The 71,806-nt window shown below is 43.4% G+C and overlaps 1 protein-coding gene across 14 annotated transcripts; it reads left to right on the top strand.

Annotated features, from left to right (window-relative positions):
- Window positions 1-14,195: 14,195 nt before the first annotated feature.
- LOC101795454 (vasculin) lies at window positions 14,196-70,256 on the top strand. Of its 14 annotated transcripts, none has more exons than XM_038169534.2 (13): window positions 14,708-15,054; window positions 16,008-17,039; window positions 17,761-17,828; window positions 29,380-29,499; window positions 36,324-36,447; window positions 36,924-37,147; window positions 38,327-38,393; window positions 42,787-42,971; window positions 44,553-44,693; window positions 45,187-45,345; window positions 53,905-54,086; window positions 67,384-67,486; window positions 69,323-70,256. In XM_038169534.2, the coding sequence occupies exons 4-13, from the start codon at window positions 29,437-29,439 to the stop codon at window positions 69,479-69,481; spliced, it is 1,407 nt and encodes a 468-aa protein (XP_038025462.1). In that variant the 5' UTR covers window positions 14,708-15,054; window positions 16,008-17,039; window positions 17,761-17,828; window positions 29,380-29,436; the 3' UTR covers window positions 69,482-70,256. The 14 variants fall into 14 exon arrangements, with proteins under 14 accessions (XP_038025468.1, XP_038025462.1, XP_038025465.1 ...); XM_038169533.2 differs by lacking the exon at window positions 14,708-15,054 and adding an exon at window positions 15,085-15,155; XM_038169535.2 differs by lacking the exon at window positions 14,708-15,054 and adding an exon at window positions 15,105-15,298 and having other exon boundaries at window positions 16,973-17,039.
- The last annotated feature ends 1,550 nt before the right edge of the window (window positions 70,257-71,806 follow it).

Here is a 71,806-nt window from a genome sequence, read left to right as displayed (position 1 = left end):
GCTGTTTGGCCTTCTTGGCCACCTGAGCACACTGCTGGCTCATATTCAGCCGACTATCAACCAATACTCCCAGGTCCTTCTCTGCCAGGCAGCTTTCTAACCACTCATCTCCCAGCCTGTAGCGCTGCTTGGGGTTGTTGTGCCCCCAGTGCAGGATCCGGCGCTTGGCCTTGTTGAACCTCATACAGTTGGCGTCAGCCCATCGGTTCAGCCTATCCAGATCCTCCTGCAGAGCCTTCCTACACTCGAGAAGATCGACACACGCACCTAACTTGGTGTCATCTGCAAACTTACTGAGGGTGCACTCGATCCCCTCATCCAGATCATTGATGAAGATATTAAAGAGGACCGGCCCCAGTACCAAGCCCTGGGGAATGCCACTAGTGACCGGTCTCCAGCTGGATTTGACTCCATTCACCATAACTCTTTGGGCCTGGCTATCCAGCCAGTTTTTATCCCAACGAAGCGTACGCCAGTCCAAGCCACGAGCAGCCAGTTTCTTGAGGAGAATGTTGTGGGGAATGGTGTCAAAAGCCTTGCTGAAGTCAAGGTAGACCACATCCACAGCCTTTCCCTCATCCACCCAGTGTCACTTTGTCATAGAAGGAGATCAGGTTCATCAAGCAGGACCTGCCTTTCATAAACCCATGCTGACTGGGCATGATCGCCTGCTTGCCCTGTAAGTGCTGCGTGATGACTCTCAAGATAATCTGCTCCATGAGCTTCTCTGGCACTGACATCAAACTAACAGGCCTATAGTTCCCTGGGTCTATCCTCCGGCCCTTCTTGTAGATGTGCATCTCGTTTGGTAGCCGCCAGTCAGCTGGGACCTCCCCCGATAGCCAGGACTGCTGATAAATGATGGATAGGGGCTTGGCCAGCTCCTCTGCCAGTTCTCTCAGTACCCTCAGGTGGATCCCATCCAGCCCCATCGATTTGTGCACATCCAAGTGCCATAGCAGGTCACCAACCAGTTCTTTGTGGATGGTGAGGGCCACATTCTGCTCCCCATCCCCTTCCACCAGCTCAGGGTTCTGGGTATCCAGAGAACAACCAGCATTGCTGCTAAAGACTGAGGCAAAGAAGGCATTGAGCACCTCCCCCTTTTCCTCATCTCTTGTAACTAAGTTTCCCCCCGCATCCAGTAAAGGATGGAGATTCTCCTTAGTCCTCCTTTTTGTGTTGATGTATTTATAAAAACGGTTTTTGTTATCTTTAACGGCAGTAGCCAGATTGAGCTCCAGATGAGCTTTGGCCTTCCTAATCTTGTCCCTGCACAGCCTCGCAACACCCTTATAGTCCTCCTGAGTGGCCCGCCCTCTTTTCCAAAGATTATAAACCCTCTTTTTTTTTCCTAAGCTCAAGCCACAACTCTTTGTTCAGCCAGGCCGGTCTTCCGCGCCGGCTCGTCTTTGGGCACATGGGGACAGACCGCTCCTGAGCCATTAAGATTTCCTTGAAGAGTGCCCAGCCTTCCTGGACTCCTCTGCCCTTTAGAACCACCTCCCAAGGGACTCTGCCAACCAGTGTTCTGAACAGCTCAAAGTCAGCCCTGTTCATAAATGTTTTGAAGGAATTGTTTCAGGGAAAGTATCTGTGCTGCACTCTCAATAAAAATGTGTTAAAAAAAAAAAAAAAAGAAAAAAAAAAGAGAGAAAAAAAAAGAAAAAGAAGGAAAAAAGAAAAAAGAAAAAAGAGAAAAGAAAAAAAAATATAAATAAATAAACAGAAAAAAGAGAAAAAATAAGAAAAAAAAAAACACAAACCTAGTACCTTTGAATACTGTATTGGACTCACAATATGCTGTAGGTGTTGCTCAGCACATTGAGAAGGCACATTTGAGACAAAGGAAAACTCGTTTTTATAATTTAAGGAGCTGTTATTTTTGGTAGAGCAGCGAGTGCACCCATATTGTATTATTCACGTGCAGAGCCACACCATGTTACCTGGTATTTTCGCAGAGGGTAACACACGCACTGACCAGCTAACTAATATGACCCTGACTGCCCTGGTGCCTAAGGTGCTGAAGCAAGCACGGTTATCCCATGCCTTTTTCCATCAATCCGCTAAAGTCTTGGCGAAACAATTCACTATATCGATCACTGATGCCAAATTGATTGTCCAAACATGTCCTGACTGTCAACAACATGTTTCGACCCCATCTTTAACGGTAAACCATAGAGGTCTACGGTCCTTACAGGCAGACTGACGTAACGCTTATTCCAGAATTTGGTCGCTTGATATATGTTCACGTATCAGTAGATACTTTCTCTCATGCTATTTGGGCAACAGCTCTTGCAGGTGAAACTAGTCACCATGTCCAGTCTCACTTCTGTGTCGCTTTCGCAGCGCTAGGCATCCCAAAGGAAATAAAACCTGACAATGGCCCCACCTATGGTAGTCACGCCCTTCAAACCTTTTTTCAGACTTGGGGTATCCGACAAATCACAGGCATTCCTCATTCCCCCATGGGTCAAGCCATTGTAGAGTGCATACATCGCACCTTGAAAACACTGCTAAATAAACAAAAAGGGGGAGACACCCAGGAAACACCACAAACCCCAAGTTTCTTCTGGGGTTTTCTGCCAGAGGCTCCAGGTGAGCCCATGCTCCACAGCTGCAGTGTACAGTATATTTTGCACAGCTGGTCCGGTATAGACAGGCGCAAGGGCTACTGCACAGGCTATTTCATTTGAGTTGTTCAAAGGCCTGTTGTTGCTCGGGGCCTCATTCAAAATACTTTCTCTTTTGAGTCAATAAATACAGAGGATTCACAAGCTGACTATAGCCTGGAACATGCATTCTCCAGAATCCCACAAGGCCTAGGAAAGCTTGTGTTTCTTTTTTGCTAGTTAGCAGAGACATTGCCGTTATTTTATTGATCACATCCATCAGAATATGGTGACGTCCATCCTGCCATTTTACCCCCAAGAACTGGATTTCCTGTGCATGTCCCTTGATGGCAAAAACAGCTTTCAGGAGAATTTGGATTACTTTCTTCCCTTTCTCAAAAACTTCTTCTGATGTGTTGCCCCACACGAGGATGTCATCAGTGTACTGCAGACGTTCAGGAGCTCCCCCTTGTTCCAGTGCAGACTGGATCAGTCCGTGGCAAATGGTAGGGCTGTGTTTCCACCCCAGGGGCAATCTTGTGGTAGCAATTTCCTTGGTTGCTACACCCTTGTGGTAGCGATTGGTACCTGCTGTTCTTCAACCTTCAGCAATCCTACAACAGAAGGGTCTTCTGAAAGGCCAGGCAGGGTAGACAGCTGCCTAATCTTCTCTGTGCTCAAAGCAGCTATGCCAAAAGCCCACTGGTACCCTTTTGGATCCTTGAAGTACCCTCTCTTGAGGTAGTCTATGCCAAGGATGCATGGAGCCTCTGGGCCAGTCACAGTGAGATGCTTCTGCCACTCATTCCCAGTTAGACTCACTTCAGCTTCCAATACAGTTAGTTGTTGGGATCCCCCTGTCACTCCAGAGATACAGATGAGTTCTGTCCCTTGGTAACCTGATGGCATTACAGTACGCTGTGCGCCAGTGTCCACTAGAGCTTTGTATTCTTGTGATTCCGACGTGCCAGGCCATCGGATCCACACAGTCCAATAAATCCGGTTATCCCTCTCTTCTGGCTGGCCAGAGGCAGGGCCCCTCTAGTCCTGGTTGGAGCGTCTGCCACTTAATTCTTGCCAATGAGAAGCAGAGGTCCCTTCATCAGGGTCAAGAATAACATCAGCCCTTCTACTGCCTCTGGGGAACTGCCCAACAGAAAATGAAGCAGCGGTTTTCTTAGGAGCCCCTCTTCTTGCTGCTGTATTTCCTTTTTTATCTGTGGTCACGCAGATAAAACCACAAGGTGCCACATGGTCTGCGTCTTGGGTACTCTCTTGAGCAGGAAAATACTGATTCTTAGTGGCTGAAATATCACTCCGTCTAGATGTGGAGGGAGGTGATTGTTCTATGAGGTGGTGGAGCCTCTGGGACAGTTTCTCCACAGCTGAGACACAGGCCCGTAGCGGAGCAGAGAGATTGTCTTCATATTTTTGAAGCTGGCAGGGTAGATTACACACTGTTGGTCCCATCCCCTCATCCAAGTGAATTGCTACCAGTGTACTGGCATGTGCTGATGGTGCACTCCGCACAAATTTACGCCACATGGATGTTGTGCAGTGGACTTCATCTTGAGGTGTCTGGGCGCTGTCCAAATCACTATAAATCATCTCCAGCACAGCTTATTCCCACAGATGCTGGAGACCTTTATCCATAGTGGCCAACTTACCTACTTGATATACAATATCTTCCTTATGGAGATACCTTTCTTTCACAGCTGCCAGGAGTTGCCTCCAGAGGCTGAGAACGTGTCCCTCTCCCAATTCTTTTGTCAATTACCGTTTCTCTAGAGAGGGATCCCAGCTGCTTGGCTTCATTGCTTTCTAATTGTTGGCTAATGGTCCCAGTGTCCCAGCATCAAAGCAGCCAGGTGAAGATGTGTTCACCTGGGCGTTGACCATAATCCTTTCATATTTCTCGCAACTCACTCAGGGATAGGGATTGAGTGGTTTCTGATTCCTTTATGATTTCCATCTCTTCTTCCTGCTGTTTTTGTGATGGCTCTGCTTTAGAGTTGCATGCCTTTTCCCCTTCTCCCTCCTTCTTAGGAGAGACTTCTTCCCTTACTAAACGAGCTGACTTCTGTTTCCATTGTTTTGACTTGACTACGGGGGAGACTGATGCCATAGTCGGTTGGTCCTCTGGGTCAGCCACAGCGTGTGTTACTTGGTCATCAGATTCAGAGACTTCCTCCCTCTCGTCAAGGTGCTGGATGATGTTAAACAGTGTTTGATAGGAGTAAGCCAGGACCCAGCACAATGCTGCAAGCTGTCGTTCTCCGGCATTATCAGGGTCAGGGCATACGACTCTCAAACAGTCTATCAGGTTTTTAGGATTTTGCACTTGTTCAGGAGTGAAGTTCAAAACTGTTGGAGGAGACACCCGTGACAGGTACCTGCCTATATACTCCTACACACCTTGCTACCCGCCACCATACTGTTTTGGGACATTTTCCTGGGTAGCCTTTCTAAACAATCGACTAATCTTAGAGAGAAGAGGAAACCCGTTATTCAGAATTAGAAATAGCAATATATGGGTTACACAAGGATATTCAAAATACTCAAAAACTGTTGTAATTAGCCCAGTGTGAAAGAAGGAGGAGGTACCATTGCTGATATTATTAATAAACTGACATCCAGATGAGGAAAGGAAGGCAGTATAGTTCTGAATATTCTCTAACAGATAGTTTCCATGAGATCCAAATGATAACAGTGCAGAGCCTGAATGACAGATTAAATTCAAGGCCAGTGCTTGGCAGCACAGCGAATTAAAAAAAACGAACACGGATTGTAGCACATTCTCAGATCGGATATAGAGGAGAAAGGAGAACATGACACGGATTGCATGACATATGATCAAAGAAGCCACTATTAACAGGACACTGAACATGGTGACTAGGAAGTAAGTTGTAAGAGTTTTAATCAATTCTATTGTTATCTCAACCCTTGGGGCCCCGCGTTGGGTGCCAAAAAGGCCTGTGGTGGTTTTACCGTGCTAGGCAGCTAAACACCACAATTGCTCTCTCACTCCCCCTCCTTATATGATTGTGTCTGCTCAGCAGCAGACACAACACTGGTGTGATACCACTGCTGTTCTAGCTACAAGTGCAGAGCACAGCACTGTATGGGCAGCTGCCTCATGAAGATAGGTTCGGCCAGACTCAACAAACTGCTCAGAGAAGCTCGTCGCTGGAAATAGGCGCACTGGAGCTGGAGAGAAGCTCGAGCTGAGAGAAGCGGACCTGTGCACACAACTGCCTCTCGCTGGTAAGCAGTTGTGCATTATGGGGAATCATATGTCCTTAGGAACAAAGACTGTCCTGGTAACCTTACAGCTTATTCTCCTTATTAACAATCAGACAGTTTATGAGCCTGAAATATGGGACCAAACTGAGGTCAAGGTGTGGGACTCTGCAACTAAAAATGACAAGGTTGCAGTGGGATTGCTCGGCACCTGGCGAGCTATCTCTGAGGCCTTAAAGAGCCATGTGGGGCCACAATCACAAACGTGTGGCTTGCCAGATAGTGAGGGAGCTGCGGGCTCCTTTACTGATCCGACTGCTATGCCATGGCCATTGGCCCCTCTGTTGCCACAGCCATCGAAGGCCTTTGCTGTTATGCCCCCTGTTGACCTGAACGTGCCTTTTGACCCAGGTCTCATTGGCCTTGAAAAGGAGATGAATATGCTTTTCTTCGATCTGGGAAGAACGGGATACGTAAGGCCTGAAGACAGAGTTGCTTGACAACTTAAAGCGAGATATATTGTTCAGAAGGAATGGAAAAATGGAGCCTGTTAAGTCATGGAACTTAAAGGATTGTTTTTTACCTTTTATGTATAGGCGTACTTGATTTTAGTAAGTTATGGAACTTAAAGGATTGTTTGTTACCTATCCTGATTGTATGTATGTATAGGCATACTCGGGTTATTATGTAAAGCAATGTTCTGTATACATGTATTTAGAATGTTTGATGTGTGTGTGTGCGTTTTGGTGGAGCATAGACTCCCCCTGCACACCCAGTGCTGTTTACTTACCTTTTTATACCTTTTAGAAATATTTGTTTTATAAATATTACAAAATTCAGATTGACTTGAGACCTCATTTATAACACTACCAACTGGTAACTGGGACTTGTCCATATGCCCATGAACTTGCATTCTGACCTTCCAGGAAAGAAAAAGCATTACAGTAATCTGTAGGGAGAGAAAAAAAAAATAGCCTGCATTTTTATACTTTTCCTTTACCCTGTTCACTTTCATAATCAGATAGCTATATATTTAAAAAAAAAAAAAAAAAAAACACAAACAAACATCAAAAAAGCACAATGGCTTCTGAAAAGTTCAGGTTTGCAAGTAGTACATGTTCAATATGATGGTGCTTTAACATAAAATGAGCAGTGCTTGGATCAAGGGTATAAACGTAGGTCTTTCCTCTTTCAGGCAGTGTCCTAGATGCATGGCCACAAACTCCTCACTGCCCTTTTTTCCAGGTAACCTGTTGAAACTGAAATGCATTTTTGGATAGCAGAATAGCTTTAGGTGAATGAGTTTAATTCTGTTCAAAATAGCACTTGACCTTGTGGATACAGTTCAAATCATCAAGTGGAAAGGAACTGAGTCTGGATGTCTCCTTCCTCATGTCCTGAGCAGGGAAAACCCCTTCCATTTTTTTTTTTCCCTAAACCAAAGACAGACCTCTGCATAGTTATGGGAGAGGTCTGCTCTTCTAATCTGAAGCATTGTTTGGAGCTTCCCTCCCTCCAATTTTGAGTCAAGCCTCTAAGCCTCTATTTTGGTTTAACCCAGCAGACAGCAAAGCACCACCCAGCCTTTCACTCACCCTCCCCCCGCAGTGGGATGGGATGGGGGAGAGAATCGGGGGGGGGGGGAGAAAGTAAAAGCTTATGGGTTCAGATAAAGACAGTTTAATAGGACGGAAAAATAAATAATAATAATGATAATAGTAATAATAACAATATGTACCAAACACGTGATGCACAATGCAATTGCTCACCACCCGCTGATGCCCATCCCTGAGCGGCTGGTTCCCCCCACCCCAGCCAGCCACCCCATATTAATTGTTCAGCATGATGTCATATGGTATGGAACACCCCTTTGGCCAATTTGGGTCAGATGTCCTGGGTCTGTCCCCTCCCAGCTTTTTGTGCAACCCCAGCCTGCCCGCTGGCAGGACAGTGTGAGAAGCTGAAAAGTCCTTGGCTTGGTGTAAGCACTGCTCAGCAACAATTAAAACATCAGTGTGTTATCAACATTATTTTCATCCTAAATCCCAAACACAGCGCCCTACCAGCTACTAGGAGGAAAATTAACTCTATCCTAGCCAAAACTAGGACCATATCCACTCCTTATTCCATAACATTTATGTCAAGCTCAGGTCCCACACTTTCCAATACATTCCAATGAATCACCACCTTTCATATATGTATATAAAATGTCCATGGATTTTGTTTTATTTGTGACTGACTGGGCTCCACCTGTCACAACAGTCTTTTAGGGCAGAAGAGATGGCGTATGGTGCTGGATTGTCACATGCTGAAGCCCGTTCTGATTACATCAGACCGCTGTGTTTGTCCAATTCTATCAAAATTCATTCATCGTTATTTGAGCTTCTGTTTCTGTTATGCCATTAATAGGACATGCAGCAATTATAGTATTAATGACATACAGCATTATATAGTAATTACCATCATACAATTCAAATCATGGGCTATTCTCACCCAACATTAAAACCCCTTGAGGTACACATCGGACTTCCTCATTTGTCTGCGTTACCCAAAAAGTGCACCCAGATCCCTGAGCAAAGGGATCCCACAGATGGGTGTCCTGGTTTCAGTTAGGATAGAGTTAATTTTCCTCCTAGTAGCTGGTAGGGTGCTATGTTTGGGATTAGGATGAGAAGAGTGCTGATAACATGCTGATGTTTTAATTGTTGCAGAGCAGTGCTTACACCAAGTCAAGGATGTTTCAGCTTCTCACACTGTCCTGCCAGTGGGCAGGCTGGGGGTGCAGCAAGAGCTATTATTATTTATTATTATTATTATTATTATTCCTGTCTTAATAAACTGTCTTAATCTCAACTCACAGGCTTCACTTCCCCAAAGAAGCTTTTTTTTTTTTTTTAAGTGAAAAAAGTTGATGGTATAAATCAAAACATAACTTTGTTACAAAACATAAAACAAAACATAACTTTCAGATAATAGTTAATAGTTGTCAGCAGTGATGCTCAACAACAATAATTAGCATTCTTGACTTCATACATGTCCTTTTCCTTCCCCTTCAAAAATGAAGCAGCTTTGAAATTACTAGAATACAATGAGTAAACAGCTACTTGCTAAAGCAGCAACATACACTTTGTAGACAGGGTCAGAACAGACCATGGACAGCACACTGCAGCAGGATTTAACCACAACATCTTCTGAGGTAGTGTTCTGAGATGACCCACTAGCTGCTCCCAGAGCTCCAACACTTGTGTTGTTTCCATTGCTACTTCCAGAATTTCCAGTGCTTTCTCCATTAGCCAGTAATAGAGCACCACTAACATCATGGGAAAGACGTCTAAGTGCCATCTCTCGTATATTCCAGTTTTGAGAAAACAAGCAGCCAACTAACTCCATTCCAAATACCTGCCAAGGAAAAAGCAACCTTACATGAGTCAAATTGAATAATATCACAACTTAAGAAGAGCAATCAAAAAAGAGCAAAGAAATGTTTCTCGTGAAAAATCATTTTAAGTAGTCTGACAGCAAAAATATGTCAGAGGGTATACAGTCTTAAAAAATTCTATGATAGAAATCAACCATCATAAATATGGTTAACTAAATGAGCTGACTTCCGTTTCCATTGTTTTGACTTGATTATGGGGGCATATTCAAAATGCTCAAAAACTGTTGTAATTAGCCCAGTGTGAAAGAAGGAGGAGGTACCATTGCTGATATTAATAAACTGACATCCAGATGAGGAAAGGAAGGCAGTGTAGTTATGAATATTCTCTAAAAGATAGTTTCCATGAGATCCAAATGATAACAGTGCAGAGCCTGAATGACAGATTAAATTCAAGGCCAGTGCTTGGCAGCACAGTGAATTTAAAAAAAACGAACACGGATTGTAGCACATTCTCGGATTGGATATAGAGGAGAAAGGAGAACATGACACGGATTGCATGACATATGATCAAAGAAGCCACTATTAACAGGACACTGAACATGGTGACTAGGAAGTAAGTTGTAAGAGCTTTAATCAATTCTATTGTTATCTCAACCCTTGGGGCCCCGCATTGGGTGTCAAAAAGGACTGCGGTGGTTTTACTGTGCTAGGCAGCTGAACACCACAACCGCTCTCTCACTCCCCCTCCTTAGATGAGGAGGGGAAGAAGTAAAGCAAAGAACAACTCACAGGTTGAGATAAGGATAATTTAATTAAAGAGGAAAAAAATAATAATTATTAAGGAAGGAAAGATTATTATTAATCAAATTTAACTAAAGGGAACAAAGGGAAAGGGGAAAGGGGGGGAAGGGAAAAAGAAAACATAAAACAATACAACTAAAGGCTATGTAGAAGTGCAGAGGAAAGAAATTACTCTCTACTTCCCACAAATGAGCGATGATTGACCACGTCCTTGAAGCAGGGCCTCAATGCACATAGCCAGTGTGTCAGGAGGACAGATGTTTTCCCAACAAGAGCCCACCCCTCCCCTCTTCTTCCTGTTTCCACCTTTTATTGCTGAGTGTGACATCATATGGTATGGAATATCCCTTTGGTTGGTTTAGGTCAGCTGCCCTGGTGATGATTCTTGCTCACCTTTTTGCCCACCCCCTAGGAGGGTTAGAGAGAGTCCTGATGCTGTGCCAGCACTGCTCAGCAGCAGACACAACACTGGTGTGATACCACTGCTGTTCTAGCTACAAGTGCAGAGCACAGCACTGTATGGGCTGCTGCAGGGAAAGTTAACATTCCAGTCAGACCCAGTACAATCCCCAACTCCAAAACCCTAGGGGTCAACTTCGAGTTTCCCCAGTTTCTTTCTGCCAGAGATTCCAGGTGGGGCCATTCTCCCCGGCTGCAGTGTAGAGCACATTTTTTTACACCTGGTCCTGTTCAGACTGGCCCAAGGGCTACTGCATGAACTGTTTCCTGCTTAATTTGTTCAAAGGCTTTACGTTGCTCAGGGCCCCATTCAAAATCATTCTTCTCACGGGTTACTTGGTAGAGCGGGTTTACAATCAGACTGCAATTCGGCATGTGCATTCTCCAAAACCCCATGACACCTAGGAAAGTCTGTGTTTCTTTTTTGCTAGTTGGTGGAGACATAGCTACAGTGAAACGTGGAGAGACACGATGAGACACGGGATGCGGTGAGATGCAGAGAGACGCGGTGAGACATGGTACGCGGTGAGACGCAGAGAGACGCGGAGAGACGCAGGACAAGGAGAGACGTGGAACAGAGACCCAGTGAGATGTGGGACGCGGAGAGACGTGGAACAGAGACGCGGTGAGACGCGGAACAGGGACACGGTGAGATGCAGAACAGGGACGCGGTGAGACGCGAGACGCGGAGAGACGTGGGACGCAATATTGTATCAGACTCGCAGAATGCTGAGCAGGACCAGTGTGGGTACCAGCCGATTTATGAAGGCTGCCCAAGATGTCTCAAGGGACGGGGAAGTTGCTGATGGTGATTCTAATGTTGAGGGATTTCTTGAAAGAGCAAAAATCCCATGGCCTCCTGTAGCTGAGCAAACCAAGCTACCAGAGTAACTGTGAGAAGCTCCCACGGCAATGATTCCCACATCGCCCAATTAAGGAACTCAGAAAAATATTGTTACCAGCAGCTGGCCTCAAGGACAAGGTCTACGTGACCGCTAATCACAAAGGGGGTTGTTTTCCTGACTGATAATCAAAAGGGGGGTTATTTTCTTGCAGGTGGGGTTGTTTTCTTATAGTTGTTTGTCTGAGTGCTTTTGACCAATAATCGTGTGTGAAACACTGTCCGCCCCTGTTAAGTTCTCTATAAAAGTTAGGCTATTCGGGCAATAAAATGGAGCATGATCTGACTCTGCTGGTGTCTGTCGTGTTTTTGGCCATGCTTCCTGCAACAATTCTAATACTGCCAGCAGGGCTTGCGCTTGTGACCAAGATCGAGGTGGAACGAAATCTGTGGATAACATGGGCTAATCAGACTGGTATATCAGAATTTTGTCTGTCCATGGCATCGTCCACAGATCCGTTCAGGACTTGCCTCATAGGTATACCTGTGTATGACCCTTCTGAGTTTGGCCAGTATGCTACATGATATTAGTCCTTTCGATCAGTGACTCACTGATTTGTTTGGGACGATGCCTAGATGGTTACAGACATTAATCAAAGAGGGATTAAGGATTCTGTTTATTATGGTGTTAATCATCATTGTGTGTTGTATTGTAATAAATGTGGTTAAAAAGTTACTTGCAAAACTGTTACATCAGGCTTGGATTGCTCAAAAAGAAAAAGGGGGAATTGTTGAGGGATTTTTGAAACAGCAAGGAGGCCCTGACTTGCTGCAGCTGAGCAAACCAAGCTACCAGGACGACTACAAGGAGTTGCTATAACGATGTTCTATCGCCTGACTGAGGAATTAAAAATATTGTTGCCAGCAGCCGGAATTTCTTCAAGGACAAGGTCTACATGACTGCTACCACAAGGGGGGGGGTTTCTTGCAGGTGGGGTTGTTTTCTTGCAGTTATTTGTCTGAGTGCTTTCGACCAATAATCTTGTGTGAAACACTATCCACCCCTGCTGAATTTGCTATAAGAGTCAAGCTATTTGGGTAATAAAGGTAGAGCATGATCTGACCATATTGGTGTGTGTCACTGACTTCGGCCGCTCTTCCTGCAACACATAGCTGTTATTTTGTTGATCACATCCATTGGGATTTGACGACGTCCATCTTGCCATTTTATTCCTAAAAAACGGATCTCTCGTGCAGGTCCTTTGACTTTATTTTGTTTTATGGCAAAACTGGCCTTCAGAAGGATTTGGACTATTTTCTTCCCTTTCTCGAAAACTTCCTCTGCTGTGTCACCCCACACAATAATGTCATCGATGTACTGCAGGTGTTCAGGAGCTTCCCCCTGCTCCAGCGCAGACTGGATCAGTCCATGGCAAATGGTAGGGCTGTGTTTCCACCCCTGGGGCAGCCGATTCCAGGTGTATTGGACACCCCTCCAAGTGAAAGCAAATTGTGGCCTGCACTCTGCTGCAAAGGGATGGAGAAAAATGCATTAGCGATATCAATGGTGGCATCCCACTTGGCTGCCTTCGATTCAAGTTCATACTGAAGTTCTAGCATGTCCGGCACTGCAGCACTCAGTGGTGGCATGACTTAATTCAGGCCACGATAGTCCACTGTTAGTCTCCACTCGCCATTAGACTTTCACACTGGCCATATGGGACTATTAAAAGGTGAATGAGTCTTGCTGGTCACTCCTTGACTCTCCAGCCGGTGAACCAACTCATGGATGGGAATCAGGGAGTCTCGGTTGGTATGATATTGCCGCCGGTGCACAGTTGTGGTAGCGATTGGCACTTGCTGTTCTATGACCCTCAGCAACCCCACAACAGAAGGGTCCTCTGAGAGACCGGGCAAGGTAGACAACTGTTTAATGTCCTCTGTCTCTAAGGCAGCTATGTTAAAAGCCCATCAGAACCCTTTTGGGCTCTTGAAATCTCCTCTTCAGTATGCATGCTCCTTAACCCTACTGGGAAAGCATCATTTTTGCAGCTCAGGTCAAGGTAAATAAAAGACCAAACTAGTTAAAGGATGAGGTAGAAAAATGAGACTGCAGTGCAATTAAGGTTGTGATGGGCACCTAAGAAAACCACCACTGCTGTTAGGAATTGGAATTGGGGCTGACTAGTCAGAATTGACCTGAAGGAAAATAAGACCATAGTGCTCTCTGAGGTTTTCTCATTTTTAATGGTGGAATTCTCATGTATCTTTCTACTTTCTTGTTAATTTTTGCTTTCTATTAATTTTATTTTCAGAGAATATATATGTCTGCAAAACCCATTTAAAAAATCCTAAGATTTGTCAGGATGACGAGATTTTTGTCTAAAAATCAATCCATCATTTCAGTTCCTACAATAATTTAAATTAAATAGAGGAAACTGCCAATAAAAGAAAATACGGAATCAAATGCAGGTTCTGAAAACATTTGCCTGTACAATTTCTAATGACATTTAAGCATATTATTGTATATTTTTTATGTAGCCAATTGCAAAATAGTTTGACTTGCAATGGAAACGAGTTTTCCAAATTGCACAGTGAAATTTCAGACATTTAGTTTCCAGGCCAAATGAAGGTGCATTGTATTTCTGACGCAGTGAAAACTCAATAACCAAAGTTTTTAAGCAGGTATTCTTTATTACAGCAGTGGGTGTGAGGGGGATTGCTCTGCCTAACAGACACACCAAGGGTTACTGGCTGTGTGCTTATATTAGTGGGACAAGTACATGTTCATTTCATTTCCTGTAAGGCTCTTGCATATTCATCAGGTCTCTGAAGAATCATTAACTTAGCTTCCTGCCCCTATTCGCATGCATACTGGGTGGTCATCAGACGTACTCTGGTGGTCTTTTGATGAAGGCCAGATGTCTTCCTTGCTGCTCAACTCTTCCTTTCTGACCCTTCCTTTCTTTGACAGACTTCAGCAGTCAAGCCAGTTCTTGCTGGTTCCATTATCTATGCATACAGTCTTTTACTGCCTTATCTTTGGGGCCGTTAACATACCATTGCGCTAGCTAAGACCTACGGAATCAACATCCTTTATCTTGTTCCCTGACTCACTTCTTTAAAAAAGGTACGCATCAAATGATTGCAATATGTTAAACGTAAGTACTCGTAAGTTCAAGCTATTTTTATAAATTTAATGAAAATGCTATTTTTTTAGTTAGTTTGTTTAAACGGTGATACTGGGCTCTCACTAGTTTCAAATCCGGCGAGCAGGGTGACTTAACTCTGTTGCCTTTGCTAGCAGCTCTCAGCCAGCCGCTGCGGGCAGCGGCCGGGCCGCGCAGTTCCCTACGCAGCCCCGCCCACGCAGCGGTGGGTGATGTTCTACTGGTCTCTTCCGCCCGCATCCGTGGGAAGATCGTAACGCATGCATCTTTCAGTGGTGTCTGGGATGGTTTGTATGATCACGGCCTGAGCGTTCGTTTCAGTAACTGGTTCTGGCCACTCGGCGGCTTGTACCAGAGTACGGCCGCTGGGGCCAGTAAGGCTGCGCCGCCGCACAATTCATTACGTCGGTGCTGGGAACTCCCGCGGGCGAGGCAGGACGCACGTTAAGGATTTCCCCGCCGTCCCGCGTTGAACGTTCGGGATTGTTCTCATAACGTCACGGCAGAGAACTCCTGCAGGCGAGGTGGGGTCGCATACCTCGTCGGCGGCCGGTAAGCCCCACCTCAGGCTCCTGTGGAATCGCGCGGCAGCTCTCGCGAGGTTTGGGAGCGCTGAACATTGTAGCTCGGAGTGGCGCCATTTTGGGAGTGAGGTGATTGGTGTCTGTACATGTGTGTTTGCGTGTGTGGTGCTCTTGCGTCTGGGGGTTCTTCGTGATTCTTGGGGGTGGAGAGTCGCTGTTGCTGCGTACGGTGTGGTGGCGGCAGCAGCAACAACCGCCACCAGGGAGCAGAGGTGGAGTATCTAGGGTGGGTGCTACTGTGAGGGGTGTGGGGCTGCCTCTCTTCTTCCCTTGCCGTAGGGTCCCGTGTGGCGGGAGGCCCGCCCAAGGGAAGGCGGGGGGAGCCCTGCCTGGGGAAACCTGTCTGGCGGAACCCTTCACGGCTCCCGACGCTTTATCAGCAGCAAAAGCTCTCGCGGAGAAGCTAGGGATTTCCCTGGGCTGTTCCCCCACGCTGTGGCCGGCTGCCTGCCTGCCTGCCTGCCTGCCTCGGTGCTGCTCCCTGCGGCTCGGGATTCCTCGGGCAGCCCCCGCCACTTTTTCGGGTTTGCTTCGTGCTTTGTTTGCTGTCTCTAGTCTGGGTCAGCGCCTTCCTCCTCGAGTGTCCTGCAGGCTGATTTTTTTCCCAATAAAATGAGAAGCGTCCCTTTGTTTTCGTTTTTTTTTTTTTTTTTTCTTCCCTCTTTCCATCGGAGACCGGAGAAGATGCCTGATTCTTTTATAAGGACAGGAGAACGTTAGCACTGAAGTGCTGTGTTCTCCAGTGCATGCCTGCTGTGCTCTCCAGGGTGTGAGTGCAGGTTTCACTAGCCTTCTGTATTGGGATTTTGTTGCCTGACTGCATGCACGTTTACTTTTTAAGATTCAGATATATCTATTTGTCTGTAATGCTGGTTAAGATTTCAAAAGTGAAAACTGATGGCTCTGATTCTTTTCCCTTAGGTAATTTGGATTACAGAGAGAGCCCTGGATGTTTGGCTTGTTTTGCCTTAGCTGGTAGGGAGGAAGAATGGTGGAGATCGACCTGCTGTAGTTGCTTTTTTTTGAAAGTGGGGAGATATCGGACACTGATTGTGGATTATTTGTCCAAGTGTATCCTCCTGAAAAGGCTTCTGGAACAATCAGTAGGCATCTGGAAAGTGAATTGGAAGTTGTGAGCTTTCTCTTTCTAGAAGCACAGAGCGCTTCACCCTTGGACACTTCACATGTCATGGATACATGGCTGAATGTATCAAGTTTGGAATGCTTTGGTTGTCAAAATAATGTGCTTCTTGGTTTTTAGTTACTTTTTTTCTTCCAAGCGATGTTCTGTCTGAGTCATAGGCATAACCAGTTTTGTGAACTGACTCCAGATTAAGTGCAGCCTGAGTTACTGTGTAGATGTTGCTGAAAAGTTTCATGGCAGATATTTTTACACACCCTCCTTTTTTTTTTTTTGATTTTCTAATATAGCCTTTTGTCATTTTGCACTAAGACCTATTTTCTAAATGAAAAACGTAACAGTAATTTGTTTGTAATTACTTCTGTTGAAAAATGTTGTTGCCGGTATGCAATAGAGTGATATCCAGATAGCTGTTGTTTACAGATGTCTCTGCTCTCTGAAATTAGGAAATGCTATTTAGTTCAGATATAATTTATTTTTTTTTTTGGCTTTACAGTTTACAGTATAAAAAGTGTATTTATTTCATCTGGAGTTGATGCTTCTTATAGTGATATGTATATGGAATAGATGAGAGGAGAAGCCTTAAGAAAGAAACACAAACTTCTTAAGTTAGAGACTTAGCAAGCTTTGTAAATAGCCTTGTGGAATCTGTAAGCAAGAAGGATGGGTAGCTGATTGCTGTGATGTCAAATTCATGTCAAACAGCTACGAATGTAGTATCAATAGCTTGTGATATTATCTCAAGGAAAACAAACTGGAAAAACATAAATCACGTGGTGCTAACGACACCTTGTGTGGTCCTCTTGGATTAGGTAAGTATTGTAGTGTTCATAAACAAATTTACACTTGAATAAATATTTTGTTGGTAGAATGGTTAAATCAGTAACAGTCTCTGCCTAGAGGATGCTGTTTTTCTTTTGAGAACATTGAAATGAGCTTGCAGAATCTAGGTTTTATTTGTCAATTAATGGAATATCTGTAAGGATTTGAAGAATACATGCACTACTACAGAGAGCAATTTGTATGTAGGAGTGTGATTCTTCTGGGAGACTTAAAAAATATATCTAGACTGAATCCGTAGGTAACTTATCCCTTTGTGTTAATATTGTAATCTGAATAGTGAGCTGTTATGCTTCTTGAATAGGTCTGTTGGATGGCTTGTCCTTCCATTTTCATTAGGCATTTTTGTAGCATGAAGGTATTGATGTAGCTTTTTAAAATTTATTTCCTTTCGCTGTTCTTTGTCGTGTATGGAAGCAAATTTCTATTCTTTCCATTGGAACTTTAAGGTTATATTCAGAGTAATTTCCTGTTCTGTAATGGGAATGAGTCTGGTTTGAAACTATATCATAATAAAAAAAGCGACCCTCCACAACTTTGTTGTGAAGGATTTAAAACCAAAATATATTGGCTAACTAACCAATTTTACGTGTTAGTTGTATTGGTGCCATCTTCCCCTGTAATTGATTTCTCAATGTAGATACAGTTAACTGTGGAAATTAATATATATATTTGTAATATTTTTCTTTGCAGGCTTGATTTCAGCTGAATTGCTACTGCCTCAAGGAAAATTAAGATGGATGGAACAACTTAATTCAGAAGTCAGTGGTAATTTTATGTAGTCGTGTCGTTTCCCCCCCCCCCCCCCCCCCCTGTTTATTCATAAAGCTTTAATAATTAAAGCATTATTGGGTAGACTATAAATTGAGTCTCTGTTAAAGGTGACACATTTATCGTAGTCACCATCTTTTCAAAAATATTTCAGAGACTCTGTGATACTAAACTATTAGTAATACTGAGATAATAAAATAAAATAAAAAATCTAAGGACATTACAAAGATTTTTGAGAATATGGCTTGCATTAAAGCCTGGCAGAAAAGTAACTTTAAGCATGGGAAATTATGCTGAAGGACTGCTACAGTGTTGTTTTTTTTTTTTTCCTGTAACGTTTTATTTTTACTATAAATAACACTTCTAAATAAATATTTTAAATTTCTTAGGATCACTGAAGTAGTTCTATTTTGTGTTACCTTGTCAGTATCTAAAAGTTGGATTTAGCTTCGGTATTTTGTTTTCTTTGAATGACTTTGCTGTTTTGTTACTTTAACTTCTGTCTTTTCAAAACAGCAAAACTGAAATAGGAACTGTTTAAGATAGATAGGAGTCTTTCTGTAATTTCTTTCTTTTCTGCATTGAGTTTCTTAGTGTGGCTGGGATTTGAGTGAGTGAACTGAGCCACTTGTAAAGGAACCAAACTAATAGAATTGCCTTCATTATTTTAGCTGCAGTAGTCTGTTTTGTTTTAAACCATTTGGTGAATGGAAAGAATTCAGGCATAATTGGCTATTAGATTTTGTTTATTATATGCCCACAAACATAGTAAAATGCATACTTGTTCTTAATAGAAAAAAATCGTCTGTTTTTCAAGCTATTAACTTTCAATACTACAAGAAACTTTTACTTCTTGATGGGGGGGGGGGGGTGTCACGCTGAAACTGAGGAACTATATCCCCTTACTGCTTGGAATCACATCTTTCTCTTGTGGATGTTTTGAAGTTTGCCTTTTAGCTTTATTAAATTATTTATTTAATAATACCAGCAACCAGAAAGATGTATTCTTTTTTGCCTATTTTTATACTGTTTGCACTTGGAAAGTGCAACTGTTCTGATTTGTATGCGTGTGCATTTGACGTGGTGTGCTTTACAGCTGTGCCCTTGTACAGTGAGCAAAATTCAGAGTTGGATGAGGCCTATTAAGGAGAAAATGCTTAGCATGAGGGTCTACTGTAATACCACCTTTAGGTTTTTATTTGTGTAGTGCTGACAGTATGTTAAGTGGTTTGTAGATAAACATGAAAATAAGGTACTTGCCCCAGGGAGCTTATACTTCAAGCCTTTATTTAAACATATCTTTTGTATTGGAATAAATGAAGTGGAATTGAATCTGTAAAATGATGTAGGGAAACTGTAGATAATTAGCTTTCTTAGTGCTCCATGAGCTAATGTACTTGAAGTTACGTTTTTTCCTCTCCCTTCTGAGTTGCTTCTATTTTAAAATGTGTGGATAAAATAGTTTGACGATTATAATTTATCAGGGATGTCTGGGGAAGTTGCTCATTCCTTTTAGTATTAGGAATACTTTTTACAGAATCACAGAATTTCTAGGTTGGAAGAGACCTCAAGATCATCGAGTCCAACCTCTGACCTAACGCTAACAGTCCCCACTAAAACATATCCCTAAGCTCTACATCTAAACGTCTTTTGAAGACTTCCAGGGATGGTGACTCCACCACTTCCCTGGGCAGCCTGTTCCAATGCCTCACAACCCTTTCAGTAAAGAAGTTCTTCCTAACATCTAACCTAAAACTCCCCTGGCGCAACTTAAGCCCATTTCCCTTCGTCCTGTCACCAGGCACGTGGGAGAACAGGCCATCCCCCACCTCACTACAGCCTCCTTTAAGGTATCTGTAGAGAGCAATAAGGTCGCCCCTGAGCCTCCTCTTCTCCAGGCTGAACAAGCCCAGCTCCTTCAGCCGTTTCTTGTAGGACTTGTTCTCCAGGCCCCTCACCAGCTTCGTCGCCCTTCTCTGGACCCGCTCAAGCACCTCGATGTCCTTCTTGTAGCGAGGGGCCCAAAACTGAACACAGTACTCGAGGTGCGGCTTCACCAGAGCCGAGTACGGGGGGACGATCACCTCCCTAGCCCTGCTGGTCACACTGTTTCTGATACAAGCCAGGATGCCATTGGCCTTCTTGGCCACCTGAGCACACTGCTGGCTCATATTCAGCCGACTGTCCACCATCACTCCCAGGTCCTTCTCTGCCTGGCAGCTCTCCAACCACTCATCTCCCAGCCTGTAGCTCTGCTTGGTGTTGTTGCGCCCCAGGTGCAGGACCCGGCACTTGGCCTTGTTGAACTTCATACAGTTAACCTTAGCCCATCGGTGCAGCCTATCCAGATCTTCCTGCAGAGCCTTCCTACCCTCGAGCAGATCGACACATGCACCTAACTTGGTGTCATCTGCAAACTTACTGAGGGTGCACTTAATGCCCTCGTCCAGATCATTGATGAAGATATTAAAGAGCACCGAGCCCTGGGGGACGCCACTAGTGACTAGCCTCCAACTGGACTTGACTCCATTTACCACGACTCTTTGGGCCCAGCTATCCAGCCAGTTTTTAACCCAACGAAGCGTGCGCCAGTCCAAGTTAAGAGCAGCCAGTTTCTTGAGGAGAATGCTGTGGGAGATGGTGTCAAAAGCCTTGCTGAAGTCAAGGTAGACCACATCCACAGCCTTTCCCTCGTCCACCCAGCGCGTCACTTTGTCATAGAAGGAGATCAGGTTCGTCAAGCAGGACCTGCCTTCCATAAACCCATGCTGACTGGGCGTGATCGCCTGCTTGCCCTGCAAGTGCCGCGTGATGACTCCCAAGAGGATCTGCTCCATGAGCTTCCCTGGCACTGAGGTCAAACTGACAGGCCTGTAGTTCCCCGGGTCTGCCCTCTGGCCCTTCTTGTAGATGGGCATCATATTTGCTAGCCGCCAGTCAGCTGGGACCTCCCCTGATAGCCAGGACTGCTGATAAATGATGGATAGGGGCTTGGCCAGCTCCTCTGCCAATTCTCTCAGTACCCTCAGGTGGATCCCATCCAGCCCCATCGATTTGTGCACATCCAAGTGCCATAGCAGGTCACCAACCAGTTCTTCGTGGATGGTGAGGGCCACATTCTGCTCCCCATCCCCTTCCACCAGCTCAGGGTACTGGGTATCCAGAGAAGAACCGGTATTGCCGCTAAAGACTGAGGCAAAGAAGGCATTGAGCACCTCCGCCTTTTCCTCATCTCTTGTAACTAAGTTTCCCCCCGCATCCAGTAAAGGATGGAGATTCTCCTTAGTCCTCCTTTTTGTGTTGATGTATTTATAAAAACGTTTTTTGTTATCTTTAACGGCAGTAGCCAGATTGAGCTCCAGATGAGCTTTGGCCTTTCTAATTTTGTCCCTGCACAGCCTCGCAACACCCTTATAGTCCTCCTGAGTGGCCCGCCCTCTTTTCCAAAGATTATAAACTCTCTCTTTTCTCCTAAGCTCAAGCCACAATTCTTTGTTGAGCCAGGCTGGTCTTCTTCCCCGCTAGCTCGTCTTAGGGCATGTGGGGACAGACCGTTCCTGCGCCATTAAGATTTGCCTCTTGAAGAGCGCCCAGCCTTCCTGGACCCCTCTGCCCTTCAGAACCGCCTCCCAAGGGACTCCACCAACTAGTGTCCTGAGCAGCCCAAAGTCAGCCATCCGAAAGTCCAATACAGCAGTTTTACTGGTCCCCTTCCTGGCTTTGCCAAGAATAGTGAACTCCACCATTTTGTGGTCGCTCTGCCCAAGACTGCTCCCAACAATCACATCCTCCACCAGTCCTTCTCTGTTTGTGAAGAGAAGGTCTAGCGGGGCACCTCCCCTGGTAGGTTCACTAAGCAGCTGTGTCAGGAAGCTATCTTCCATGCTCTTCAGAAACCTCCTAGATTGCTTTCTCTGGGCTGTGTTGTGCTTCCAGGATATGTCAGGGAAGTTGAAGTCCCCCACGAGAACAAGCGCTGAAGATTTCGCAACTTCTGTCAGCTGCCTGTAGAACTCCTCATCCGTCTCCTCATCCTGGTTCGGCGGTCTATAGCAGACCCTGACCAGGACACTAGCCTTGTTGTCCCAGCCGATCCTAACCCACAGGGACTCGACCTTGTCATTCCTAGCCTCGAGTTCTACAACATCGAAAGACTCTCTAATATAGAGAGCCACACCACCACCCCTTCTGTGCTGCCTGTCCCTTCTGAAGAGCTTATAGCCAGTCATTGCAGCACTCCAGTCATGAGACTGGTCCCACCACGTCTCCGTGATGGCAACCAAGTCGTAGCCTGCCTGCTGCACGATGGCTTCCAGCTCCTCTTGTTTGTTACCTATGCTGCGTGCGTTGGTGTAGATGCACTTCAGCTGGGCCATTACCTTATCCTCCGGCCTTGCCATTGTTCCCCCTGGCACAGCTCCAACAAGCCTTGCTTCAGCCCCGTCCCCCTTCTTACCTAGTTTAAAGCCCTCTCAATGAGCCCTGCCAGCTCCTGGCCCAGGATCCTTTTTCCCCTAAAAGATAGGGACCCGTCTGCGGCCATCAGGCCGGGTGCTGAGTAAAGTGCCCCATGGTCGAAAAACCCAAGATTTCTGCGTTGGCACCAGCCCCGGAGCCACGTGTTTAACAGGTGGGCTTTCCGCGTCCTCTCTGTACCCCTCCCTGCCGCCATAGGGATGGATGAAAACACTACCTGCACTCTCGCTCCATCCACTAACCGTCCCAGCCCCCTAAAGTCTCTTTTGATTGCCTTCAGGCTTCTCTCTTCAATGTTGTCACTGCCCGCCTGGACTATCAAAAGAGGATAATAATCAGAGGGGCGTACCAGGTTGGGAAGCTTCCTGGCAACGAAAGGAGAGTCCACTGAAGAACATCAAAACAACCAGCAGGTGGATCAGGCTGCTAAGATTGAAGTGGCTCAGGTGGACCTGGACTGGCAACATAAGGGTGAATTATTTATAGCCTGATGGGCCCATGACACCTCAGGCCATCAAGGTCGAGATGCAACATACAGATGGGCTCATGATCGAGGGCTGGACCTGACCATGGACACTATTGCACAAGTTATTCGTGATTGTCAGGCTTGTCAGTGGGTGGTGAGCAATTGCATTGTGCATCACTTGCTTTGTACACATTAGAAGTATAGTAGTACTGTTGCTATTATTTTCCTTTCTTTTCTGTCCTAATAAACTGTCTTTATCTCATCCCATAAGCTTTCACTTTTTTTTTCTTCCTGATTTTCTCCCCTGTTCCACAGGGGGGTTGGGGGAGGGTGAGTGAACAGCTCTGTGGTCCTTAGCTGCTGGCTGGGTTAAAACACAACAGTGATTACTTAAATTATTTACTCAAAAATTATTTTATTCTGAGCTTCAGTATCCTTTGTTTTATTGATTTTTCAAAGGCCAGGTTGGAGACCTTTTATAAAGAAGGTTATTATTTTTTTCACTGTTAGCAGATGCAATTCTAGACATTATATTAATTTCTAATACATGGAGCAAGTCAGAGTAGATCATAAGGAAGAGGTTCTTCATTGAGAGGGTGTTTGCACACTGGAACAGTCTCCCCAGGGAAGTAGTCACTGCAACAAGCCTTTCAGAGTTTAAGAAGCGTTTGGACTGTGCACTTAGTCACTTGGTCTAAACTTCTGGGTAGACTTGTGTGGTGCCAGGAGTTGGACTCGATGATCCTTATGGGTCCCTTCCAACTCAGGATATTCTATGATTCTATAAATGTTACTACCTCTGTAAAATCCCTGGATACTCTGTGACAAGTCTTGTATGTGTCTGCACTGTAATCTATTTTTAAAGTGTGTGGAGATATGAGTTCTGCTAACAGGTGCTTGCTAGGTTCTGCACTGTGCTTACCCTATAATGGTCTTACACTTCCTGGTTAGAAGTTACTGCAATATATTGCCAGTTTGCCTGCTTATTTAGTGGTTGTGCTTTAACCTGTCAGACAGTTAAATACTACACGCTTGTTTGCTTCCCCCCACCCCCAAGTGGGATAGGGGAGAAAATTGAAAAGTGCAAGAACTCATGAGTTGATAAGGATAGCTTAATAATAAGAAGGGGGGGAATAAACCAAGTGATGCACAATGCAATTGCCCAGGCAGCCCCCCAGCAACGGTCCCCTCAATTTTTATTGTTCTGTGTGACATCCTATGGTATGGACTATTCTTTTGGGTCAGCTGTCCTGGTTCTGTCCCCTCCCAGCTTCTTGTGTACCCTTAGCCTCCTTGCTGGCAGGACAGCATGAGAAGCTTGAAAAGTCCTTGATTTAGTGTAAGCACTGCTCTGCATCAGCTGAAACAGCGTGTTGCCTGCATTATTTTTCTCCTAAGTCCCACACACAGCACTGTACCAGCTACTAGGAGGAAAATTAACTCTATCCCAGCCAAAACCAGGGCATTATTGAAATCCTTCAGGAGAGAAGGAGGGTGAAATCTGTAACTGACAGTTCTGGTGGCAGGAGTCCTTTTTCTTTTTTCCTCCTGGTGAATGGGGGGGGGGGGGGGGGGTAAGATTTGTATATATTCAAGAAAATGCAGAAGTCTTATTAAAAAGCCACCTAGCATTTTCAGAATGGAGGAAAAGGAGGAAAATTTCCGGGGGGGGGGTGGGGGTTTAGTCTCATGGTCACCACCTAAGGGAAAAATGACTTAATTGCAGTGTTATTTGTGTGCATGTATTTGTGTAGTTAAACAGTTTCATGTATAACAATTCTTAATTTCTGGCATTTAAGCATAATAGGAATTGACAGATTTGAATATTTGAAGTCTTAAAGTTGTTCCAGAATCCTGTTCTTCTGATCTTCAAAACCCCATTTCCAACTGTGTTTTTTTTAATTATTTTTTTTTATTGTCATTTTGTGGTGTTTTGGACTAAAACACCTCTTTTCTCAGTGGAATTTACTCCTTCAGATGTTTATGACCAATGGTTAAATATATCTTAGTTCCTCATTTTGTGAGGCAAAGCAAGCAGAGAAGTTTTCTTAGAGGCTTCTTTTGTCCATGATGACTGAAGTAGTTTGCTATTGCCCTTGGAAAAATGTTGAATTTATGACGGTATTCCAAATGTGGCCTTACTTGTATTTTGTTTTGTGATGATATAAAAAAGAAAATGTTCAGGGAAGAACGACTGTGCTGTTTAACATTTGTTTGTTTGTTTGTTTTTAATTAATTTGGTAAGCCCAAGCTAAAGATAGTTGTTTTAGTTCCATCTTTTTGTTGTGTTTTTTTTTGGTAATGTGGAGTTCTGGGAGTTGACTCTAGATGATGTTTTTCTTAGCCTTTTCACAGAAGTCTTGACTTCTGATTCATGCAGTTGCTTTCAATTTCCCTTTTCTCAACACGTTACTACTCTTTCTAAAACAGAGGCAAAATATATTAAGCTTTCCTGAATACTGTTGTGCTAAGACAACTTTGTTTTAAAAGTGTCTCCAGCTACTTTAAAACTGATGAAAAATACTTTGTCACAAAAGGACCCTATCAACTCCATCATAAAAAAAAAAAAAAGACAAACTTACCTGTTTGATTATACTGTGTAGTGTTCTCGCTTCAGCTGCTAATGTGGCTCAAAGTGGGTGACTTATCTTTACGAGATCAAACCTCTTCACTGTACAGTGTTTGGTACTAGCTGTTCATTTTTACTTGGTATTCACTGCCTTATTGATGTTCAGACCTCACAAAACAATAGAATTAAATTTTCAGTAATTAAATACTGGAATAATTTTTGCACGTTACCTGAAACAAAATTCTTTACAGTCTTCTTGGATGACCCTCAAGAAAAAAAAAATGAATTAATTTTTTCTTTGCTGCAAGCTACTCTACTATCCACGTGCATAGCAAAACATACATTTTGTGAAGATTTTAATCTAAATCTATACCAATGGAAGGCTTTTTTATGAAGTCACTATGCAGAACTTGAATCAGACATCAGAAACTATTGCTACCGTGAGACTTAATCAGACTGCTAAAAATGTTCAGGAAACTGAAATGCATTTGAATGTTAATAGTAAGAGGATAGCAATATTTCAGTATCCTTTTATTGCCTTTTTAGAATTTTACAGCTCTGTTTCAGTGATGGGCAACCTAAGCCAAGTTAGCTTTCAGGATACTTTTACTAAAGGCAGGTATGTTTTGAGTTTGTGCTACTAAAGAACGATGAGTTCATCGTGACAAATTTTGGGCTTAATCTTTTGTTACCAAGACAGCTTCTGAAAGCAGTAGAATCACCGTATTCAGATCTATGGAGCTTACCTCAATACATTTCTGATAGCCGTTTTTTAATGTTGGGAGTACAACTGTTTTATCATGGAATGGTTTAGGTTGGAAGGGACCTTAAAGATCATATAGTCCCACCCCCACACCCCCCCCATGAGCAGGGATGCATTCTACCACCTTCCGCTAGACCAGGTTGCTCAAAGCCCTGTCTAACCTGGCCTTGAACACTTCTAGGGATGGGGCATCCACAACTTCTCTGGGCAACCTGCTCCAGTGCCTCACCACCCTCTGAAGAATTTCTTCCTAATATCTAATCTAAATCTATCCTCTTAGTTTAAAGCCATTACTCCTTGTCCTATCGCTACATTCCCTGACAAGGAGTCCCTCCCCAGCTTTCCTGTAGGCCCCCTTTAGGTACTGGAAGGCTGCAATGAGATCTTCCTGGAGCTTTCTCTTCTCCAGGGAACAACCCCAACTCTCTCAGCCTGCCTTTCTAGGAGAGGTGCTCTCTGGTCATCATTTATCAATGTTAATGAACAGTGATTGATCTGGTGTGTATATATAAGAGAAGGCTTGCTAGGAGACAAGTTCTTCATGGTCTGTCATTATAACTAAATCACTCTTGTTAATGCTTGTATGGGCGCATACTACTTATTTTGATTCTATCCAAATACTTAAGGTGTGAATTTTTAGTTAAATGTGGGACAGTCCTGTATTTCTCAAAGGCGGAAATGTTCTTCAAAAATGAGTTGCTTATCAGTGCTACCTATTTGCCTTAGGCTCATCAGTCTTTGCAAAGGTAACTGTTTGATGTCAAGCTGGAAGGACATATCAAGTGAACTAAATAGGTCTCTTCAGTATTTTTATTAACATCTGCAATAATGAAATAGAGCATATTATTAAATATGTAAGTAGTACAAATCTGAGTAGAGGTTGCAGTCGCTTTGGGGGGTACAGAATGCAGAAATGTCTCTGACTGCTGGGGATAGATGAAGTAAATGACTTGAATAACAGGGGGAAAAACAAAAATGGTCAGATCTTGTAGAAGAAATCTTTGAAATAATGTAAGAGCAATTCAGTGCTGCAACGTGTTGCAGAAGAAAGTGGTAGTCTAACTTGTTGGTGTAACTTAATTTGAAATCAGCCAAAAATCAAACTGATGTTTGGCAACCAAACTGACTGTAAATGGTTTAGGCATAGCAAATCTTGCCTGAGGTGGCGGTAGTCTTGCTGGCCTTCCGGTCTCACTTGGCGACCTGTTTTCAGTTTGCCAAAAATATTTTCCTGGGGATGAAGAGTACTCTAGTGTTGATACTTGTAATGAAGCAGAGCTCATACTTGTAATGAAAACATTTTCTGTATTAAAATGCATTCTAAGGCAAGCTTGTTGGCAACATCAGAAAGGTAGCAACTAAGAATATTTATGGAGCCTGGTAAAACATGGGGTTGGTAACTTAAAGCTGGATAGGCTGTATATTCTAAAATGTGGTTTAAAGAAAAGCTAACCGATCAGGTGGATGATTAGTTGCGTGGCACTAGCCACGCTCAGGGTTTTGGGTTCTACAATCTCAGGTGCACTTTTGACCAGCCATGTTGGCACTGGATGGTGCACACTTGACCAGGTGGTGCAAGAGCATTCTGGGTAGCAAGTTGGCAGGATTTATTATCAGAGCTTTGAACTAGATTTAGCGGAGGAAGGAATGTACCTCTTACAGAAAAGAACTAGGGACTGCTGAAACTTTAGGAAGCAACAGGGGAAATAGTTGTGAGTTGTCACAAAGGAAGGAGGAATTGTCACAAATTGTCACAAAGAAACTGTCAGAAATAGGAGGGCTCCTATAAAAAGACCTGGTGGATGAGATACCCTGGAACACTGTCCTTAGCTCTGTTCATCTCCTTTGTCCCTGGCAACTCTTTAAGGATGTTTTTCTTAGAGTGCAAGAACTCTCCATCCCCCTGTGTAAGAAAGCAAGCAAGCAGGGAGGGCAGGAAACTGGGATGGCTGTGTAAGGACCTGCTGGTCAAACTGAGGCGCAAGAAGGAAATGCACAGGCAGTGGAAGCAGGGGCATATGGCATGGGAAGAGTACAGGGATGCTGCCTAGACGTGCAGGGATAGGATCAAGAAAACTAAAATGAAAGAAAAAACAAACAAAAAAACAGCTTTAGTATGAATTCATGGCATAAAAAAAGAAGCAGCAACTCAACTAAGTAGTGCAGTTTAATACTTACAAATTTGCTAAACTTCTTTTTAATTGTTGAAATTTCTCTTGCTGGAAGTCCGCAGTAGCCCAATTCAGGCCAAAATGCAATAATAATTATCAGTTACCTAGTTCAGATTCCACAGTGCTTGTTAAAACTTATCAAACTACAGCAGTTTTAGATTAAAGTGACCCACATCTGTGTTCACTAACATATTTGCACTCTGTTGTGCATAGGCATGGAATACATGTTTATTTGCTTTTCCCTATAGCATGCACTTGGATGTTAATTATGTTTTCACTACATGAATTTCTAATAACGTGTATATCATACTTAAATATTTTTGAGTCATTGATAATTTTGCGGTATCCAGCCGTAGAGCACGATTCCCTTATAATTCAGGTAGTGTTTCATCCATTTCTTTCCTTTCAGTGCTATTGTTCAGCTTTAAGCAATAGTTTATATTACCTTGCATTCTCTTGTTTACTGAGAAATGTTTCTCTGCCTGTGGGGAGAACAAGGGGTAGAAAAAGTACTCTTGGGTTTTGCCTTAAGCCATTACCTTCTCTTGCCCATGTTCGAACTAGTGAATTTTACTGGATTTTGGCAGTATTTCTGGATATTCAGGCTCTGTTTCCATTCAATCTAGAGGAAAGTACGGTGTTCTTGGCATCTAGTTTTCTCATGAGGAATCTTAATGTGGCCTCTGAGATTAACTTTCAGGGGCTAATTTGGGAAATCAGCTTCTTCTAAGAAGCTAGTGAAATAGCTTCTATAATCCATTCCAGACAGTATCAGAAAAGGTTTCAATGAGATCATTTTGCCACAGCTTTCTGATCAGATGTCACGCAAGATGCTTCATCCAATTTGCAGGAGGAAATAAAGGAATGAATATCAGTTCTAATTTTATGATCTTTTTGAAATATTTGATTAATGTGACACTTTGTTAATAAAAGGACAAATGTGACACTGTAATGAGATAAGGCTAGCTAGATTACAAATCATATCTGTTTGAGACAACAATACCAGACAACAGAAAGGAGGTAGTGATTATACCACAAGCATAATGTTCTTGAAATGAGTACTTTTTAGATGTTTATCTTGTTTTTCCAATTACAGGGACTTGCCATGGGGTGCTGAAGCCTTGTCTCATTGATTCAGAGAGACTGGACCTAAATGGCGCAGCATGACTTTGCTCCAGCCTGGCTTAATTTTCCTACTCCACCATCATCAACAAAGGTATGTTTTTGCTGTTCTGATCAGGCAGCTTCAATATTAAAGAAGTCTAAATGTCATAACATCAATCATAATAAAAATAATAATAAAACATAATAAATATGGTAAGGGTGATAACAGATGATATATATCAAGTCTTGCTGTCATGATTTAAATAGTTGAACCTTGGTTCTCAAGCTCATATCTCTAGTAGGGGGTTTCTGCTTGAGCACCTGAGTTCAAGGAAAGAAGAATGCGGACACATTGCCAGAGCTGTTGTTAGATTAAAATTTCCTTCATCAGTAGCTCAAAATGAATTATTGTATTGCTGGAAAAACTGAGAGGTATGTGCTTGATGTTCTTGCTTCTGATTTTGCTTTGTCCTATACATTTTAGAGAATATTTTTTCTTATTCCATCATCCAAGTGATTAAAAAAATGCTTTTGAAAATAGACCTTCTGAAATGTGTCATCAGTTACTGGTGGTAGTGTGTGGTGCTTTCAAATAGTTGTGCACCCTCACTGTTGGCTGTTCCATCTAGACTACGATTACTTCATTTATGAAATGGAAAAGTTAGCTTGAGAACAAGAAATAGCGGTCCCTAGAATACTTGGAAAACAAGGATTCAGAAGGTCTTGAATATGTTTCTTGTATAAATGTTTTTGTTTTTTATCCTGGCATATCCTACTCCTTCCTAATTTGTGTGAATGCAGAAGCAAAGGCAGCACTGGATATTTCAGACTCCTATTATCTGTTTTATTTTTTCTATTTGTAGACCTACCTTCTTTCCTTCTTTGTTCTAATCTTTTTGAATGCAGTATCTGTATCTACAGCTATGAGAGTGGTATTGCCTTGCTTTAATGTATTTAAGTTTCTTGCTGTCTTCATGTCAATGGAAAATATTTAGCCTTTATAAACTTTGGAAATGAGCTTGTGCTATTGTTCAGTGCATAGTCAGCAGTCAGTATTAGTTGACTCCATTGCTTTACTTATGTATCTGCACACACATGCATGCATGAACTTTTATTCAGGTCACTGAATATTTTTACTGCTCTATTTATCTTCTATGCTGAACTAGCTAGCTTGTTTATTGTAGTCCATCAGCAACTGTCAATTGCTATTACGGGAATGTTAGGCTCATCTGTTCCTGAGATCTGTATGTTTTTAATCTGCTTGATTTCTGAGATATTCAACTCTTTGATCTGCTTTTTCTAATGTAATACACTTTCAGTAGGAAAAGTAATTAGAGCTTAATTTAATATAGCGTCCCAATTATAAAACGATTTTATCTGTGTGTTTCATGAATCTGCTGGAAGGGACTTACCTGCATACTTAAAATGCCAGTACAGCATGATAAAAGCAAGTTCCAGCATTGCCCAAGTACTATTCAAATATATCTGAGGTGTGAGGTTTCTTTGTTGCCTCCTTCCTGAATTGTGCAAAGCTTCATTTCAAACATCTGTCTTCCATGAATCTTTACCTGAAGGAATTTAGATAAACTTTCATTTCTTCCAAAAGCTTTGTAGTTGCATGCTTTCTCTGTTACAGTCCTTGTGCTTCATTGTCTGTATTGCAGCTTATTTCCTCATGTTACCTCTTCCTTTAGTGATGAGCATTTTGTGATACACAGCCCGTTTGGATATTAAGCACTTAGTCTTTTTGGTCCTACCCATGTGTAGTAATTCCTAATTTACGTCATAAGGCTTGTTCTGTCCTTCCTTCACAAGAAAGATCTCAAATGTTGTGGCCCCCTGCGTGCTCCCCCCCCCCCCCCCAACACTTCCTAGAATAGGTGTTTGTTTCTGCTTCCCATATCTGAACAAGGCAGCTGAAGAAAAGAGCCAGATAAGAGGGATGGAGATGAAGAAAGAAGGGAAGGCATCTCATGTTTCATGCAGAATGGGGCTGGGATGAAGCTGTGGTATCAACAACATCTAGATTGGAAAAGGAGAAACTGAATTCTGACATGTTTCCCTGAAGAGGCCCCTTTATGAACCGTATCTTCAGGAGTATGGTTCCCTCTCAGTGCCGCGTAGCTGAGGCTTTCCCACATGTAGGTAAAGGTTAGTATTAGAAAAACCTGATACAAGGAATCTGGGAATGTGAATGAACTCTCATAATGTGACTGAAATGAATTACATCTATATTAAAATTCAATTCACCTATTTCTCCTGGTTTCCTTTTAAGGTGAAGCTTTTGATAAATAAGTGATAGGGAGGTGATATAAAGCTGGGTAGCCACAGCAGGGCAGCTTTAGTTCAGGTCTGGAACTATGTTGTGGTTTAACCCAGCAGGCAGTTAATTTTCCCCCCCAAGTGGGATGGGGGAGAGAATCAGGAAGAAAAAGTAAAAGCTCATGGGTTGAGATACAGTTTAATAGGACAGGAAAGGAAGAGAAAACTGAAATTCAACAAGGCCAAGTGCTGGGTCCTGCACTTGGGGCGCAACAACACCAAGCAGTGCTACAGGCTGGGAGATGAGTGGTTAGAAAGCTGCCTGTTGGAGAAGGACCTGCGAGTATTGGTTGATAGTCAGCTGAATATGAGCCAGCAGTGTGCTCAGGTGGCCAAGAAGGCCAACAGCATCCTGGCTTGTATCAGAAACAGTGTGGCCAGCAGGTCTAGGGAAGTGATTGTCCCCCTGTACTCGGCTCTGGTGAGGCCACACCTCGAGTACTGTGTTCAGTTTTGGGCCCCTCACTACAGGAAGGACATCGAGGTGCTTGAGCGAGTCCAGAGAAGGGCGACGAAGCTGGTGAGGGGTCTGGAGAACAAGTCTTACGATGAGCGGCTGAGGGAGCTGGGGTTGTTTAGCTTGGAGAAGAGGAGGCTCAGGGGTGATCTTATCATTCTTTATAGGTACCTTAAAGGAGGCTGTAGCGAGGTGGGGATTGGTCTATTCTCCCACATGCCTGGTGATAGGATGAGGGGAAATGGGCTAAAGTTGTACCAAGGGAGGTTTAGTTTGGATATTAGGAGAAACTTCTTTACCGAAAGGGTTGTTAGGCACTGGAATGGGCTGCCCAGGGAAGGGGTTGAGTCACCATCCCTGGAGGGCTTTAAAAGGCATTTAGATGTAGAGCTTAGTGCTTAGCTGCCTGCCAGGTTAAACCACAATACAGTGGTATTACAGGAAGTAGCCTAGATTAATGAAGAATGAATCTTGATGGAACCAGAGAAGTGAAGTGGTGATGTTACCAGAACTGGCTTTAGCATGCAACAATCCAACACTACATCTCTACTCTAGAGAGTACCATCTCTACTATCCAGAAGGACCATTATGATGGAGGGAGCCTAAAATCAATCCCACTGTGGGCCCGTGGGGCGTGTAAGCGAATGGCTGGTTTAAAATGCAACAGAAGGGTAACTAGAACTTACAGAAGTTTCTAATGATTCTTTGGGGATAGCAGTTCATTACTGAGGTCTAGATTAAGGCAGAATGCAATTTTTTATATATATATAAATAATTAATTAATTATTTTATCCTAGTCTTGCTGCTATCAGAATAGTGTTTTGCCTTTTCTGTCTCAACTCAGAATGTGTAAGAATAGCAACTGGTATATTATGGATCATGATTTGTTATGTGTTTACAAATATTATGTGAATAAGCCATTACTGCTGTCTTTTAGGGAGTAGACTGAGGAGTGGGAGGGGGAGGGTTTTTTCTCAGGAATAAGCTTCAGGCAGCAAAATCAATACTTTTGTGTAGTGAAGCTAATACTCCCAAGAACTGCTAAACTTATTTTGCTCACGTAGTACATTTTTCACATAGCTACAAAAGCAAAAATGCCCAGCTATTAGGGCACTAGGGAATGTTTGATTTCTTGCACACGCGCAATACAGAGGGCTCAGTGCATAGTAAGTCTGGTGCTGGAGGGAAGGGGAAACTTTTTGCTGTTATTGGGAGATGTGTGGCACGTAGAACAGTAAGACAGCATTATTTTTGCAGAAAGAAAAGTTATTCTTGAAATTTTAAGGTGTAGTAGCGAAAGAAATGTATTTCCTACTGGTATATTAAAGATTTACTTTAAAAAATCTATAATTCCTACTTATAAGTTGATAACTTGAAGTATATTTGTGAATCTATACTTTTGACTGTTGTTGAGGGATTTCTTGAAACAGCAAAAATCCCATGGCTTGCTGTAGCTGAGCAAACCATGCTACCAGGGCAACTATGAGAAGTTCCCATGACAGTGTTCCCACATCGCCCAATTGAGGAATTCAGAAAAATATTGTTACCAGTAGCTGGCTTCAAGGACAAGGTCTATGTGACTGCTAATCACAAGGGTGTTGTTTTCTTGTAGTTTGTCTGAATGCTTTTGACCAATAATCTTGTGTGAAACACTGTCCGCCCCTGTTAAGTTCACTATAAAAGTTAGGCTATTTGGGCAATAAAATGGAGCATGATCTGACTCTACTGGTGTCTGTCGTGCTTTCGACCGTTCTTCCTGCAACATATGGCGCCCGCACAGGCCGAGACCCGGAGTCGCTGAGACCCGAACAGGCAGAGGGATCGCAGCGGTGCCGGGAGATTGGAGCGGCGCCGGGAGACCTGAGGCACACGGAAAGCCTACCACCGCACGGAGAGAGCACTGACTGACGCTGCAGGGCTACGGCCAACTACGAGAGACACGGACAGACCTGGCAGATGCCGGAACACCTGAGAGACGTTGAAACACTCTACACACCGACCTGAACAACGGCCTCGCGGTGAGACGCGGGGCAAGAAACCGCGGGGGGACGCGGGAAACGGAGCCGCGGGGGGACGCGGGAAACGGAGCCGCGGAGGGACGCGGGAAACGGAGCTGTGGGAGGACGCGGGAAACGGAGCCGTGCAGGGACGCGGGAAATTGAGGTAATCGCGGTGTGACGTGGGACATCCGAGATCGAGTTGCTACGGGAGACCAGAGGCGTCAGTGGACAATGGCAGCCGACCCTCACCGTGTGGCGAGTCGGCACAGAGTAGAGGGGCGGACATCAGGACCCTGCAGCCTGTCAGACGTAACCATGGAAGCAGCGGCGGCTGTGCTGCTTCTCTCTGGCATTCTTTTTATAAGAGGTTTATCTTGCAATGCAAAAAAGACTATTCGTCCCCAGATCGGTGTTATAACTATGTTTCTGGATAACGTTCCGTGGGGTTGCCACATTCTACGGATTACTAATGACGACTTAGCTCTATTGCGGGGCAGGAGTGCAGAGATGCAGATTACACTGCCAAATGACCACCGGCAGGCTCTTTCACAAACAGCTTCTAAGGTTGCAGCTGGCACTGCCTGCAGCCGTATAGCAGACGTTACACTCTCTTTCCTAACTAGTAATCATGTGTCTTATCCATTTGTGGTGAATGGTCAGTGGCAAAAAGAAAAGGGGGAGAGTAAGGGGCGACAAAGACAGAAATGGTACCAGGAGGATGCCACTGACACTAACAGCATGGGTTATAGGAGTAGTATAAGTGACACAGGTGTGAAGCAGTGGCGGGCGCTGCCGCGCTGTGGGGCACTCTGCCTGCTGCTCGCCCTCGCCTGCCTGTGCACTGCTGCCGACAGTGCTAGAGTAAAATGTGAAGACTGCTCAGATGGCAGTGATGAGAGTGCTTGTGTGAAGAAGATGTGTGCTGAATCTGACTTTGTGTGCAACAGTGGTCAGTGTGTGCCAAACAGATGGCAGCGTGATGGGGATCTGGACTGTGAAAATGGGTCTGACAAGAGTGCTGAGCTGTGTCATATGAGAACATGCCAGGTAAATGAAATCAGCTGTGGTCCTCAGTCAACCCAGTGTATCCCAGTGTCGTGGAAATGTGATGGTGAAAAAGACTGTAACAGAGATCCTGATTGCAAGGATGGAAGTGATGAAATTAACTGCCCTTCTCGGACCTGCAGGCCAGACCAGTTCAGGTGTGAAGATGGGAACTGGGAACATGGGAGTAGGCAGTGCAGTGGTGTGAGAGACTGCCTGGATGGCACTGATGAAGCAAACTGTATGCAGTGCTCTGGACCTGGCAAATTCAAGTGCAGAAGTGGAGAATGCATAGATATCAATAAAGTGTGTAACCAGCAGAGAGACTGCAAGGACTGGGGTGATGAGCCCCTGAAGGAATGCAACATACATGAATGTGACTGTCCAGCTGGGTTTGAGTTTGTAGACAAGAGAAACTGTGGAGATATTGATGAATGTCAAAACCCTGGTATCTGAAGTCAAATCTGTATCAACCTGAAAGGTGGCCACAAATGTGAATGTAGCCGTGGATATCAGATGAATCCTGCTACAGGAACCTGGAAAGGGCCATACGGGTACAGAAATACAAATAACATCTGTGATTATAATGACACTGCTAAGCAGGGTTTAGGGGCTTATGGCATGGAGACAAGGGGTAACAACTACAGTGTTTGGAACAATTGTACAGCTTTGGCCTTACCTCCTGATGTGTTTCATGCAATGCATGTGTGGTCTCTGACAACCCAAACTAAGATCCCAGATATTGAAATATCCTGCCTTCCAAATTATGTTCTCGTGTCCTTTCTTACCTTTTTTTTTTCTCCCTCTGCTGCAACACGTGACACTTGTCTTCATTCTGCTGCCAAAGCAGAATAAACACTTGACTTTTTTTACCTTGTGTCGCAAGCATGGTCCTCAACACTGTTTCGGTGTCCTGGAGTGGAAGATACAGCTTCCACTTCTGCTGGCATGAAAGGTGATGAACACGTGCATACTTGAGAGTTACTGTATTGTCTGTCAAAGTCATTTTTAAAATGTCTCAAATATACCATGAGTAATGCATGTTACGGTTCTGATAATTCAGTTTTGTTATTAATCAGATATCTCAGGTCTACTACTTTTGCTCCTTTACAGTCATCACTGAACTTTGAGAGACATTCTGAAAACATTTTGTGGACAGAGAATCATTATGAAGTAAATCGCAGAAGACACAACTCCTCAGATGGGCTTGATTCTAACGTTGGACGACATTATGGAGGTATAATTTAGCTTTCATGGAATGCTTTTACATCACTGATGTGTAGCACTGGCTAGGAAAAAAAAAGATGATAATAGTTGTCCTATGCTAAATGTTGTGTTCTGTAGTGACATTAGAGGTGATGGAAAGATGGATCATCTGGGAGACAATAATGTGATGAGTAAGGGTTAGCCAGAGTAATGCGATTCCAGGTGTATTTCTATCTTAACTCATTCTTATTCTTAATTTTCTAGCTAATGACATATAAATGAGTAGCCAGGCAAAGGGGTTGAGTAGTCTTAATGTTGGACTACAATCCTCTTTCTCTAGAACTGTTTTATGAGATTCTTCCCTACTGCTTATATGAATAAGTTCACTATGCTATCACATCCCAGAGTACGGGGCTGCTTGCTTGACTCCTCTAACAATTTTGTAAAAGTAGAATGTTCTTCCAAAACTGGCTGTTATTACATTTCTTTAAAACTTAAAAATCTAAGGGCATTTTGGAAGAAAAGAGAAGAATGGTTGGCGTTCACAAGGCAGAAATGGTACAGAAAATATAAACTATCGTGGGGGATACCATGGCGGAGGTTCCCGTGCTCATACCAGCACTTCCCACTGTGGAAAAATCCAAGGACTGCATGAAAACAATGTACCTGATAATGACACTGGGAAAAAGGAAGACAAGGAAGTACCTAAACAGTTTGAGGCTGAGGATTTTGTAAGTTAATTGTAATAAACGAGATTCTATTGTTTCTGCAAGTTCCATTTTGTCCATTACAAGCTACTTCATGAGATTTCACCAGTTACAGGTTATCATGTAAGGGATCACCCTTAAGGGGGTGTTAGTTATTTGTCAGCTTTTTTCTCTTTTCATCTCCATTTTTATCATTGTATGTTTATTATTGTCACTTAAATGTTTAAGTGAAACTACAGTGGGGTTCTAAGTTGATTTTTTTAATAGTATTTTGCCACAGTAAACTGTGTCACGTGTAATTGTGTAGAATTTAATACATACCTTACTGGAAATTTAAAGTACTAACAAAGTTATTCTGCCACTGGTCCTTTGAGGTTTCACGTTTCAACCTACAATTTTAGGATATAAGAGGAAGGATAAACTCCCTCTTTGAAGAACCACACATCACTTTTTTTTTTTTTGGTTTGTTTTTGGCTTTCTTCAGATAGTTTATATAATGGTATTGACTGCTGCTTGAGATCACAGAATCACAAAATTGTAGGGGTTGGAAGGGACCTCAAACGATCATTGGGTCCAACCCCCTGCCAAAGCAGGTTCCCTACAGCAGGTTGCCCAGGTAGGCGTCCAGACGTGTCTCGAATATCTCCAGAGAAGGAGACTCCACAACCTCCCTGGGCAGCCTGTTTCAGTGCTCCATCACCCTCACCATGAAGTTCTTTTGCATGTTGGTGCGGAACTTCCTGTGATCCGTTTTGTGGCCATTGCCCCTTGTCCTGTCCCCAGAAACCTCTGAAAAGAGGTTGGCCAAATCCCTTTGTCTCCCACACTTAAGGTATTTATAAACATTAATAAGATCCCCCTCTGTCTTCTTTGCTCAAGGCTGAGCAGACCCAGATCTCTCAGCCTTTCCTCATAGGGGAGATGCTCCAGGCCCCCTATCATCTTTGTGGCCCTCTGCTGGACTCTTTCCAGGAGATCCCTGTCTTTTTTGTACCGGTGAGCCCAGAGATGTTTTATTGAAGAGAAGCAAGTGACCATTGGTATATTTGGGTTTGCAGAGGGCAGTTTCTAGTCTGTCTCCATTTAAAAGTCTTGGACAGCAGAGGTTATACTTCTGATATTGTTGTTGTTCTTTATTTCATTGGTCCTAGAATTCAAGACTTCTTTCATTTTGTTTTAAATAATGATAAACTTTCCTTTCAGCCATCTTTGAATCCTGAATATGAGAGGGAACCAAACCAGAATAAGTCTTTAGCTGCAGGTGTGTGGGGTGAGTATTGTTGATGTTCTTAAATATAAAAATATAGTATAGATTTGAAGTTGTTTTATTAGAAACATAATTTATTTTAGAATATTTCAAATATATAGATGGAAATTGAGGAAATTTCCTCAGTGTTATTACAGTGTGAGTATCTCTTTATAAGAGAGGTAATGCTTCTATTTGAATATCAGTCTGGTCTGTAGATACAACCACTGCTAGGGTTCTTGTCCCAGAACAAGTATGTATCTTTTTGTAAAGATGTCAAGAATTTATCTACCAAGAGGAAATGTCACAAAGATGGGTCACCTAAACTAGTGATGTGATTGGTAGTTGAAGACTTCATGAAAGAATGCTTCTGACTGATTAGAATAGTTAAAGAGCTGGGAGAAAAACCTAGCAGGGCTGGAATGAGCAGGTTAGCTTGCAAAGACTTAAGGTCTCTTCCTGGAAGCAAATTTCCTGAGCTGATCTGTGTGTTGATGAATTACTTGTAACGAAGCCAACCCTAAGAGTGGGCACTGAACTGAACTGTAGTCTGGGATAACTTTCTCATCTCCACCTGATTAGTACTGTAAAATGATAGCCATATTTTTCTTGAAAGTGGGCTTTTGATACAGAATTGTTCACTAAGAATGTGGCAATAAGGTTTCCCCTGAGCCTTCTCTTCTCCAGACTAAACAACCCCACTTCCCTCAGCTGCTCCTCATAAGACTTATGTTTCAGACCCTTCACCAGCTTCGTAGCCTTTATCTAGTTATGCTCCAGGGTCTCCATGTCCTTCTTGTAGTGAGGGGCCCAAAACTAATCATAGTACTCGAGGTACGGCCTCATCAGAGCAGTGTACAAGGGGATGATCACCTCCCTGGTCCTGCTGGTTACACTGTTCCTGATACAAGCCAGGATGCCATTAACTTTCTGGGCCACCTGGGCACACTGCCGGCTCATGTTCAGGTGAGCACTGATCAATACCCCCAGATACTTTTCCTCTGCGCAGATTTTGAGTCACTCTGCCTTAAGCCTGTAGTGCTGCATGGGGTTGTTGTGACTGAAGTGCAGGACCCGGCACTTAGCCATGTTGAACCTCATCCCACTGGCCTCTGTCCATCAACCCAACCTGTCCGGGTCCCTCTGCAGGGCCTTCCTACCCTCCAGCAGATCGACACTTCCCCCCAACTTGGTGTCGTCTGCAAACTTACTGAGGGTGCGCTCCACTTCCTCATCCAAATCATCAATAAAGATATTGAAGAGGATGGGCCCCTACACTGACCCCTGGGGAATAATCCAGCTGGTGACCGGTCGCCAGCTGGATTTCACTCCATTCACCATCACTCTCTGGGCCCAGCTGTCCAGCCAGTTTTTAACCCAGCACAGAGTGTACCTGTCCGAGCTATGGGCTGCCAGCTTCTCCAGGAGAATACTGTGGGAGATCGTGTCAAAGGCCTTGCTGAAGTCTAGGTAGACTACATCAGCAGCCTTTCCCTCATCCACCAGGTGGGTCACCTGTTTATAGAAGGAGATGAGGTTGGTCAGGCAGGACTTGCCTTTCACGAACCCTTACTGACTGGGCCTGTTTCCCTGGTTGTCCCGCATATGCTGTGTGATTGCATTCAAGATGACCTGCTCCATCATCTTTCCTGGCACCAAGGTCAAGCTGACAGGCCTGTGGTTCCTTGGTTCCTCCTTATGACCCTTCTTATAGATGGGTGTCACATTAGTGAGTCTTCAGCCATCTGGGACATCTCTGGATGACCATGACCGCTGATGATGGAAAGCAGCTTGGCAATTGCATCCGCCAGCTCCCTCAGCACCCTTGGGTGGATCCCCTCTGGCCCCATGGACTTGTGGCAGTCCAGGTGTAGCAGCAGGTCTGTTTCCACCTGAACTTTGGCGGGGGGGGGGGGTGTTCTTCTGCTCCCCGTCCCAGGCTTCCAGGTCAGGAGGCTGAGTACTCGGAAGATAAGTGGTCTGGCTAGTAAAGACAGATGTAAAGAAGGCATTAAGAACCTCAGCCTTTTCCTTATCCTCAGTAGTCATGTTCCCCCTGCGTCCAGTAAAAGATGGAGATTCTCCTTGGTCCTCTTCTTGTCTTTTTTAATATATTTGTAAAAACATTTTTTGTTTTCCTTAATCAGTGGCCAGGTTGAGCTCATGCTGGGCTTTAGCTTTTCAGATCTTCTCTCTGCATATGCTGGCAACTTCCTTGTACTCTCCCCGAGCTGCCTGTCTCTTCTTTCACCGGACATAAACTCTCTTTTTCTCCCAGATACTCAGCAAAAGTTCCCTCTTCAGCCTTGCCGGTCTTCCCCACCGGCTCATCTTACAGCACACGGGGACAGCCTGCTCCTGCACCTTTAAGAGTTCCTTCTTGAGGAGCGTCCAGCCTTCCTGGACCCCTCTGCCCTTCAGGACTGACTCCCAAGGGACCTTCCCTACCAGTGTCCTGAACAGTTCAAAGCCTGCCCTCCGGAAGTCCAAGGTAGCAGTTTTACTGTCTTGACCCCCCTCCTGACTTCACCAAGAATAGAGAACTCTACCATTTCGTGATCACTCTGCCTAAGACAACTCCCAACCACCACATTTCCTACCAGTCCTTCTCTGTTCATGACCAGCAGGTCTAGCAGGGGACCCCCCAGTAGGCTCACTAACTAGCTGAGTCAGGAAGCTGTCTTCCATGCACTCCAGAAACCTCCTTGATAGTTTCCTCTGGGCTATGTTGTATTTACAGCATATGTCCAGGAAGTTAAAGTCCCCCGCGAGAGTGAGTGCTGGTGATTTCGTGACTTCCACCAGCTGCTTGTAGAGTGCCTCAGAATTTACTCAGAATGAGGGCGAATTTAAATAACATGAAAGCTACTATTTGAACTGTTACTAGTAATGAGATCTGAATCTTGCTGCTCATTTTAAGTGGTACTTTAATTTGCTGACTCTTATTCTCATACTTCCCCAGCACGTTTTGTGCTGTTAGGTATTTATTTAGAAAGGGGTGGCCTATGTCTAGTTTTACAGAATTGCGAAGAACTTTTGCAGTAGTCTTAAAAAATTGGACTACTTTCCATTCTTGTGTATTTAGTAGCTTTAATGTGAAAGTCAAGAAATATTTAACTTTCAATAAAAGTGTAACAGTAGCTAATTTTATTTCTATAGCAACTTGAGTGTTTTATCATGTTTGAAGCACTCTGGCTGCTGCATAATGTAGCTCAGGTTGATCAGATTCTTGATTCCAGGCTTTTTAGGTATTGCTTCACAAGCAAAGGAAAGAACAGTTCTGTTAGTTAAATAGGTTCTGTAAACTACAGTGCAGTGGCTTGTTACAGCTTACAGTGTGATATCTTTATTATAGCTTGGCTATTGCAAATCTCATTTTGTAGTTGAAAAACTGAAATTAAGTCTCTTTATTCCCTATAAAAGGAAATGCAGTATTCAAGAATGTTGCTGTTCCCTTTAAATGCTTGTTTAAAAAAAAAGGATACTTTTAGATTACATTTTATCTTGTGTACCTGGGATGAGAGCATGCTTGTATTATGAAAATGTATTTCATAACTTTGTACTTATTTCTCATTTAACTTTATTACAAGTGTAATGTTTACCTGCTAAACAAAACTAAAGTAATTTATGCTTTTAAGATAGTTTTATTTTTTAAATGTAGGATATGGTGACTGACCATGAATTAGAAACACTTGCAGGGGGAGAAGATAATCTTGGAAAAGGTTGTTGATGCAAGATTGGAGGGCATGTGCAAAAATAGTTTTTCCCACTTTTTAGAAATTTTAAACTATTTTTAATAGCTGCTCTTGAAAACTGTCAAATGTCAGTTATTTAGTATGACAGCTGACTGTATGTTTCTAATTAGTACTGTCTTGAACCTGGAAAAGGTGTAGGGTTCAGATGTTCTGTTATAGACATCTTAGGCATGGAGATAGAAATTGGTCATTGCCATGATCTGGAATAGTATGCATCACTTCTGATAAGAAGTGATGTTTATAAAGGACTTTATGGAACATTGACTCTAAAGTGAGCTGTTAATTATTATGAGTAATAATTCTTTAGTAACCTTAAAAGGAAATATGAAAACCATATCTTTTGAAGATAATTATTAACAACTAATAGCATTTGGTGTTTAGATTTGCAAACAAAAGCTGTATAGCTAGTTCTTTGACCAAAGAATATCTTTCTGAAAGTAAAATTCCTGCAGTGCCAAGTGAAATATTTTACAAACAATGGTTGTAGAAAGTGGAACAGAACCTTTTTTTATCCAGTTTTGAACAGTGTGTTATTTGTGAAACCTAGCTCTGGACTAAGTTTTTGCTTTATGCCTGTTTGTTCTGGACCATATGGCTGTTCAGTAACCTATGAAGTAGAAACTTAAGGCTATATACATATGCACATATTTTTCTTTTTCCAGAGTATCCCTTGAATCCCAAATCTAGATCTTCAAGAATGCTGGTCATTAAAAAGGGCAGTACAAAAGAACTGCAAATATCTGGATTCCCTCTACTAGGAAGTCTTCATTTACAGCCAGTAAAAAATGGAACTGGCACAAGTGTTTATAAAGGATTAGTCCCTAAACCTGCCACTCCACCCGCAAAGGTGAGTTTTGGATACTGGTGGCATGAATAACAAGCCGGGGTGGGAGTGGGGGGAGCTCTAATTCTGAATGTGCTCATTTCACCCCTGAGAATTCTGTTCCTAGAGTATGCTTTCAAGTCTTGCATACCTCAAGTGCTATATGCCCCAAAGTTGACTGGAAACACTTTCTCATTTTTCTTTTAAAATTATACTGTAACTGAAACTTCCTTTATTTCTTATTTACCTTTTTTTTTTTTTGAGAAGTGCAAGAAGCATCCAAGTGAGAATGAAAAGAATGTTTTTAATTTATGGAATAGTAATGCTTTTTCTGTATATGTTTTTAACAGAAAAAGAGATACCAAGTTGGGAGCTATAGTTGGCATAAAAACACCTTCAGAATTTATTCCAATTATTGATATAGACGATGTTGCAACCTCTTAGTGCCATTTTTGGTCCCTCTCCATATGCAACTTTCCATGTTCATCTTTTGATTTTTGTTTCAGGAATTTTTCATGTGCTCCTAAGAGCACCTGATAGAGCTGTTTATAACTCTAGAACTTAAAGTATTGAAAATATTATCATAGAATCTTAGAATACACTGAGTTGGAAGGGACCCACAAGGATCATAGAGTCCAACTCCTGGCTCCATACAGTACCACCCCAGAATGAAACCATATGTCTGAGAGCATTGTCCAAATGCTTGAACTTGGCAGGCTTGGTTCCCCTCTAGACCCTTCACCATCTTTGTAGCCCTCCTTTGGACATTCACTTATAGTTTTATGTCTGTCTTATATTGTGGTGCCCAAAACTGCACACAGTACTTGAGGTGAGGCTGCACCAGTGCAGAGTAGAGCAGGACGGTTACTTCTCTGGACTGGCTAGCAATGTTGTGCTTGAACTCCAGGGTACAGTTGGCCCTTCTATCTGCCAGGGCACACTGTTGACTCATTCACTTGGCATTGACCAAAACCCCCACTTTTCTTTCTGTGGGGCTGCTCTCCAGCTTTTTATCCTCCAGTCTGTCCACATATCCAGGGCTGCCCTATCCCAGGTGCAGAATCTGACACTTGCCCTTTTTAAAATTCTGTTGGTTGGTGATTGCCCAGCCATCTAATTTGTCAAGATCTCTCTGCAAGGCCTCTCTACCCTTGAGGGAGTCAACAGCTCCTCCCAATTTAGTGTTGTCTGCAAACTTGTGTAGAATGCATTGGAGTCCTATGTCCATGTTATTTATGAAAACATTAAAGAGAACTGGCCCCAAAATGGGACTCTGGGGGAACCCCACCAGTGACTGGCTGCCAGCCTGATGTAATCCTATTTACTATAACCCTTTTATAATTATTTTCAGCTGTTAAAAACTCATATTTTAGTTCTTAATACATGACATATGATGATCTTAATTGTTCTTAAATTTAGCTCTTTATATAAAAAGTGTAAGCTATTTATGAAAGGATTAATTGCTCATAAACAGTTGGTCCTACAGAAAACAGGTGTTTGGACTAAATTATGGTTGTTGGTATGGTTTGCTTTTCCTTGATCAGTTTTCTAAAGATGCCTGAAAATAATTCTATTGTAGTTGATGATTCTTTAATTTTTGTTTAGACTACGCAGTGGAAAAGCCAAGCAAAAGAAAATAAAACTGGGATTCCATTTTCTCATGAATCTACATATGGTATTGGCAATTTCAGTCCTTTCAAATCGAACAACAAGGCATTTCCTGTATCACAGAATTCAGTGAAAGAGGTAAAATAATGCTTGTAGTTCTAATATATCATTTTTTTAAATTGTTTGGTTAGATAAGTAGATCAATAAAACTTATGGAGAATTGTATTTAATAAGTTTGTTTTCTAGAAGTTAATGTGAGAGAGGGTAATGTGAAAGGTAGGTACCTCACTGCCTTTAAGTACTACTGTATAATTTGCTTTGTAGGCTTGATTTAGAGTAAAAAATGGTGCACTAGTATGTATAACTTGTTAGGTTTAAAATTTAAAAACTGCTAATATACTTCAGAAGGTCAACTGTTTTTTTAGCAGTGCTCCATAAACCTGCATCTCTATTTACATGTAAGAACCATATATACTGGAATATGGATGTCTTTCCTCTGCTTTTGACTGTGGATATACATGCAACCCAAAACTACAGGTTCTTGAAAGGGGTTTTGTCTTTCATTTAGAAAAATTTCAACAATTGTGCTTCTAAGTCTTTTTTCTTTTTTTTTCCTCACCCCCTACATTAGTGTAATCAGTCAAATTCTTCATCCCCTGTTGACAAAGTTGGTCAGCCTCATTTAACAAAGTTGACAAGAATGCGGACTGATAAGAAGAGTGAATTTTTGAAAGCATTGAAACAAAGAGTGGAAGAACACGAAGATGAAAATCATGCTGGGCGAGAGAAGGTAATGTTCTTCATATGTGTTGTAGATCCAGCAATTGAATCTATGTTGGTTGAGCCTTTGTAAGAGCATATTTAAGAAAGGGAAAAAAACTGCTGTGCAACGGCTGCTGGGAGAAAGAGGAGTGAGGTTTCAAGCTGAATGTAACCTGTAACCTATGTTTTATTTGGCTATAACCAGACTGTTAAGGCATGGTCTTGCATCTCTAAATGTAGGAAAGGAATTACCTTTTGAAATGTAAAAAGTTGCTCCAAGTACTACATTCTCCAGTGCTTCTCAGTAGTTTCTTTTTCTTTCTGCAGAATGTGTTCATATATGTTAATAACTCGGGCAAATCTTGTATTCAATAACAATAAAAAAAAAAAGAAGAAGATTAGTACACTAAACTAATCTTTCTGGAGGGCAGTATATTACAACTTGTCTGCTATCCTTTGTTGTGGTTTAACCTGGCCGGCAGCTAAACACCACACAGACGTTTGCTCACCCTCCCCCCTCCCTCTCTGGGATGGGGGAGAGAATCAGGAAAATGAAGCCTGTGGGTTGAGATAGAGACAGTTTATTAGGACAGAAAATAAAAGAATAATGATGATACTACTACTACTGCTAATGTGTACAAAGCAAGTGATGCACAATGCAATTGCTCACCCCTGCTGACCAATGCTCAGCCTATCCCTCAGCAGCTAGCCCCCCCATATATTGTTCAGCATGACGTCAGATGGTATGGAATACCCCTTTGGCCAGCTTGGGTCAGCTGTCCTGGGTGTCCCCTCCCAGCTCCTGCTGCACCCCCAGCCTGCCCGTGGGCAGGACAGAGGGAGAAGCTGAGACGTCCTTGGCTTAGTGTAAGCACTGCTCTGCAACAATTAAAGCATCAGCATGTTATCAACACTCTTCTCATCCTAATCCAAAACATAGGACCCTACCAGCTACTAGGAGGAAAATTAACTCTATCCTAGCTGAAACCAGGACATACATCCACCCCTTATTCCGTATCATTTATGTCATGCTCAGGTTGCACACTTTCTAATACCTTCTAATTAATCACCACTTTAATCTATGGTATATAGAATGTCCACTGAATTTGCATAGTCCGTGACTGACTTAGGGCTCCATCAGTCACAGCGGTCTTTCAGGGCAGAAGAGATGGTGTGTGATGTTGGATCACTGTAGGTTGAAGCTTCTTCTCGTTCCATCACATCTTTGTGTTTGTCCATTTCTATCAAAATGCATTCATTATTATCTGCATGTATGTTACTATGATACCATTAATAGGACATTGACATATAGCAATCATGATAGTGATGACATACAGTATTATATAATAATTAACATTATACAATTCAACTCCTGGGCTATTCTTACCCAGTATTAAATCCCCTTGAGGTACACACTGGACCTCCCCATTCTTTTGCATTACCTACCAAGTGCATCCAGGTCCCTGAGCAAAAGCAGTTCCACGAATGGGTTTGCCTTTTCCTGAGGCAGGAGTAGCCCAGACTGTTTTACCCAGCATGTTTCTTATGTGCACTACAGGAACTTTATCCCCTTCTACAGTACGTAACAGGTTGGATTGGGCAGGTCCAGCTCGGTTGGCAGATCCCCTAGTACTGACTAACCAGGTGGCCTTTGCCAAATGCGTATCCCAATTTTTGAATGTCCCAGCGCCCATTGCTTTCAATGTAGTCTTTAACAGTCCATTGTATCGTTCAACTTTCCCAGAGGCTGGTGCATGATAGGGGATGTGATACACCCACTCAATACCATGCTCTTTGGCCCAAGTGTCTATAAGGTTGTTTCGGAAGTGAGTTCCATCGTCTGACTCTATTCTTTCTGGGGTGCCATGTCGCCATAGGACTTGCTTTTCAAGGCCCAGGATAGTGTTTCGGGCCTTGTGGCATGGGGCACGGGATATGTTTCCAGCCATCCGGTGGTTGCTTCCACCATTGTAAGTACGTGGCGCTTGCCATTGCGAGTTTGAGGGAGTGTGATGTAATCAATCTGCCAGGCCTCTCCATATTTATATTTTAGCCATCATCCTCCATACCAAAGAGGCTTTGACCGCTTGATTGCAGTACATGTTTCAAAATCATGAATAACTTGTGCAATAGCAGTCATGGTCAGGTCCGCCAACCTCGATCACGAGCCCATCTGTATGTTGCATCTCTACCTTGATGGCCTGAGGTGTCACGGGCCCATCGGGCTATAAATAATTCACCTTTATGCTGCCAATCCAGGTCCACCTGAGCTACTTCAATCTTAGCAGCCTGATCCACCTGCTGGTTGTTTTGATGTTCTTCAGTGGACTTATTCTTGGGCATGTGAGCATCTATGTGGTGTACCTTTACAGCCAGGTTCTCCACCCAAGCAGCTATATCTTGCCACAATGCAGCAGCCCAGGTGGGTTTGCCCCTGCGCTGCCAGTTGTTTTGCTTCCATTGCTGTAACCATCCCCACAGGGCATTTGCTACCATCCATGAATCGGTGTAGAGATAGAGAACTGGCCACTTCTCTCGTTCAGCAATATCTAAAGCCAGCTGAATGGCCTTCACTTCTGCAAATTGACTCGATTCACCTTCTCCCTCAGCAGCTTCTGTAACTTGTCGTGTAGGACTCCATACAGCAGCCTTCCACCTCCGATTTTGCCCCACAATACGACAGGACCCATCAGTGAACAGGGCATATTTCTTCTCATTTTCTGATAGCTTGTTGTACAGTGGGGCTTCTTCAGCACAGACTACCTCCTCCTCTGATGATATCCCAAAGTATTTGCCTTCTGGCCAGTCCATAATCACTTCCAAGATTCCTGGGCGACTGGGGTTTCCTATTTGAGCCCGCTGAATAATCAGAGCTGAGTAATAAGAGTAAACTACTTACTCCATGTAGCATGGGTTGCACGATGTGTAGAGGGGACCCTTCCTTTGAATATCCAGCCTAGTACCGGCAGTCAGGGTGCCAGGAGGAGCTGTTTCAGTACTGACAATTTCTGAAGCAGATCAAACTCTTTCATATGCTGCCAATATATCTTTTTTGGTGGGGGTGTAGGAGACCTCAGATCCTCTGTATCCCCGACTCCAAAACCCCAGGGGTCGACCTCGAGTTTCCCCAGGTTCTTTCTGCCAGAGGCTCCAGGTGGGGCCGTTCTCCCTGGCTGCAGTGTAGAGCACAGTCTTTACATCTGGTCCTGTTCAGACTGGCCCAAGGGCTACTGTATCTCACATTTAATCTGTTCAAAGTTTGTTGTTGCTTGGGGCCCCATTCAAACTCATTCTTCTTACAGGTTACTTGGTAGAGCGGGTTTACAATCAGACTGTAATTTGGGATGTGCATTCTCCAAAACCCCACGACACCTAGGAAAGTTTGTGTTTCTTTTTTGCTAGTTGGTGGAGACATAGCTGTTATTAGCTTGCCATTTTATTCCTAAAAACTGGATCTCTCGTGCAGGTCCTTTGACTTTATTTTGTTTTATGGCAAAACCGGCCTTCAGAAGGATTTGGACTATTTTCTTCCCTTTTTCGAAAACTTCCTCTGCTGTGTCACCCCACACAATAATGTCATCGATGTACTGCAGGTGTTCAGGAGCTTCCCCCTGCTCTAGCGCAGACTGGATCAGTCCATGGCCAATGGTAGGGCTGTGTTTCCACCCCTGGGGCAGCCGATTCCAGGTGTATTGGACGCCCCTCCAAGTGAAAGCAAACTGTGGCCTGCACTCTGCTGCTAGAGGGATGGAAAAAAGCGCATTAGCGATATCAATTGTGGCGTACCACTTGGCTGCCTCCGATTCCAGTTCGTACTGGAGTTCTAGCATGTCCGGCACTGCAGCACTCAGTGGTGGCGTCACTTCGTTCAGGCAACAATAGTCCACTGTTAGTCTCCACTCGCCATTAGACTTTTGCACTGGCCATATGGGACTATTGAAAGGTGAATGAGTCTTGCTGATCGCTCCTTGACTCTCCAGCCGGTGAACCAACTCATGGATGGGAATCAGGGAGTCTCGGTTGGTGCGATATTGCTGCCGGTGCACAGTTGTGGTAGCGATTGGCACTTGCTGTTCTTTGACCCTCAGCATCCCCACAACAGAAGGGTCCTCGAAAGACCGAGCAAGGTAGACAAATTTTTTATGTCCTCTGTCTTTAAGGCAACTATTGCAAAATCCCACCGCAACTCTTTGGGGTCCTTGAAATATCCTCTTATAAGATATTAGAGGAAAAATAACTGTGTCCTAGCTGAAACCAGGACATCCTTCAAAGCGATTAATGGAAAAACTTTGTTCTTTCTCTCAGATTGTTTCCTTTCTAATTGGAGGGCTTAGATACCCAGAAGTTCTCTGTTCTTAGTTTTGTCATAGGAGCAATATTTTCACAGAATCCCAGAATTTCTAGGTTGGAAGAGACCTCAAGATCATCGAGTCCAACCTCTGACCTAACACTAACAGTCCCCACTAAACCATATCCCTAAGCTCTACATCTAAACGTCTTTTAAAGACTTCCAGGGATGGTGACTCCACCACTTCCCTGGGCAGCCCGTTCCAATGCCTAACAACCCTTTCGGTAAAGAAGTTCTTCCTAAGATCCAACCTAAAACTCCCCTGGCGCAACTTAAGCCCATTCCCCCTCGTCCTGTCACCAGGACGTGGGAGAACAGACCAACCCCCAATTTTGATTTATGCATATATAAAGAAACTGCTTCTACTTTGAAATTGAGAACTTGAAGCTCTGTACTGTATGATTCTAGAATCCTTCTATGATGATACTGCATATAATATTATGTCAGATTTCTTTCATTGTGGATCAGTTCATGCAGTGCCTGGCTGATGCGCTGAGAATAATTTGTCACTGCTACCTGTCGCCAAAGAGCTATAAGCATAGTTATCTTATGTAGTATGTGTGAAGGTAAATAATGTTTTATTCAGGATGAGGTGATTACACATCTATGAGTGGTTTGAAATATATATATATATATTTTTAAAAAGTGATCTTGAAGGGTTACTCAGAGATGAAAAAGACATCAACAAAAAACAACAGTGCCACTGTGCAATGCTTGTAAGACTAACTTTTCTGACCCTGTTTCTATTTCAGGAAAAATAAAATTTGCTGTAATGGGACTGTACAACTTAACTGTATGTGTGTGTTGGGTTTACGTGGCAAGGACTTGATATCGTGGATCTGCAGCAGTGGCCTCTGTGAGAAGAGTCCAGAAGCTGCCCCATATTAGAGAAGAGACAGTTCCAGACAGCTCCAAAAAGGACCAGCCGCTGGCCAGAGTCGAGTCAATAAATGATGTTGGTTGTACCTCTGTAAGAACGTATTTAAGAAAGGGGGGGGGGGGGGAAATCCTGCTGTGCAACAGCAGCTGGGAGAGCAAGGAGTGAGAAACAGCCCTGCAAACACCAAGGTCAGTGAAGAAAGAGAGGGAGGAGGTGCTCCAGGCACTGGAGCAGAGGTTCCCCTATGGCCTGTGGAGAGGCCCATGGTGAAGCAGAAGTCCCCCTGCAGCCCATGGTGTATGATGACGGAGCAGATCTCCATGCTGCAGCCTGTGGAAGGAGCCCATTGTGGAGCAGGTGGACCTGACCTGAAGGAGGCCCATGGAGAGCCCCTCAGGAGCAGGCTCCAGGCCAGACCTGTAGCCCTTGGAGAGGAGCCCGTGCAGGAGCGGGTGATCTGGTGGGAGCTTCCACCTGTGGAGGACCCATGTGTCGTGGTTCCGCTCGAGTGGGCAGCCGAGCTCCACCACAGCCGCTCTCTCACTCCCCCTCCTCAAAGAGGAATGGGGAGAAAATATGTGAAAAGAGCTCAAAGGTTGAGATAAGGATGAGACAATCACTCAGTAATTATTGTAACGGGCAAAACAGACTCAGCATAAGAAGATAGTAAGATTTATTGCTCATTACTAACAAGCTAGAGAAGTGAGAAACAAAGGAAAGAAACCAAAAGCACCTTCCCCCTTCCCCCATCCACCCTCTTCCACCTCCTCCCCCCGAGCGGCGCAGGGGAACGGGGGTTATGGTCAGTCTACAGCACTTCTCTGCTGCTCCTTCTCGGTCACTCTCGTCCCCTGTGCTGTGGGGTCCCACCCACGGGATACAGTCCTTGATGAACTGATCCGGCGTGGGCTTCCCACAGGCAGCAGCTCTTCCAGAACTGCTCCAGATATGGGTCCATACCATGGGGTCCATCCCTCAGGAGCAAACTGCTCCAACCTGGCTCCCCCACGGGCAGCAGTTCCTGCCAGGTCACCTGCTCCTGCGTGGTCTCCTCTCCACGGGCTACAGGTCCAGCCCGGAATCTGCTCCAGCAGGGGTCTTCCACAGGCGGCAGCCTCCATCGGTGCAGGGCCACCTGCTCCACCGTGGTCTCCTCCATGGGCTGCAGCGTGGAACCCTGCTCCACCATGGTACTCCATGGGCTGCAGGGGGACATCCTGCTTCACCATGGTCCTCACCACAGGCCGCAGGGGACTTCTGCTCCGGCGCCTGGAGCACCTCTCCCCCTCCTTCTACACTGACCTTGGCGCCTGCAAGGCCGTTCCTCACTCCTTTCACTCTCCCAGCCGCTGTGTGTCGTAGCTTTTTTTTCCCTGTCTTAAATATGCTCTCACAGAGGCTCAAAACAACATTGCTTATTGGCTCAGATCTGGAAAACAATGAGGCCCTTACCAAACATGGGGCAGCTTCTAGATCCTTCTCACAGAAACCACCCCTATGGCCCCCTGCTACCAAAACCTTGTGCGGTTGTGGGGTTTAGCTGCCCAGCACGGTAAAACCACCACACCTTGCCACGTAAACCCACTACACCATGTTGGAGCAGTTTGCTCCTGAAGGGTGGATCCTGTGATACAAACCCATATTGGAGCAGTTCTTGAAGAGCTGCTGCCTGCGGGAAGCCCATATAGGATCAGTTTGGGAAGGACTACATCCCATGGGAGGGACCCCATGTTGGGGCAGGGGAAGAGTGACCATGAAGGAGTGACAGAGGTGAAGCGTTATGGACTGACCACAACCTCCATTCCCCATGTTGCTGCTTGGGGGAAGGACACAGAAGAGGGTTTTAGTTTGCTTTTAGTTTCTCTCTGTTCTGGCCTGCTAGTGATAGGCGATAAATTATATCAGTCTCCCTATGCTGAGTCTGTTTTGCCTGTGATGATAATTGCTGAATGATCTCCCTGTCCTTATCTCAACCCTTGCACCCTTTTCATCATATTTTCTCCCCTTTTTCCTTTGAGGAGTGGAGCGAGAGAACAGTTGTGGTGGAGTTCAGCTGCATAGCAGAGTAAAACTTGCACAGTGAGTGAGTTAGGAAACGTCTGCATTTTTTTATTTGGTATTGTATTGCTGAATACACCCTGAGGTGGGTGTTGGGTGCAGTGTTGTTTAAGAAATGCACAAAGATTTTGATTGAAGATTAAAAAGTTCTTGGTTAACAGTGTTTTGAGCTTCAGAATTCTGAAAATATTATGTGAACATGATTGGAGTTTCTGTTCCTGAAATTGTCTTGAACTCTTAATATCTTCATGGTATTTATGTCAAATGCATTTGGTTGTCTCGCTGTACACAGCTGATTTTCAGATGCAGTGTATTTTGGAGCGAAAAAAAAGGTCATAATATCGTTGGACAGATGTATGTAACACATAACAAATACTCTAAGCTTTTAATTGCATGTATTTAGTTCCCTGCCATTGCTGTTTCACTAACTGGTATCAAAAGATGTTCAGGTATAACAAATCATGTAACTGTAATAGTTGTCCAGCTTCCAACATTAATTTAAATGATTATCAGTAGAAGATGCACTGTGTAACTGAGTGGTTAAGTAGATAACTTCACATCAGTCTTTTATAATGTGATGATGTTGGTAATTTTTAAGGCCTGCAGTGACAGGCTTCACCTCTGAAATAATGATGCAAATTGTGATCAGCTTCTGAATCATGCTTGGAGGAAGGTTTTTTGCCCTAATACACTAAAATTCTTTAATATTTTGATGAATTTTCTTTGAGAATCTAAGATGTATTTTCCAGGTTAATAATTTAACAGCTGAACATATGTTTACTGGGATACCTCTTAAGAATTTCTTGCTAAGCATTCTAAAATTTCTGGAAGCAGATAGCACTGAATGGAAGGGGAATGATAATGATGGTCTCAATCCTGGACTCAAAAATATTTCTTACAAGTGCAGAACTGGCTGAGTGATTGCCTCCTGCTATGGGTAATGCTGTTATATGCCAAGCCTCGGGCTTTTGTTGTCAAAAGAGTGCTAGCTAGATAATCATACTCTTCTTTGTTTTTTCAGTTGCTAAGACTTCTGAGGTAGTTTGGCTAATTACTGAATAAAAATTACAAGTTGACGAATGAGTAGAATAAACATTTTAGATTTGTGGGATTAAAGAACTTTTAATATTTGAGTGAGCCTGGACAGTCTGCTTTCTAAATAAGCTTTCTTCCTAGTTCTTATATCATGGCTAGTAAGTTACAATTGCTGTTACAACAGCCTGGGAATTTTGCAGCATTTGTAGAGGTTTACTTGAGTGGAATTTACTTTTAAACTCTGTAATGTATAATTGCTTTAACAGGATGACTCCTTTAACTTGCATAACAGCAACAGTCCTCGTCATGAGAGATATATAAATCAAAACTTTGAAAATGAAATTCCGCAAGAGAATGGCAATGCTTCAGTTACATCTCAACTAGTCATTAGATCTTCAACTTTTCCTCAGGCAGATGTTCTTTCAAGCTCACTTGAGGCAGAGCATAGGTATGTATTTATTATATAAAATGTTTCTTCATGGTAAGCGAGTGTCTTCAGTTCTTACAAGCTTAGAAGTCAGAATCTGGAAGCTGAGAAGACGATACTTAATAAGAGTTTAAGTTTTAGACATACTAATTTAACATCGAATATACTTTGCTTCTATTAGGCTTGTGTACTGGCATCTTTAACTTGCTTTACTAAAAATTTGATATTTCCTTAATGAAATAAAGCAAACTACATAGAGACTTTCATCCCTCTGATTTTGGGCTGTATATCTAGGAGGAACAACGTGTGTAATTGCTATCTGTATTAATAATACTTCAAATGTTGCATCTTATGTAAAACTCAGTGAACTTTTCCTTGTTAAAGAAATGGATCGTTTTTATAGCTATTTGACATGGTCAGTGATATCACAAGACAATGCAACAGAAAGGGAGAAAGCAACTTCAAAAAAGGATTGAAATATAATTCTAGTATCTCCTAGGTATAACTGCAGTAGCAGGTGATACAGATGAGAATGGTGCTGCTAGGAAATCATAACTCAGTCTGCAAGCGAGCTTGTCATGAGTGCTGTTAATTTCTTACTGTTAACTAAGGAAATAGTCTTTTTTTCAGTGATATTCTATGTATACATTGGACTAGAGAAATTTTCCTTCTGTAGTACCCGCAGAGACTTTCATGACTTCTTCTCCATTAAGAGTATAGAAGGTGAAACGTACCCTGTTCTGTTTGTGGTTTTTCCCTGTTTGTGTGTGTGGACTTCTGCATGCATGAAGACGTTATGGTAGGCCTTTTTGTGGAAAAGTGGACTCGAAGTGTCCAGCTTAACTCACAGGATGCTTGTGCATGCCTAATAACTATTGGCACATTGTACAAAATAAATCTTGGACTTTCCTTCTGCTGGGGGAGTTTCCAGCATGCAGTGATTATATATTCATCCTGTAGGTGTTGAGTTTGCTAATCTGAAATTTTTAGTGTAGTTTACATTCTTAACTGTCCTAGAAGCCTAACGCTGCTTTAAAGAGACAACGTTGCTTAAGTTATTTAGCTATTGCCCTAAATTTTACTTAAATTAACAGCTATATAACTGTTCAATTATACATAATACTATTAAAATCCTAGCTTGCCTGCAGTAAAACTTTGACTCAAATTACTGTTGCTAAAAATATAACTATCACTGAAATGCTTTTGGCATTACATAGTAGCAAGTCTTTTTTTTTTTTTTTTCTCATAAAAGAGAAGCTTTGGACGATTTGTGCATTATTTCTGCTGATTTCACTGCTCTGGCAATCACATTGTCCAGTTAAGTCTAAGCAATACAGAGGGATATAACTTTCGTTTCTGTTGCTGTCCTGTTAACTTTTTTTAAGCAGACTAAGTAGTGCAGTCCCATCCCTCTACAATTTGGGGCTTTTAGTATGGTTTTAATAACGGTTAATGCTGTCATTGGTTGCATGCAGGGTTGTCCAGTGCACATCTGTTGTATTGGGACCTAGGATTTTTTGTAGGGAGAGTTATGTTGAAGAGTGTTTCTTGCTGACATCTGGCTAAATGGAGTATCAGGTACACAACATCAACTTGAATTCATCTAACTAATTCTGTTTTAATATATTCACTGTTCTTCATCTGTGTCAGTACCCTGTGCCAGTTCTGGCATATACTTTTAGAAACATCTTTAATTTTTGTGAGATAGCGGTGTGTTTTGCTTTTGCTTTTTAACCTCTGAAGATTTAAGGTCAATAGACCTTAAGGTTTGCCTGAAGAAGGTGCTAATCCTGTTGGAAAAAACTTTGCAGCAAGAGAATGTACTATCTTTGTTAAATGCCAGTCTTCACCCTCAGATTAAACCCCTGTTTTCGGTGTCTTAATGCTTAAAACCACTTTCTTCATGCTCAGATACTGCTGTACCACTTTTGGTACTAGCTAAAATACTTTGATTATTTCATCTTTTGAGATATCTCAAGTTTAATCACCAGAGGAATGTCTCCATTTCTCTTCCTCCCTGCATCCCAAAACTCGCTCCTAGTTATAGTCTGTACATGCTGCGATATCAGCATTTGCTGTCAGGTGAGACTTGAAAAATTACAAAGAAGCCTGTCCGGGCTCTGACACTAGCATGTGCTAGAAAAATAGAAACTATATGAGGCCATTGCATCCTGAATTGTGCCTGAAGAGCAATGCAGATTTTCTCAGGATTTGATGCAGAAGGTGGTGTAGGTTGAAGTGAGTGATAGCTCCCATGGAGGAAACTCCACCAGCATTCCTTCTGGTTGCTGCTATCCAGGAAAAAATGCAGATTGCCTCAGTGTGAATATTTGCCTCTTTACACTATTTTTGAGGAGGTACACTGTTGTTCCACCAAAGCAGTTATGCAAAGGAAATGCATTCTTTTCCACCTTATATAGTCTTCTTCTAGTCTTTACTATGGCCAAGGTGGCCACCTATCGCCACCTCACTCACCAGACCCTCCCTGTTTACAAGCAACAGGTCTAGGAGGGCACCTTTCCTAGTTGGCTCTCTTTGTACCTGTACCAAAAAGTTATCATCAAGGTGCTTCAGGAATCTCCCGGACCTCTTTGTCTCAGCTATGTGATATTCCCAGTTGATATCTGGCAGGTTGAAGTCCCCCATAAGGACAAGGGCAGCTGATCTAGAGGTATCTCTCAGTTCCTTAAAGAATAGTTCATCAGTGTTGTCATCCTGGCCGGTTGGTCTATAGTAGACTCCTGTAACAACATCCCCTTTATTTGCTTGTCCCTTAATCCTTACCTAGAGGTTCTCAACCGTGTCATTGCTTACTGCAAGCTCTGTACAGTTCAGTCCCTCCATTACATACAGTGCCACCCCCCTGCCTCACCTGCCCTGCCTATCCCTTCTGAAGAGCCTGTAACCGTCCATCGTAACACAACAGTCACAGGTCTCTTCCCACCAGGTTTTGCTTATGCCAGTAATGTCATAGCTCTAGGACTGGGCCAAGGCTTCTAGCTCCTCTTGCTTGTTCCTCATGCTGCATGTGTTTCTGTAGAAACATTTCAGGTGTGCTTCACTGTACCCAATGCTTTAGAGCAGACAGAAGGATCTCACTAGCATGCAGTCCTTCCAATTTTGGCATGCCATCCTATAGCTTATTGCTGACGGGCCCGTTTTTGTCCCTTTCCCCCCTCAAATCTAGTTTAAAGCCCTATCAATCAGCCCTGCTAACTCCTGGGCAAAAATCATTTTTCACCATCTGAGAAAGGTGCTTCCCATCAGGAGTCATTAGATCCAGTGTCATGTAGACCTTCCCATGATCAAGAAACCAAAATTATGTTGGCATGTCCTGTTTTCAGCTAGGATAGTGTTCCATTAGGGCCCATGGATTTGTGGATGTCAAGTTTGCTTAAATGATCTCTGACCTGATCCTCCTTGGCCAAGGGAAAGTCCTCCTTTCTCTGGACTTCCTCTCTTGTCTCCAGGGGTCTGAGATTGCTGAGGGCTGATATCAGCAATGAAGACTGAAGCAAAAAACGGCATTCAGCAACTCTGCCTTCTCCCTATCCTTTGTCACCAGAGCACCCACCCCATTCAGCAGTGAGCCAACATTTTCTCCGGTCTTCCTTTTTCTACTGATGTATTTGAAGAAGCCCTTCTTGATGCCCTTGATATCCCTTGCCAGATCTAATTCAAAATGGGCCTTGTCACATCCCTGCATACTCTGACAGTGTCCCTATATTCCTCCCAAGTGGCCCGTCCATTTTTCCACATGCTATAAATTTCCTCCTTCTGTTTGAGTTTTGCCAGGAGCTTCCTGCTCATCCATGCAGGTCTCCTGCCCTTTTTGCTTGCCTTCTTACTCATAGGGATGCACCAACCTTGAGTTTGGAGGATGTGTGGGAATATAAATGTTGTTTTTGCAGAGTTACATTGTTTAGAAGGAAGGAATGTGGCAGACGACCTTGTAAAATGCAGACAACCAGACTCCTTAGGAAAATTAGTCTGGACAAAAGAACCAAGTAAAGGAACTGCAGTATTTTGGCCAAAATACGGGTCTGACAAAGATTGGGTATGTCAGGCCTTAAACTTGTATGTTAATAACTAATTTCCATTTTCGGAAGAAGAATCTGAGTATGCGGCTTGTTGGATACAAGGATCTAATTTGGTTTTAAGCAAAAATCAGAATAAAGAAGAAAAGAAAGGGGAAGAGACGAGTGATAAATGGGACCTTTTGGATAACTTGCCTCCTCCTTATAACCCCCAGGCTGCAGCAACAGCAGCAGTCACTGTAACACCTTCTCTGAGAGAAGAAACAGGAACTGTAAATAACATTAACTCTGGGAACAGGGGATACCCCAGACTTGTAAAAGAATTGGAACAATGCAGAAAAGACCTTGAGAATTTTCCGCTCCCTGGTGCTAATACTACTAACACTAATGAAGCTGCTACATATCCTCTCCGTGAAGTGCCGCTGGGACCTAGGCAGATAGGATATGCAAATGCCCCCCTTTCTAGCGGAGAAGTGCAAAATTTTAAAAAGGAAATGAAATCTCTGATTGAGGATCCCATTGGATTAGCAGAACAGTTAGATCAGTTTTTGGGACCCAATCTATATTGCTGGGGAGAAATGATGGCAATTCTGAATCTGCTATTCTCAGGGGAAGAACGAGGAATGATCAGAAGGGCAGCAATGCGGGAATGGGAAAAGGATCATCCTCCAGGAGATGGAGTGATTCCAGCAGAACAAAAGTTTCCAAATGTGGACCCCAATTGGGACAACAATAATGTGCAGGATAGGGTTAATATGAGAGACTTTGAGAAATGGTAATTAGAGGAATTAGAGAAGCAGTACCTAAGTCTCAGAATTTTATTAAAGCCTTTGAGGTTCAGCAGAATAAAGATGAAACCCCAAGTGATTTCTTGGAAAGGCTCAGGGATAGGATGCGAAGGTATTCAGGAATGAATCCTGATGACCCTGTAGCGCAGGGTCTTTTGAATATTAATTTTGTAATGAAAGCGTGGCCAGACATACAAAGGAAACTTCAGAAATTGGAGGGATGGAATGAACAGCCGTTAGAAAGACTTTTGAGGGAAGACTTTTGAGCCTAAGTTATTGGCTACGGAGTGTTTCTCACATGTACCAAACACTGTGGTATATTGTGGGAATAGAAATGTTGTTTTTTCAGAGTTACATTGTTTAGAGGAAAGGAATGTGGTACTGAGATATGCTTACAGTGATAAGAAAGCTTAAGCAGGTGACCTTGTAAAATGCAGACAACCAGACTCCTTAGGACAATGAGGTGAAAATCACGGTGTCAAGTCAAGTCAGATAAGTGAAGAAACATTACCACTTCAAGCAGTAAAAAAGTCAAAAGAAATTTGAAATTTAACAGGCGGGCAACTGAAGGCCATGCATTGTCTATGAAGCATCAGCTAGATTGTGAACCTGGATTACTCACTCAGTGGGGAAACAGGGGAGGGTCCTGTCATCAAAAGGTATATAAGCTGTGTTTTGGAACTAGTAGGCACGCTCTCCTGCTTGTGTGGCGCCCGCCATTGCAATCGCGAATAAATAACTACTTCACTGAGATCCTCGCCTGAGCCTAAGTTATTGGCTACGGAGTGTTTCTCACAGAAGTGCTGCTTGAACACTGAACAGCTGTCTTGGACATCCTTCAGTTAAAATTGTTGTCTTGAAGGTATTAAGGACTTAAGAGACTCATTTTAATCTGTTAACTGTTCATCTTTTTCACCCCCCAAAATGGACATTGCTATGCAAAGTCAGCTTCTTGGAGAAAAACCTGTTACATCTGCCTATATTCTTATAAAATATACCAATTTTTGGATGCAGAAAACATTTCAAATCATCATCAGCCCACAGTTCCCGTTTAAGTTTCACTATATACGAGAATATAAAACTCCATCCTGATATAGTATGTCAGTAAACTATACTTGAGCTTGATCAAACTTACAGAAGCATCAGAGGCAAATCCAGCGTAACAGCAAAAGGTGTAACAGCAAAAGCCTTCAGTGGCTGTAACAGCAGAGGGGCCGATGGCATAGCAGTCCGATCAGTAAAGGAGCCCGTAGCTCCCTCACTGTCTGGCAAACCACACGTTTGTGATTGTGGCTCCACATGGCTCTTTAAGGCCTCAGAGATTGCTAGCCAGGTGCTGAGCAATCCCACTGCAATCTTGTCATTTTTAGTTGCAGAGTCCCACACCTTGAAATCAATTTGGTCCCAGATCATAAACTGTCCGATTGTTAATAAGGAGAATGAGCTGTAAGATTACCAGGACAGTCCTTGTTTCTAAAGATGTATGTTTCCCCATAATGCCCAATGGCTTACCAGAGAGGGGCAGCTGTGTGCACGGATATCGTACATGTTTTGGATGATAGTCGCGGTCGGGTCACTGCGCCAAACTGGCGCCAGCGCCCGATCCACCGTGATCTGGCAGATAGTAGGCGAGTTGATCATTCCTTGAGGCAGCATTTTCCACTGGAATTTGGGGCATTGGCTGTTTGGAGCTTCTCTGGCCGCATGAGTAGTTGCCATAACTTCATGGGCCCACAGGCCCTGGGCTTGCGCCTGGGGGGTGATCATTGTTGGGTCCGTACCCATTAGCCGCTGCAGGCTAGAGCCATATAGTGGGTGATCCGCCCCCGTTACTTGGGCCAGTTGTCTCATACAGTTGTCCTCCCATTCTTGTTTAAAAATGATCATCCCCCCCCCGTCAAAGATCAGTCTACAAGTTTGTTTTATATCAAACGGGAGCATGTCGTCTCCCCCGAAAACGCCATCTATGAGGGTGGAGACCACTGCAGAATTAAGCCCTTTATCCGCAATGGCTTTAACAATCGCTTGTACATCCTTAGGGTTTATTGGTGCGTGGACCCTCTGTCCCCCGTCCGTCACCCGGACCGGGAACACTAGTGTGGCCGATGGGGCCTAGTCGGCACACGCAATCTTAATTTTCCTCCAATCTTCAATCATTTTTCGCCCTCTGAGAAACATGCATCCTATCAGGTGGTAGCAGGCCTGGTGTTGCGTAGACCATCCCTTGATTGAGCAACCCTAAATTTTGCTGATGCTACCAGCCTCGGAGCCACATATTGGTCAGCTGGGTCTGCCTATTCCTTTCAATATTGTTCCCTGCTACTGGAAGGACAGAGGAAAATATTACACTTAAGCAGTTGCCCCAAGGCCCTGAAGTCCCTTTTGATTGCCCTTGGACTTCTGTTTGCTACTTCATTCCTGCCAGCATATAAAACCAATAAAAGGTAACAATCAGATGGCCATACCAGGTAAGCGACTTTTCTAGCAATGTCTCTTACCTGGGCCTCAGGGAGGCAGTAGATTTCCCTATGGGTTGGGTTGGGTCGATATATTGGGCCCTCTGTTCCCCACAGAAAGGAGGAGGAGTCACCTATAACAATACCTCTTTTTTTTTTTTTTTTTCCTTGATGGAGCCTGTTGTGATATAGGGGATAGGGGCTGACTTGCCCTAGGCATCATCTCGAACCTCGTTAGACCTTCATCTACATCATTTTTTGTCTGTCAGTCATGTTCTAGAGCCTCATAATTGTATAAGAACACCCAAGGAGGTGAAGTAGGCAGGGAGGGGGGTTGCCTGCCACCCTGGGCAGAAACCTGCTTCTATTCCCTTCCTCCCCTGACATCTCTTAGTTCCCCTCCATTTGCCTGGTGGTGAGAGGCTAGGGGGGATCCTTTGTTTCTTGTGTTGTGGCTGGCCCACATGCCTGTCTCAGGGATGGTAAAGTATGATTCCACCAGTTGATCTTCTTCTCTGACTCCCTGCTGCTCTTCAGCCTGTCCACTTCCTCCCAAAGCTCTGTCACTAGGCTGAGCAGTTCTACCTGGGCATACATCCCCACATGTATACTCACTGCTGCCATCACTGACAGAAAACTTGGGCGTGCTCTGCAGTCTGAGACTGTCTGGCTGCATGTTGCCAGGGAAGCTCTGTTGGGGTAGCTGCATCAATTTCTGTGGCTGGAGAGGCCAGAGGGGGCGCAAAGAGTGTATGCTATGACTAGAGTTCCTTGCACACAGGTGTGGTAGTTTTACTCTGCTATGCAGCTGAACTCCACCACAACTGTTCTCTCGCTCCACTCCTCAAAGGAAAAAGGGGAGAAAATATGATGAAAAGGGTGCAAGGGTTGAGATAAGGACAGGGAGATCACTCAACAATTATCATCACAGGCAAAACAGACTCAGCATAGGGAGACTGATATAATTTATCGCCTATCACTAGCAGGCCAGAACAGAGAGAAACTAAAAGCAAACTAAAACCCTCTTCTGTGTCCTTCCCCCAAGCAGCAACATGGGGAATGGAGGTTGTGGTCAGTCCATAATGCTTCACCTCTGTCACTCCTTCATGGTCACTCTTCCCCTGCCCCAACATGGGGTCCCTCCCATGGGATGTAGTCCTTCCCAAACTGATCCTATATGGGCTTCCCGCAGGCAGCAGCTCTTCAAGAACTGCTCCAATATGGGTTTGTATCACAGGATCCACCCTTCAGGAGCAAACTGCTCCAACATGGGTCCTCCACAGGTGGAAGCTCCCACCAGATCACCCGCTCCTGCACGGGCTCCTCTCCAAGGGCTACAGGTCTGGCCTGGAGCCTGCTCCTGAGGGGCTCTCCATGGGCCTCCTTCAGGTCAGGTCCACCTGCTCCACAATGGGCTCCTTCCACAGGCTGCAGCATGGAGATCTGCTCCGTCATCATACACCATGGGCTGCAGGGGGACTTCTGCTCTGGAGCACCTCCTCCCTCTCCTTCACTGACCTTGGTGTTTGCAGGGCTGTTTCTCACTCCTTGCTCTCCCAGCTGCTGTTGCACAGCAGGATTTTTTTCTTCTTCCCTTTCTTAAATATGTTCTTACAGAGGCACAGCCAACATCATTTATTGACTCGACTCTGGCCAGCGGCTGGTCCTTTTTGGAGCTGTCTGGAACTGTCTCTTCTCTAATATGGGGCAGCTTCTGGACTCTTCTCACAGAGGCCACTGCTGCAGCCCCCCTGCTACCAAGCCCTTGCTATCTAAACCCAAGACAGCAGGTTCCAATCGCTGTTGGAAGTGGCAGTGACAGTGCCCTTCTGCACAAATTGCCCCACCACTCCTTAGCTGATGCACTACACCCTGTTTGCCTCCCTTCTTAACCCTCCTCCTGGTTGATGGTTCTCCATTGGTGATGCTTTTGTACATGTGGGGCTGGCTGCCACTGCTCCTGGCCCTGTCTAAGCCTCATCAGAGGCCTTGCAGGAACTCCCCTGCATGCCATCATTCCTTGTTCCGCTGCAGAACTTGCCTGTACTGCAGCTGATCACCTTGGCGAGTGGTACTCAAGGTTGTACTCAAGTGTTTAGAATAGAATAGTTCAGTTGGAAGGGACCTTCCAAGATCATCTACTCCGATTGCTTGATCACTTCAGGGCTTACCAGGAGTTAAAGCATATTAATGAGGGCATTATCCAAATGTCTCGAATGCTGGCAGGCTTGGGGCATCAACTGTCTTGCTAGGAAGCCTGTTCCAGTTTTTGATCACCCTCACAGTCAAGTAAATTTTCCTCGAGTCCAGTCTGAACCTCCCCTGGCACAATTTTGTGCGCTTCCCATATGTCCTGTCATTGTTTACTAGGGAGAAGAGACCAGCACCTCCCTCTCCACTTCCCCTTCTTAAGAAGTTGTAGAAAGCAATGGGGTCACCTCTTAGCCTTCTGTTCTTCAAACTAGACAACTCAAGTGTCCTCAGCCTCTTGTCATAGGACATGCCTTTGTCACAAAAGGAATTATTCACTTCACTTGTAAGAGAGAAGCAGCAATATATTTATTGATGAAAATAGTGATTTAGCAGAGATAAACTGTGGTTGAGACAGCAATTTAATAAAGCTCTAATGGTAAATGTGGCATTAACAAGATTCATGATGGCAAGGTCACTTGATTATTTACTGCATAGAGGACAGGGTTAGACAAAGTATCAGGGAGATCCTCACATTGAGTTACGAGGTTCAGAATGGAGTCCCTTTTGCCATACAAACTCTGAGGAGCCTAGATATGAGTGGATCATATCTCAATCCTAGACTTATCAGTTTATATGCACAATCGTTCCTTTATATCAGTTAAGATTACAAAGTTTCAGCGTGCTTAGCAAATTACTTGCAAAGTTTCAACAAGCTAGCTATTAGTCACTTACCGAGTATCTGTCCCAGGTAAGGAATCTCTTGACCTCGAGGAGTAACCTTGAGAGGCATCCCTGCTAAAGGGGAAGATCTTGGCATACAGGTTGCTGCAGTACAGGAGAGCTTAGCAGGCTCTTGTCTGTCCCCTATTTATGGGCTAAGAAGATTGACTACTAGTCATATTTGCATACCAGCCATATTTGTTGCATGATCCATTAGTTCTTGGATTTACCTCCCCTGAATCTACCTTGAGCCAGGTTAGGCTGTCATGACCAGGAGCATTCATCACAATTGCCACTGATGGTTATCACCTGAGCAGGGTTACAGGTGGGTCAGGTTTGGGGGGAGCAAGAGGAGTACACAGCCACAGGGACTTATTTCCAAAACAACCTCATAGACACCTAGGCCAAAGAGCATGTCCATGAGTGGGTAAATCACATCCCCCTATCATTCATCAGCATCCACAAGACTGTGATGGACTATTAAAGACTAGACTGAAGGCAATGGGTGCTGGGACATTCAAAATTGGGATGCACATTTGGCAAAGGCCACCTGGTTAGTCAACACTAGGGGATCTGCCAATTGAGCCAGACCTCCCCAGTCAAACCTGTTACATACTGTAGAAGGGGATAAAGTCCCTGTAGTGCACATAAAAATGCCAGCCATATTTGATTGGTGCATGGTCTGTTAGCCATTAGATCTATCTCCCCTGAATCTACCTTGAGCCTAGTTTAACTGTCATGACCAGATGCATTCAATATGGTTGTCACTGATGGTTGTCGCCCAAGCAAGGTTACAGGTGAAGGGTCAGGTTAAGGGGGGGCCAGGAGTACACTGCCACAGTTTTCCAGCCCTTTTACCAGCTTTGTAGCCCTCTGCTGGATGCTTTCAAGTACCTTAACATCCTTTTTATGTTGTGGAGCTCAGAACTATGCTCACTATTCAAGGTGAGACCACACCAACACTAAATATAGTGGGAGAATCACCTCTTTTGACTGGCTGGCTATGCTGTGTTTAATGCATCCCAAAATGTGGTTTGCCCTCCTGGCTGTCAGGGCATGCTGCTGACTCACGTTGAACCTATTGTCAACCACCACCCTGGATTCCTTTCTGCTGAGCTGCTCTCAAGCTACTCATCTTACAGACTATCAGTGTCTGGCATTACTTCATCCTTGATATAGAACTTGGCATTTAGCTTTGTTGAACTTCATGCTGTTGCCGATCGCCCAAGGCTCCAATCTATCTAGATCCCCCTGCAAGGCCTCTCATCTCTCCAGGGTGTCAGCAGCACTTCCCAGTTTAGTATCATCAGCAAACTTGCTGAGGATGCATTCCACTCCTGCATCCACATCATTGATAAAAACATTGAATAAGACTGGCCCAATTGTGCTCTGGGGAATGCCTCTAGTGACTGGCTACCAGTGTGGTGATTTTACCGCGCTAGGCAGCTGAACACCACAACTGCTCTCTCACTCCCCCTCCTTAGATGAGGAGGGGAAGAAGTAAAGGAAAGAACAACTCACAGGTTGAGATAAGGATAATTTAATTAAAGGGAAAAAATAATAATAATTATTAAGGAAGGAAAGATTATTATTAACTAAACAATTTAACTAAAGGGAAAAACAAGGGAAAGGTGAAAAGGGAGGGGGAAAGGGAAAAAAGAAAAAAAAAAAAAAAAAACAACTAAAGGCTATATGGAAGTGCAGAGGAAAGAAATTACTCTCTACTTCCCACAAATGAGCGATGATTGACCACGTCCTTGAAGCAGGGCCTCAACGCACATAGCCGGTGTTCAGGAGGACAGATGTTTTCACAACAAGAGCCCACCCCTCCCCTCTTCTTCCTGTTTCCACCTTTTATTGCTGAGTGTGACATCATATGGTATGGAATATCCCTTTGGTTGGTTTAGGTCAGCTGCCCTGGTGATGATTCTTGCTCACCTTTTTGCCCACCCCCTAGGAGGGTTAGAGAGAGTCCCGATGCTGTGCCAGCACTGCTCAGCAGCCGACACAACACTGGTGTGATACCACTGCTGTTCTAGCTACAAGTACAGAGCACAGCATTGTATGGGCTGCTGCAGGGAAAGTTAACATCCCGGCCAGACCCAGTACAACCAGCTAGATGTAACCCCATTCACTACAAGCCTTTGAGCTCTACCATTCAGACGGTTCATCACCCAGTGTAGCATGAACTTGTTTATCTCATAATTGGACAGTTTGTTTAGAAGGATGCCATGAGGCTAAGTATGAAAGGCCTTAAAAATTCCAGAATGATTACGTCCAATGTTTTCCTTTCACCCACCAAGCAGGTGACCTTATCGTGGAAGGAGGTCAAATTACTAAGGCAGGACTTTCCCTTGATGAATCCATGAAGTCATTTACCTTGGATAACTTCTTAGATAAATATCTTGACAATGGAAGTTGGAGTTTAATGGTCTGTAAAGTCCACGTCATGGCAATACTAGATAAGCTTTCAAGAGAAACACTTCATCAACAGCTGAACTTGCATATGGTCCAAAATATTTTCTCTTTTACTTTTTTTATTGCTACAGTTCTGGAGAGCAGCCATTCAATTGAAACAATAGGAAAAACTGAGGTTCTTATTAGCCTGGTTTCCATAAGAGTTTATTTGAAACATCGGGCAGCTTATGCTGAGAGTGGCTATATCTGGGAATGTTATCAGTTGATTAATAAATATCTTGAAGCGATACAACAGGAAACTTAGCTTTTGTTGGTACATTTACTGGATTGGCAGAAGGGGGCAGGGTCTGTTTTGTATATGAAACCTGATGGCAGAAAATTTAATACTTGGTGTGTGCAAGTGATGGTGTAGATATTTGCTTGAAATTAAGAATGTGTTCTATAGATAAAATATTACTACTTAGGTTTTGTAGCCTAATTAAATGTAATAGCAAAAACAGGGTCAGCTGTGAAGGACCTGAGAACTTCTCAACTTCTGTGCTTTATGTATCTTACACTTTTAACCTACTTTTATATAAGAGTTTGTTTAAAAATCAAATTATGGACTAATCCATATATTACACATCTTTACCTATTCACGTAGGCAGAGCTTGAAATGTCTGAGTACATGTAGAAATTCCTTAATATTGTCCTTTTTATTTTAAAGGTTGTTAAAGGAGATGGGCTGGCAGGAAGAGAGTGAAAATGATGAAACATGTGCTCCACTAACAGAGGATGAGATGAGGGAATTCCAAGCCATTAGTGAACAGGTAACGTTAAGTTGATGTTCCATTATGAACTTGCAAGTGGCTACCCTAAATACCTACCTTTTAAGGAGGATCCCCAATAATTTTGATAGTTAAGGGTGATGCCATTTCAGTACCCTTTTTCTTTCCTCTCCTTGCCTTCCTTGTCCTTTCAGAAAAACAGCTGGTTAAAAAAGATATGGGAAGCAGTACTTATTTTAGATGAGGTCTATTCTCAAAATATCAAAGAAAGAAGAGAGGATGGATTCTAATTAGTTTCAGCATTGCTGGTTACAGAATTGCACAGGCCTTCTAGCTCCTCAACTCAGCCTGAGGAAAGGGAATTTTCTTTCAAGGTCTTTATGCATCTTCCTTGGCTTTCTTCACTGGAAATCGAGGAACATATAATTCACTAGTAACAGAGTCTGAGCACGCAATCTACAACTGATTTTTTATTTTTATTTTTTGAAGTAGTAGACTGCTGGCTTGGGTTTATGTGGCAAGGTTTTGGTAGCAGGGGGGCTGCAGGGGTGGCCTCCGTTAGAAGAATCCAGAAGCTGTGCCATGTTAGATAAGAGCCAGTTCCAGCCAGCTCCAAAAGGGACTTGATGCTGGCCAGAGCCAAGACAATAAATGATGTTGTTTATGCCTCTGTAAGAGCATATTTAAGAAGAGGAAAATAACTGCTGTGCAACAGCAGCTGGGAGAGCAAAGAGTGAGAAACAGCCCTGCAAACACCAAGGTCAATGAAGAAGTAGGGGGAGGAGCTGCTCCAAGAGCTGGAGCAGAAGTTCCCCTGACATCTGTGGAGAGGACCATGGTGGAGCAGGTTGTCCCCCATGGTGTACAACAGCAGAGCAGATTTCTACACTGCAGTCTGTGGAGGAGCCCATGGTTGAGCAGCAGGTGAAGCTGGTCTGAAGGAAGCTGCAGCCTGTGGAGAACCCCTGCTGGAGCAGATTCCGTGCTGGACCTGTTGCCTGTGGAGAGGAGCCCATTCAGGAGCAGGTGACCTGGCAGGAGCTGCTGCCCGTGAGAGACCCGTGTTGGAGCAGTTTGCTTCTGAAGGATGGACCTGTGATACAGACCCATATTAGAGCAGTTATTGAAGAGCTGCTGCCTGTGGAAGCCCACGAAGGATCAGTTTGGGAAGGACTTTATCCTGTGGGAGGGACCCCATGCTGGAGCAGGGGAAAAGAGTGACCATGAATGAATAGCAGAAACAGTGTTATGGACTGACCACAACCTCCATTCCCCAGCACTGCTTGGGGGGAGGATGTTGAAGAAGGTAGATGGGGGGAAGGTGTTTTTAGTTTGCTTTTAGATTCTCTCTGTTCTGGCCTGCTAGTGATAGGCAATAAATTATATTAATCTCCCTATGCTGAGTCTTTTTTGCCTGTGATGATAATTGTTGAGTGATCTCCCTGTCCTTATCTCAACCCTTGAGCCCTTTGCATTGTATCTTCTTCCCCTTTCCCTTTGTGGAAGGGGAGTAAGAGAGCTGTTGTGGTGGAGTTCAGCTTCCCAGCTGAGTAAAACCACCACAACTGCAGAAAAATGGACTGCATCATGGGAGAGACCACTCTGAGAGTCACTGGGGTTAAATGTCTGAGGAAGTAGATGGGAAGAGAGTAAACTCTTGTTCACTTAGCTTAGTATGATTGGAAACTCTTGGATGCAGGTGGCTGGTTCAGAAGTGAAGGCTCTCAGGTGAATTTTCATTTGTGTGTATATAAAACACGTAGTGCTGTGGATCTAATGTAGCCCATAAATGAAGACAGAGAATGTTGAAATGCAACAGGTTGTTGTGTTTTTCTCTCTCAAAATAAATCTGTTTGTTTGTTTGTTTATTTTTTTCAGTTACAAAAAAATGGCCTTCGGAAAAACGGCATTTTGAAAAATGGCCTTATCTGCGATTTTAAATTTAGCCCCTGGAAAAACAGCACTTTCCAACCTGCTCTGGAGAATGATGATTCTGAGACAAGCAGCAGTGATACATCAGATGATGATGATGTGTGAAGATTTCTGTAACATCTGTAGATGCTCGTTTTGTTCTCATGAAAATATGGGGATGTATTGTTTAAAACAAATCTTAATTTATGCAGTAACATGCCTCATTAGAGGAAGATTGATGGGACTTCTCTCTGAAGAAAGCAAGGAACGTTGTGTTGGGTGTGTTGAACATTGCTATAATTTCTTTGTAAACAAATGTTTTAGAATGAGGACTTAGGTTGACCCAGCATTGACTTTCTTCCTCACTGCAGCATTTCTGACTAGCAATGTGACAATGTAACAAATCAGACTTTCTCATTTAATAATAAAAACAAAAAGAATTGCAATATCTTGCAAAGCTTCTGTCTTAGTGTCCAAGTATAGACTTGAAAAAAAAAAGCAGCTTAACACAGTTTTGCTTGTCATTTCTTTCTTACAATGGAAATCCTCAAATCCACTTTGTATGCAAAAAGGGCAATGTAGAGTGCTGTCTAAAATGAGCGAAGTACACTAAAACTCTTTTCCTTAATTTATCTGTTCTACTTCTTCCACACATAATTGTTCTTTAGCTATTGTAGTGTAGTCATTGTTATTAATGGCAAAAAGACCTGATGTTACGGTTCCAAATTTCTAGAAGTAACCTTTAAATTGAAAGCTTTATGGGTTATTGCAAGACCCAATATGCCACAGTGAACACATTCTTGTGGGAAAATAAGTACTTTGAATTTACTATTCACCAGCAGAAAAATAATAAAACTGACTGGATTTGTCCACTATATGGAAAATAAACTGTTTTACAGAGTATTGTCTCAGTGCATAGCATTAAGGGTATTGTTTTTAAATCTAGTAAGTTTTGTTTGCATTTATATTAAATGTACTCTGGCAGGAGTCATTGCATTTCAGAATGACATAAAGATGTTTTTATCACCAGCTCTTGCTTTGTAGCAGCAGAAGTATATCTATGCAATAAGCATCTGTTTTGATTATATATTTTCCACAAGGTTGTGTAAACTATGTAGCGTTAATCCATGAGCACAACTGCTCTCAGTGATGTCACATACACTTATAGTACAGCTTATATAGACATTCCTCGTCAAGGTATTTTTGAATTGCACTACTTTTTATAGTAAGTAATTCACAATTTTAAACTCTAAAGCAAAAATATCAAGATGAGCTTTTGTCCATGTTTAACTTTTTTAGGAAAAACCTTTTTAAATAAGGTGACATCTAACAATTTTGGGCCAAAGATGTAGCGTGTTTTTCTTTTTCCTTTTTATTAGTTTAAATAAGGGGGGTTATTCAATACATTGTTTTTTTTTCATTTCTTTCTTTGAACAAACATTCAAATGTTGGTGTAGTTTATTTTGGCACAATGTTTTCAAATATGCCATTTTGTTGTCTTAATTTTAGAGGATAAAAATGTTTGTTTTTTTGAAGAGAAAACTGCTGTATCAGTAATGAAGTCTTTCCTACTTGTATGCCTTAAACATGTGTGGAATAATTGCCTGAGGTGACTTGGAAATTAAACTGATATTCACATTTTAAAGAAAAGGTTTTGAAAGGACTGAAGAAGCTTCCAGGGTGGAGTGTAGCTGCACTACATAGAAGTTCCCTAAGCCTTCAATCTTAGATGTTAATCACACTGGGGGAACTTGGTGTGCTGACTCTAAGAGGAACAGTACAGAGTGTGGAGCGGAGTGGAGACACTGAAGCTAGGTTCTGTGATAAGATGGGAACTTGATTGTTCTTGTACAGACCAAAACTGATAAACTTCACATTTGCTACCCTGAGTCAACGGCCTGTCATGTTTTTGACAAAATGCTGTACTGTAGTGAACTTTTCTCATTATAATATTATAATACCAAAACACACCTCCATCCCAAAAACTACCCATCTCCAAGGTGTGACCACCCCTCACCGAGCATGCGCTCTGGATTTCTCTGAAACTATACTTTTAAACACAAGTGAGAAAACTTTGCAGCAATTGTAACCAAGATATGTATGACTAGAGTCACTCAAGCTCCACCTAAAAGAAAATAATATAAATTGGCTTAAGAGAGAAAGGTTGTTAGGGAAGATACCATTGTGAAGGATACCTTCTGACTCCTGGGATCAGTTGACGGGCTGAGCCTCTCTTCCTCCCCCCTTGGGACGCCTTTGGGTAAGATTTGAACGCTTGGTTATACCAAGTGCCTCCCTGGGAAACTTATAAATCTCTATAGAGTCGCTTTATACTTTTTAACATGTTTATAGCCAGGCTGTGTTACTCATACTTTTGGTATTTGTATGTGCTTTGCAGACAGTGAATTTATCACCGGCAATCCAAAGAACCTGTGTACCGTTTGCTTTAAT

This window comes from Anas platyrhynchos, chromosome W, assembly GCF_047663525.1.
Source record: "Anas platyrhynchos isolate ZD024472 breed Pekin duck chromosome W, IASCAAS_PekinDuck_T2T, whole genome shotgun sequence".
Taxonomy (NCBI): domain Eukaryota; kingdom Metazoa; phylum Chordata; class Aves; order Anseriformes; family Anatidae; genus Anas; species Anas platyrhynchos.
The sequence above is the reverse complement of the archived record's forward strand: the minus strand, read 5'-3'. Positions and strand labels throughout refer to the sequence as shown.

Excerpts from the sequence above, each read along its gene's own strand:
- LOC101795454 (XM_038169540.2), top strand. The coding sequence starts at position 29,437 with ATGGCGCAGCATGACTTTGCTCCAGCCTGGCTTAATTTTCCTACTCCA. Across the intron at positions 42,972-44,552 it reads CTGCCACTCCACCCGCAAAG|ACTACGCAGTGGAAAAGCCA; the intron begins GTGAGTTTTGGA and ends ATTTTTGTTTAG. Across the intron at positions 44,694-45,186 it reads CACAGAATTCAGTGAAAGAG|TGTAATCAGTCAAATTCTTC; the intron begins GTAAAATAATGC and ends CCCCTACATTAG.